A 53,731-nucleotide genomic window follows, 5' to 3' on the forward strand; every position below is an offset into this window, starting at 1 on the left:
GAGAAACAAAGGGATCTGAACCATTTGGACTATGCAGAAACCCAACAGTCCAAAACAGAAAGAGCTCCCACCATTGCCTTGTAAAGCTTCACTATTCTGAGGGCACTTTTCAGTGTCACTGTATGTGTTGTAGTGGTAATTTTCTTTTCTTTTCACGATCTCTGTCTAATCATGCTTGGTCATTGTTTGGCGTTTATTGAGCATTCTTCTCACACTTCCTTGCAGCAGCTGTGCCTTTAAAATAAAACAACTAGTAGATCACATTTCAAGATGCTTTGCTTGTCCATTGCTGTTCTTTCTTCCTGGCTTTGCTGAAAATCCTCGCGTAGTAAAGGAATAGGGTAGAGAAAGGGCCAAGCACATGCCCAGCCTTTGAGAAAGCTCAGATCCATAAATTCATAGCTGGCCCCTCTGGCCTTGCCTAGACTAGAATAAAAGGTGTGATGTTAGCATAAGTGCTTGTTTGACAAGCCTAGTGTAAACAAGGCAGGGTGAGACAGTACAGTGGTTAAAAACACTGGAAGCTGTCTACCCACGTACTCTCACTGCAGTTAGCCCCAGGGAAGCTGCTCCAGTTCAGGGCCCTGTCTAACCCCAGACATAGCACCCCTTCAGCAATTAGTTGCCAGCAGCTGGTTTAGCTGAAGCCTGATTTAAAGGTAATTCCTGGTCAGCACCAGTTCAGTGCTATTTCCTAGCATAGACAAGGCCTTACACCAGTAATGGGAGAAATTCAGAAAAATCCCTCATGTAGCTGCAGCTGAGTCAGGATACCTGGGTTCTGTTCTCAGCCGTACTACTGACACACCATGTGACCTCAGCAAGCCACATCCCTTCCTTGTGCCTCAGTTTCCCTATTTGTAATATGGGGAGGATAATATGCTCCTCCTTGGTTAAGTGATTTGAAATGTTTGTGTCAGCTAAGAGTTAATAGTTTGGCCTAAACCAAGACTGCACCTTCTGCATGAATCACACTGGGATCAGTTCCCACAGTGAAAAGAATCTGGTGTCTTTCTCCTTGGGAAGGGAGGAGGGGGTTGGGTGGGGTAGAGTGTGATGTTTTGAAAGGTCTTTGAAGAAGGACAGGGCAGGGTACCTGTGAAGTGTTCTTATTGCCAAACCTCAACCAACCACTTTTCTTCTTCATTAAGAGAAAACTGCCATGGAGAAGATGTGAAAGACACAGGGAACCTCCGAACTCAGCTCTGTGGGAAATGCACAGCTCAGTGGAACCTGCAAATGGGCTGTGATTAGAGGTTTGGCAGGTTGTTTGGGGAGGGGACACTAGTGGATTGGGAATGGTGGCCATTAGCTAAAGGGCGAGTCAGTCACTTTATGTTCTCCACCCATCAGATTCTTTCCACAGCTGGAGACCCTCCCTGATCCTGGGATGACTAATTTCTCTGCTGTTTTGGAAACCCTCTCAAATGGCAGCATGCACACACCGAGGCTTGAACCCTTCCCAGCTCTCCCTCTTGTTATCCACTTGTTCCACCCTCCCTGGTCTCTGTGCACTTCCTAAATAACCCACTTCTCTATTTCTGAAAACCTCAACTGGCCCTTCAAACACAAGATCCCTACATATGCTCTCCATGGCATTCACCTTCTGGCTACCTCACTGACTGCTTTAACCAACTAATCTGGCTTCTGCCCATGGTAGCTGAGCACCAGAATATGCTCCCCACATGTTTCACCTCCCTGTTATTGGACACCCACCATGCTCCCCACTTCTGCCTCCAGACCAGCTGGCAAGGGGTGCATGTCAGAGAGGGGCACCTGGCTGCTAGTGCAGAGAATGGGGAGGGGTGGGGTTAAGAAAGATCTGGCACGCAGTTCAGTCAGGAACTGGAAATCAGAGTGAGGGAGCAGGGAAGCCATGCCAGGCACTTCTGGAGTGATAAGATAAGGGGGTATCTTGGCAGCGCAGGAAGAGAAAGGGGGGGCGGGATCTGAGACCAGCCTACAGTTCCTCCATTCAGTGTGTTGCAGACAAGTGTATCCTGAGGGTTAACAACCCCTGGAGGATCAAATCCCCCCAACACCTTCACATATTTAAGAGTGAGAGAAGAATGTGGTGTGCTAGGCTCCCTCCCCTGTTTCAGTCTCCAACTCTGGTATCTGGGAGTCCCCTAGACCAAATGTGCTAGGAATTATGTCTCCTGCTCTCATAGCAGGGCTCTGATCTGATATCAAAGGAGCAAATCTCAGTGCCCCAGGGTCAAATCATCAGAGCATTTTTCCCAGCCTCTCTCTCCTTCCGGGTGTCACGTTCAACTGGCAACAACAACAGCACAGAAGCCCATGTGATTCTGGGGTGCTGTATACACAGAGGAATCACAATCCCAGAGCTGTGTAATTCACAGATGCTACTAAAGTAGGAGGGCGTTGCAAATACCAGGCAGCACAAAGAAATAATAGAAAAAGGGAGGCAGAAAGACAAGGGATGGGGCTGAAAATAACACCAGATTCAGCTGGGAAAAACAACAGCTAATACATCTGGGGAAGCATAATCCCAAACACAGCTGCTCAATGGGAGGGAGACCTCTAGAAAGCAGTGATGGTGAAAGAGACCGAGCATAGGCAGCAAAATAGATGTGTGTGTGCAAATGATAATTATGAATCTAATTAAAGAAATAGTAATAATACTTTACACTTGTACAGCTGTCATCAATAGATCTCAAAGCACTTTACAAAAATAAACATAATTATCCCAATTTTACAGATTGAAGGAAGTTGAGGCATACAGAGGCTAAATGACTTGCCCAGGGTTATACAGTAAGTACTGCACGTACAGTTAGGAAAAAATGTTAGGTTACATAGGCAGAAGGAGGCCATCTCAGAGCAAAGGGGTGAGATTATGCACAGCTGTGGTGAGGTCACACAGAGTACTGTATCAGAGGGGTAGCCGTGTTAGTCTGGATCTGTAAAAGCAACAAAGAATCCTGTGGCACCTTATAGACTAACAGACGTTTTGCAGCATGAGCTTTCGTGGGTGAATACCCACTTCTTCGGATGCAAGTCTTCTTGTACAGATGGAGAACTGAGGCACAGAGAGGCTAAGTGAGTTGCCAGTAGTTGCAGGGGTGGGGAGGGATATCTCTAGTGGTTTGAGCAATGGCCTGCTAAACCCAGGGTTGTAAGCTCAATTCTTGAGGGGGCCATTTAGGGATCTGGGGCAAAAATCTGCCTGGAGATTGGTCCTGCTTTGAGTAGGGGGTTGGACTAGATGACATCCGAAGAAGTGGGTATTCACCCACGAAAGCTCATGCTGCAAAACGTCTGTTAGTCTATAAGGTGCCACAGGATTCTTTGTTGCTTTTACAGAGTACTGTGTTCAATTTTCTGGGCATTGCTTGAATAAAGGCGCTCAGAAAAGATTAACAAACATGATTAGAGGGCAGTTCAATAAAAACAGAATAATAGGATCCCATGTTTATGGTCTTTCAGTGGTGTTTGTATCTAGTGCTACATTTACAATTAAAGGGGGGTTTTTCTTACCACCAGCCCTGCACACTCAGCCTGGGCTCTGAGGGTTTGCCCACACTACAAAATCACATGAGAATCCAGGAAGAGATAATCAAGTCAGCTGACACTGTGCTAACCACCAGTTTGTAATCAGTTCAGATCATGGTAAATTGGTTTCAGCATCACTGTAGCTAATTCAGGTTCTTCATAACCTTGTTCAAATGCAGTATAGTTTTGTAACATAGACAAGCCTGAGGCTGTGTCTATACTAGGAGTGCTTCACCAGTATAGGAAGACCAGTACACTATAGCCACAAAGTGCTCCTAGTCTGGAGATACTGGTATTGCAAAACCACCCCCACCTGTGAAACAAGCTATACCAGTAAGAGCACACATTTGCTGGTACACTAGTGGCTTTTGCTAGCACAGCTGTCTTGATCAGGGATCACACCCCGACCAACAGAGCTGTACTGGCAAAGCGTAGACCTGGCCTGAAAGTCAAACTAGCCGCTAGCCTTCTCCCATGTCATCACCAGTAACAAGGATTCTGCAGGGCAATCAATGGCCTCTGTGATACTTGTGAAACTCCATGTGGGCAATGGGTGTGAACGGGTGTCACAGACTGGAACCTCGTAAACAATTCTGTTAATGTCTCACAGCTTCCTCTCCCTGAGCTGTGTTGGCTCTGCAGGGCAAACAGGCATCAGAAAGCTGTCCAAAAATACACTTGTCACTAGAGCCAGTAGTTCTCAGGCTGAATACACACAGGGAGCAGAGCTGCTGAATTTAGGGCCAGGTGTATATAGTCACTTTTCGGTGTAGCACTGCACTTTGAGGGGATGGATTCAAGATCTGTGAGAGAGAAAAAAAATTAAGAGCTAAATATCTGTAGCTGGGCCAAACTAAGGCAGAGAAGGCTGTGGGATATGATACTCACCTACAACATACTCAATGGGAGGGAGAAACCTAGGAAGCCAGGATGCTGAAAGGTGAGAGTAGTGAGCAAATTAGATGTGTTTTGAGTGGGATATGCCAGTGCAGGTTTGGGTGGCATGCACAGAGGCCAGTGCAGAGGAGGGGCTAAGCCCCGCTCTATATAGCTCTGGTGTTAGTGCCTCTGGAGTGTGGTGTTCAGCACCCCCTTAGCAGACAAACCAGAGAGAGTTCAGAGAAGAGCAACAAAACTGATCCCGAGCCCAAAAGGGAATTATTTATGAGGAGAGACTAATTGTGCTGCCTTTGGCTAAGAGCCTGCTAACATGGACCATGCTAGGAGTTTGCAAAGCTCTCAAAGTGGAGGAACAACAAGTCAAAGATTTCAAGAAGTATACATGCATTTGAACAAAAATGAAGAAATACCATTTTGTTTGTTGAAGAATAAGCATATCTGTGTGTGGATCTGCACTAGTGGTATATCAGCTGGGATCTCCAGAGCAAACACAGCCCTGGAATTCTCCTCACCTGTAAACACAAGTCAGCGCCTGGGGGTCTTTATGGAGAACACTCCCCTGGCAGTCACATCACCATTCACCACCCACTGCATCTTTTCAAAATAGGGAACAGCCTGGAGTTTTGCACAGGGGCCACACCCATGTAATGCACCTCTCTGACCTCCAGGTGCCACCCCAGCACACTGCTTCATACACAGACTAAAACAATCTTTAACATCAACTCATTTCCCCATTTAACATAGTACAGTAAATACAACGGCGAGGCCACCATACCCACTGTCTCCAGTGAGCCCAGGGCACTCTAAGCATGAGGGGATTAAAGTGAGAGGATCCTCTTTGTTGTAGTCACCCAGCTGCACAGGGCTTGGCATAGGCTACACGGGGACACACTCTTGCCCTCCACGACCTCCCCTAGGCAGGGGCGGCTCTAGGAATTTTGCCACCCCAAGCACCGCTGATCCCATGGATTCGGCGGACCTCCCTCAGGCATGCCTGCGGGAGGTCCTCTGAAGCCACGAGACCAGTGGACCTTCCACAGGCAAGCTGCCGAGGGCAGCCTGCCTGCCGGCCTCGCAGCGCTGGCAGAGCACCCCCCGCAGCATGCCGCCCCAAGCACGCGCTTGGCGTGCTAGGGCCTGGAGCCGCCCCTGCCCCTAGGACAGAGGAATCCATGGACACAATTTGGGGGAAAAGGGGAGGGGAGAAATAGGATTCACGCCATTCCCCGGTAACCCACACAGTGTCAATGTCATGCCACTGTGCATTCTGAAACCCCTGAGCTGTTTGCACACAGCCTCCCCCTGGCATTTTCCACCCAGCCACTTCCTAGGCCTGAAGAGAAACTGAGGCTGGGGAAAGGGAGTGGGAATAAAGGAGATCAGAAAAGGATAGAAGTGGGTAATCAAGAAGGCAGGGACTGGGCAAGAGAAGTGGGTTGGAGCTCAGGGACGGGGAGAGGAAATAGTGGTTGGTGGTGGGGTGATATGGAGAAGGGAAAGGGGAACCCCAAGAGCATGGGGTGAATGTAGGAGTTGGGAGCTCCAGAGAGGTTGGGAGAGGTGTTCGGCAGGGTAGGGGGAGAGGCTGGGGGAGGGAATTTGTGGAGCAGGTAGGAGTGAGAGAAGGGGAAGAAATGGGAGGAGGTCCAGGGGTGGAATGAGCAGGGACCACTCCACACTAGAGTGGCAGATGGGGAGCTGGGATGTGAATTCCCTCTTGCCCCCCATCCTGTTCCCAATGCTTTAAGGAAGCTGGGGGCCTGGTAAGGAGCCACTGCACTAGCACCAGGACTCCTTGTACTGTGTGTATGTAAAGCTGCCCCAGGGAGGTGGCAGAGGGAGGTGTGAAGGAGTTACTGGCGGAGGGTAAAAATGTGGAAGCCTGCAGCGGGGGGCTGCAGAAAGAACTGGGACTGGGGGGATAGGACGGGAGTGAGGCTGCAGAGGCCATGTCTGCCAGGCTCTTCAAAATGGCCTGGGCCTTCTTGGTCCATCCGTCCCACCCTCTAAAACAGGGCTGGCTCCAGGCACCAGCATTCCAAGCTGGTACTTGGGGCGGCACTCTGCAAGGGGCGGCAGTCCCTGTTTTGCCCCCAAGCAGCGCCGAATTGCCGCTGCTGGTGAGGGGGTGGGGCAGTCCGTGTGCCCTTAGGGCGGCAGGCGCGTTTCCGGTGGCAGCAATTTGGCAGCAGCAGCTTCTGTGTTTAGCTGTCCGCGGCGGCTTCAGCTAAATATAGAAGCTGCTGCGGAATTGCTGCTGCTGCGGAAACGCGCACCCCCCCTCCCCACCGCAATTCCGTGCGCTGCTTGGGGCGGGGAAAACTGTAGAGCCGGCCCTGCTCTAAAAGCAGCTAGTGAAGATGGCATCGGCCTGGTGGAACTCGGCGGCCACCTCTTCGAAGGTGCGGCCCCTGGTCTCCGGCACTCAGAAGTAGGTGTAGAGAACGGGCCTGTGAAGAGCAGGAAGATATAGGGGCCCACCAGGTGCTGGGAAGGGAAGGGAGGGAAGCAGGTTAGCAAGGTACCCTACATCCCCAGGCCCCTGGCACATGAAAGGAAGGGAAGGGAGGAAGAGGGTGCTGTAGTCTACTAATTCTCCATTGCTTTATTTTCTATTCCTTCTCCCCTCCCCGCGTTGCTTTTTTCTCTGTGTCAGTACCTCTATTAGCACCGGGAGGGCAAGGGTTACAAGTGCTTCAAAAGTAGGCACAGTACATCAGGGGCCCTATCATCTTTGCAGGAGCACTGCTGGCTCCTATGGAGTGTAGGGACAGGCATTCCAAAAACCAGGGTCGATCTGGCTCTCCAAGCCTGGGGAGTACGCAGGGAAAGGACTGCACACCCAGCCCCAACCCCAGCATACGTCTCCAGGGGGAGGAAGCTGTATGTAACCCATTCAGTGTGGCTCTCTGTCTCTCTCTAGTGGTGACTGGGCCTCAGGCTGAAGTGAATGAGCTGCCTATACTGTACTGCCTCAGCTCGTTTAGATCAAGCAGTAGAAGCTCACTTACTATGATCCAGAGACCCAGGTTCAGTCCCTGCTGCTGACACCCTGCCCTGGGGCATTGCATTACACACATTATGGCAGGTCACAAGTGCTTTAGAAATAATGAGCAATGGGGCCCTCAGGCCAGTGACCCCCCTGGCCTAGAAGCCTATCAAGGTATGGCTGCTGGGTATGTCTGTGCTCAGGACTTGCTTCACTCACCAAGCAGGGTCCACAGGCTGCTGGGATCCACACCCCAGTTGCAAGGAGAAGGTGGCTGGCAGGACAGGGGCATGGCCCTGTGCTATACCAGCCCATTCAGAAGTATCTGGGAGGGACTCACTTCCTTCTCCTATATTGGCCAGGCCCATCAGCATCCCATGCCAGCTGACCACACCTCCCAGGGCACAGTGCTCCTGTGGATGTGTCCCAGACTGCGATCAGTGCCTGGCCTGCAACAAGCCTGCCAGCAGGGGGACTGTGGCTCTGTCTGGTTCCTCAGATCCCTCCCTGCCTCCTTACCCAGGCCTGGAGCTCAGCTGTGAGCCACAGTCATGGGGCATGATTGGGTACAACTTGCCCTACTTTGTTCCAGTGCACATTTGGGGCAGATCTTTCTCCCTGTGCACTTTACGCTCCCAAGGGAATGATGAGCCCCCCCACTCCATACCAGTTTCACAGTGGTAATGGGTTGTACACCATAACATACCTCTGGCCACCTTAGAACTTGGTGGTCGTCACTGTTCCACTCCAGGACGGATCTCAGACCCTCCTGTTCCAAGAGCTCCATGTCTGAGTACATGGACTAACAGAGACTCTCTATTAGCCACGAGCAATATAGGGCCTGCTTTGTCAATCACTCTGCGCCTTGTGCCGTCAGTTATATCAGTGCAAAGTGGGTGTAAAACGCTACCGTTCTGCTCCCAGTTCACACCCACATTGCACTGGGGTAAAGGACAACACAAGGGGCAGGGCAGTGGTGAGTCAGACCCAAAGCTTCTCCTTCTGTACATTTTGATAGTTTTATTGGCATGAGCATGCATCTAAGCGCTGCCAAAGACCGTTAATACATCAGGTATCCTGTGTATGTGGCATTCTTTTCTGTGCTAATGTGATTTTACAGCATCCAGCTCTGATTCAGTGGCAGCTGGCCATACTGTGATCCTTTTCCTGCCCTCACATTCATTTTTTTACAGTGCTTTCCTGCCTCTCTTCTGAGTGGAAAGTCTGTCCCTGCTTCTCAGAGCTCAAGGAAGCAGCTTTCTGGCACTTGACATTTAAAGATGCAGGAAATGTCTCAATTTCTCCCATCACAGTGACCGCAGTCAGTCTTCCTCAGGATTCCCCTGGGTCTTGCATCTCCCCACTCTCTAGCTCTAATTTGTAATAATTGCTTTTGGCTTTGTCTTAATGAAGAAAAAGGATGCATTCTGAACTCCAATTAGCTAACATGAGGAAAAATCCTAGTGAAGACAAGGCAGATTGTAGTTTTCACGTGAGTCAGCAGGTTGAGTTAAAGACTACAGGGGACCCTAAGGTTTACCTTGACTTGCTAATTAGTGTTACTCTACAGACTGTCTTGTCTTCACTGGCAGAACTGGTTGGGAGATGGAATTTCTGTCCCAGGGGAAATTATAATATTTTGAAATTGGTTTTTGTTCCAAATCGGAAGAAAAAAATTGAAATTTTGAAATTTGTCGCAGAATGGAAATTCTCAAAAAATTCAATTCAGAAACATCAAAAAGTTTAATTTTGATAATGTTAAACCATTTTGTTTCAATAACATCTAAGCATTATAATATTAAAATTAGTAATACGATATAATATAAAAGTTGAAATGAAATGATAAATACCTTGTTGAAAGGAAATGTTTCGACATTATTAAAAAAGAACATTTCAGCATTATCTAAATCAAACAAAAATTTTAAAATTAATTGTTTCGACAGTTTGCCCTCCAAAATATTGCTGAAATTGAGAATTTCTGAGAATTGTTGTTTGCAATGTTGTAATTGTGTTGGTCTCCTGGAGAAGAGCTCTGCGTAACTCAAAAGCTTCTCTTTCACCAGAAGAAGTTGTTAGTTCAATAAAAAATATGACCTCATCCACCTTGTCTCTGTATTTTCCGACAAAACATTTTGATTTAGATGAAACTGAATTTTCCAATGGAAATCTGTTCCATTAAAAATGTTTCATACAGCTCTGTTCAGGAGGATTTTACCTTGGGTTAGCTTACTCAAATTAAGAATTCACCTTTTATCTTAATGACGTGGGCAGTGTAGTCACGCTTTATTGCCGAGGGAGAGGTCCCCTGGCCATAAAAAATAACCACCCCAGATGAGGAGTGCTAGCTTTACTGCCAGGAGTGCGGCTTTTCAGCGCTAAAACTGGTGCTTTTCAGCGCTAAAACTTTTGTCGCTCTGAGGGTTTTTTCACACCCCTGAACAACTAAAGTTTTAGCGCTGAAAGTGGCAGTGTAGACACAGCTTTAGAGAAGACAGACCCCCTGCATGTGGTAAGAGTCTGCCTGTGTTTTGCACATCTTGCTCTAGTTAGGTAATCTGCTTCTGCGCAGGGATTTATACTTTGAGTTTCTTGTGTTTTGTATGCTGAGCTGTTCTTCCCAGTCAGCAGCATTTACAGTCTTCAAGGTTTGGTGTAGTGTTCTGAGTGTTTTTCATTTGTGAGCAATATCATGCATGCCCTGGTTCTGGAGGTTAAGGCTGATGAGGCTTGGGTATGGAGGTGTGTGAAGGCAGTGTGTGCTTATTAGATATCTGTTGTGGGTCCTTTAAGAAGCTTCTATTTGACAGACAACCAGGGGGCCTTCTCTTTGACTGCAGGAAACGAGTAACTCCCTCAGAAGCCAATGGGAGTTATCATATCCTGTGCAAAGAGATTCAAGCCCATGAGAGGGCTGCATATACCAAGTTTGAGGACACTGCTTGAGTGCTTTGTGGTGCAAACGTAGTTTGCTGTCTCTGGAGTTCTCACTGGAAACCAGCAAAGGTCACCCCGGCGATCCTTATATCCATATCCCTTACCAGGAGCGGCTGATAGAACATGGCTACGATGAATTTATGAAACCAGTTCCAACTACTGGTGAGCCCCATGGTGACAGGACGTGCTGATTGGCTGAAGAGCTCTGCTGTGATGTACCAAGATATGGGACCAGGACCAATCTCATAGAATGCCACCATGGTGAAAAGGGCCAAGATGAGAAAGTACTTTGTCCATGGCACTTCACCCTGTGTGCACAAATGCAGAGAGATGGGAAGGACTGAAATACACCAGTGTCCTGCCCCACCGTGCAAATTACCATTCATTGTATTGCTTTGTCCCTTGGATCTGAAGAGCTGAGGGTGTTATATAGACATTCATGGAGTTAGTCTTACAGCCTTCCCCAGGACAGACTCATTCTCCCCAGTTATAGATGGGGAAACTGAAGCAAAGTTCACTCAGAAAATCTGTGGCAGAGCTGGTTCCCAATCCCTGCTTTATTCAACAGACAACACTCCACCCTTTTTCCTGCTCTAAGTAGCATATCCTGCCCTCAGCCTACTCCTGCCCTGTCTTAGGCTCTTAGCTCTACACACAGTGCCTCCACGTCCTTTACTCTGACCATTAGATGTCACAGCTTCCCTCTCCCTAGCTGAGCACTGGATGAACTGTCTTGTTCTCTTCTCTAACCCCTGAACATGCTCCCGACCTGCCCCTTCTCCTACCAGACAAATACCTCCCATTTCCTTCGGCTCTAACTGCCTTTCCCCAGCACTTCCTTTTTGTGCCCTGCCCTAATCAGTAGCCATGTTCATTCCTTAACCCAGGCTGTAACAATTAGATGAGCACCACCCATTTCCCTCGCTCTAGCCACTAGACATACTGTCTGTATCCTTCTGCATCCTGCTGTAACCACTAGGTCAGAGCCCTATGGACCCATCCTCTAACCTTGAGAGGACACTGTTTGCTTGCCCCCAAGTACACAGAGGCTACCAGTTTCCTGATCTAGCCACTAAAACATGACGTCTCAGCCCTTCTGCACCGAATCCCTGTGGTCTCTTGCCATGACTGGTGTCCCACAATCCTTAGCAGTCAAACATGTCTCATAATCATTTGTGGCCATCGAGGATTGTTGGATTGGGACCCTCGCAAGAAGCCCTGGCTGATTTTGGTGGGGGTGCTGAAGGGTGAGACATGAGGTGAGGCTAGCAGGCAGGGCTGACCCCAGTACCTCCTGCCTCCTCCCCACATGTTCTCTGCTAAGCTCCAGGGAAGGGGCCCTTTCATGACAGTGATGAGGCACCTAAGCACCAGGCCACCTTTCAATGGCACCTTTCTGGTCAGAGCAAAGGCTAGGCAGAAAGTTGCAGAGTGGGGCAGCAGCAGCAGCAGGAGGAGGAGGAAGCAACTTTCTCCTTCCGGCTTATACACCCCGTTTCCCAGTGCCCACCCCCTAATCACGGGGACAGAGCAGGAGTAGGGTGAGGGCAGGATGCCTCTTACCCCACAGCCAGCCTCTCACAGCCCACCTTAAAGTCATGATCCCAAGACTGAGAGATGGGGCTGAAAAGCACAGTCTCCCCGGTGCCCTCTCTAACTAATAGTCACATTGCCTGGCTGCCTCGCTGTCATCACAACCACACGTCTCTTCTGTTACAGTCTCTCTCTGCTACAGTTCGCACTTGAGGCCAAGGCCTCTCAGTTACCTCTTGTCACCACATACTTCCTTCTTGTCTCTCTTCTCTACCACATAGAACTTCCTCTTGTCTCCTGCTCTAACCACTAGACACGCACGTCTGTCCTGTGCACTAATAACTAGACAACCTTGCCTGTCAGCTGTTGCCCTGACCACTAGCCAGCACCCCTTCCCTGTCACCTGTGCTAACCACTACACTCAGTACCTGGCTGTCTCCTGTGCCAGTCACTGCACTACACTACCTCTCACACACTTACCGTGTTCACTGTACAGCAGTCCCTGACTGCCCCCTTCTGTCCATCAGACACCGCCTGCCAATTCCCTTCTGTACCCACTACACACACTGCCACCCACCCAGTTCCGTGCTCCAGTCAATAGGTTACATTGCTTTCCACTCCCCTGCACCAGTCATTTTACTGCACTACCTTCCTGTACTTGCTCTACACTTTAGACTGCTGTTGAGACCCGGTAGCTTTTAGACTGCTCTGCCCCTCAGAGTGGGATGCTCTCCACTTCATCCACATTCAAGAACATCAATGAGAGGGAGATAGACGCATCGGTGGTTCCCGAGCACTGTTCACCCTGAAGTATCCCAGGGATCCACAGTTTGCAGCTCTAGGAACCAGTCACCCACCCACTGAAATGCAGCCACCAGGCAGGAATGCTGGGAGACAGAGCTTGTCAAGAATACAAGGGACACCACCTCTGCAGCACTTTGGGCCCCTAATACCCTGGTAGGTTTGGGGAGATGGACTATGCCATAGGTTATGAAGGGCAGGAGGACAGCATCCCCTACTGCTGTGTGTGTGTGGTGTGTGTGTGTGGGGGGGTGGAATTGTGAGAGTGTGCATAGCTAGTATATGAAGGACAGCACTTCTAGCAGCATCATACATCCCTGCTGCCATGTTAAGGTGCTAGGGGATGCAGAATTGCCTGGTTATTAAGGAAGAATGTTCCAGCAGCACAACAAACCACTACACTCCATGCTGGGACACTGGCAGCTGGAGACTATGAAGAATGGCACCTCCAGCAAATTAGGTCCTCCTAATTCCATGCTGTAGTCCTGGGAATGGAGCAAGTCCAAGTAGGATAGGAAAGACACCACCTCCAGTAGTGTGGTTAACTCCTAACACCATGCTTTTATTTTAAGAAAATGAAGAGCAGCATCCCCAGTAGCACAGCGCCCTCGACACTATGCTGTGGTGATGGAAGGTGGACCATGGCTCCATTTGTTTAAACCCAGAAGAATGCAAGGGTACCGACTTACCAGTGTAGCAATGGAAAGAGTGAGCAGCATACTGCATAAAGCCATAACAAACTGACCAAACATGAGCAGGCTCCTCCGGCCCAGTCTCTCTACAAGGAAGACCTGGAAAGGAAAGAGAAGATTCTTCATACAGTCCTGAGGTTCTTTCTGCTCTTTTATTTTAGCCCTTGCACAATTGTACTAAGCATCTAACCCAGGGGTTCCAAACTTTTTACTGGCATGGCCGCATTTTAATTAATTATTTGTTCCCAGGACCCCAGACATTTTGCTCTTCAAAATGGCATCCTCCATGCATCGTGACCTCGCATGCACCATGCATGTGAAGTAGAGTTGCTAGTCCTCAAGGATTGTCCTGGAGTCTCCAGGAATGAAAGATTAATCTTTAATTAAAGATTATGTCATGTGATGAGACCTTCAGAAATACGTCCAACCAAAATGGGCAACCCTAATGTAAATTCATGCGGTGTGGAGCAAAATGGTGTCTTCCAGACACTAGAGATCATCACAACCCCATCTGCTGTTGGCATGACCCCATTTAGGGTTGCCACGCTCAGTTTGGGAACCACTGATCTAACCCATGTTCTTGATGAAACATTGAACAGCACCATGAACCTTGCAGGCACCAATGATATGTTAAAGATGAACCAGGGAAATGAGTCATTCAGAACCAGAGTAAATTTCAGTGGAGAACCATGAAAGATTCCATTTGCTCATCAGACCTTGACCTTGCCTTATAGATCAGCTATAGAAAGAGGTAAAAGTGAGACAGGATATAATGGAGGACTATAAATAATGTATGGTAGAGAGAAGGTTATATGAGTGTTCCAATATACCCTTTCTCCTTAATGCAAGAAGAAGAGGGCACTAAAAGACAGCAGATTTCAAATGGATACAAGCAAATACTTTTGGATATACATTATAATTAACCTGTGGCGCTTGCCTTGCCAGGATATTATTGAAGAAAATACTTTAGAAAAATGCATAAAATATGTTGATGTAAATGAGTGAAAATTACTAGTGGTGTCAGCCCACATGCTTCAGGCCATGGCCTGCTCACCAGCAGTGGTCCAGGAAGACATTTCTCACCCCCTCCCCAACTCCAATACTCTGATGTAGTGATGCAAAATTGTTACAGGGTTTTATTCGTTCTAATGAAGTATACAACATTAGACTCGTTCGGATACTGGATACCACCCAATTGAATAGCCCATTGGTCTAGTCACTGTGGCAGGCGGGACGGTTGGAACAGATGGATGAGTAATATGTTTTGATATGGAAAGAGGGTGGATAACAGATCAGACAGGCTAACTGGTATGTTTCAGAGTGGTAGGATGTAGAATACAGGACTAGAAGGAGGTGAGATACTAGACCAGATGAACCAGAGGATCTGATATGGTAGGGCAGAATGTAGAATACTAGACGGGATAGGTGCAGTGTGGATCTGGTATAGCAGGAGGCAGTATTTCAGACTAGCTAGACTATTGGTCTGTTCCCATCTGGCAGGAGGTGGGATGTCAAAAGGAACAGACCATTGTTTTGTTTCTATACGGTGAGCAAGTCCTATGTTCTGATTGCCCCCTGTGCACTGGCTGGCACAGGACAGACTGACTGCCTATCAGCCAAACAGCCAGAAATGAGAATTAAAGCCCTGTCTGAAGCTCACTTACAGAGAATATTGTGAAGAGGATGTTAATGGCCCCAATTCCCATGGTGGTGTGTGTGGGATGGGCAACACCAGCTAGCCGGAATATTTTTGTGGAATAGTTGATTATCTGGGAGAAAAAGACACAAAGCAACATGATGAGAAAATGCTCCTCCCCTTTTAAATCAGCTGTAGGGTCTCCCCCTCAAAGCTCACCCCGAATGCCAGCTGTACCACACCTAGAGATTCCCCTTTATTTGCATTCAGTGCCCCCCTCCCCCCCACACACGCACACACTGTACAGAATCCTTAATCATTGTTCTCTCTCTTTGCCCCTGGAAGTTCTGGTCGCTCTGTGGCCACCTACAGCATTGAACCCTGACAGCTGGGTGCTGGTATTAAGAATGAGAGCAATCAGGATGGGCTGCTTGTAGCTGGGGACAATGAATAGTCTCAGCATGGTAACATCCTCTGTTCCCTTAAGGTTGGCTGCTTCTTCCTTCATCTCCTCAATCTCTTCCAAGACGTCTTGGGTACCTCTGAGCCTCTGGAGTTCTGTAAGGCACCAGAGAACAGGAAGAATAACTAGACAGTGTCCCTGGAATCTTCCCTGGCTCTGAGTGTGACAGTTCCACAACTGATCTGCAGTGCCAAATGAGTTAATGAGCTCTCTGAACCTTTCATGGATCACCTTTGAAACTCCCCCTGGTTCCAAATGACCCATAAAAATACAACCATGGCCATTCAGGAACACAGCATTGTTCTGTCTAGTCCCTCTAGGGTGACCAGATGTCCCAATTTTATAGGGACAGTCCTGATTTTGGGGTCTTTTTCTTATGTAGGCTTCTATTACCCTACACCCCCTGTCCCAATTTTTCACACTTGCTGTCTGGTCACCCTAAGTCCCACAAACTGTCTTTGATTGTGGCCCATGCCAGATGCTTCAGAAGAAGACAAAGCCCTCCCTCATTGTGCAATATTGTCCTCTGAAAAGGCATTTATTCCTGACTCTCCACAAGCTGGAAATCAGTTATGCCCTGATGTATGGGAATAGGTAACAGCTTGAAGAATATGCTGTAAGGAACAACTGCATTACATCCCATCTCTCTGATGCCTGTGGATCTAGGTTTCACAGTCCTGCAGTTTTGGGGGTTTAGTGGGCATTTTGTGCCTGACCTCTGGCAGCCAGTTCATCTTCATGGCAATTGATGATAAAGTAACGGGGGCTCTCGGGGCAAAAAGGGAGGGTGAGGTACTGGAGGATGGCAGGTATGGCAGACAAGGACAGCATGAGTGGCCACCATCGGCTAGTGCCCATGACGTTCTCCAGGCTCATGATCTGAAACCAAGAGACAGAAAGAAACTTTTCAGAGAACATTATCTCATGCCCAGTAGGGGGAGGCAGTAGCCTTCTCTGTCCCACCAACATTGCCCTGTGTCATAAACCCTGAGGATGAGGGACCCAAACCCAGCACCTTTCTGGACCAAGAGATGAGAGTCATGCTGCTTGGTGTGCCAGGCCTCTGTACCAACAGTGCTCTGTTTCAGATGCATAGGTTTGCAAAGGCATTCAGTGTGTCCTATAGAGGGATATATCCTTCCTCATGCTCCCTCCCTGCTCCCTCACCTCATGTTCTGATGGGCTCAAGCCTATGAGCCATAAACCCTCACATTGCTGGAGCTAACAGAAATTCCATTATTCCTCTTGGGGCCTGGTCTCTGTTGCAGAAGGATCTGAGTTTTGCTGTGAAATTCTAGGTGGAAATTATAGTTGTAATCCTTGTCCAGGGCCAGCTATTTACCTGCCCAACGAAGATGCCCACTGTCTGAGACAGCTGGTTCATGGTGGAGAAGGCCCCACGGACCTGGTTGGGGATATCTCCTGGATATAAAGGGGAATCAGGGTCATGTTGAGTCCACAGAAGAGTCCAATGAGGAAGCGCCCCACAATCAGTGCCTCCAGGGAGCCTGCAATCTTGGAGACGCCCATGAATGCCACGGCCATGAGGGAGAAGGAGTTAGCAATCAGGATGGAATTGCGCCTGAGACAGCAAAGAGATAGCAGGGCGGGTTATGGAGGAAAGGAATACATTAAAGTCTGGCACATAGACACTGGCTCTGACCCTGAACATGCCCAGTATTCTCCCTGGCCCAGGCCCTGAAAATACACAGCTTCTCTTTGACATGGCCCCTGTAAATACTTGGTACTATTCTGGTACTTGCTCTGGGAACAGGGGCGGCTCTAGAGCCCAGCGGGGCAAGCACCCGCCTGGGGCGGCCCTTTCCCAGGGGGGCGGCAGGCTGGGCCGGCGGACCTGCCGCAGTCATGCCTGCGGGAGGTCCACCGGAGCCCCGGGACGACCGGACCTGCCGCAGGCATGACTGCGGATGGTTCGCTGGTCCCGCGGCTCGGCTGGACCTCCCGCAGGCATGACTGCGGCAGCTCAACCAGAGCCGCCGGACCAGCGAACCGTCCGCAGCTGCGGGAGTGCGGGAGGTCCAGCTGAGCCGCGCGACCAGCGGACCCTCCGCAGTCATGCCCGCGGCAGGTCCGCTGCTCCCGCGGCTCGGGGGCGCCTCCTGGGCATGATTGCTTGGGGCGGCCAAATTTGTAGAGCCGCCCCTGTCTGGGAATACCCTGTGCCTCTCTAGTATTGACTCTGCACTTTCTCTGCCATTGTGTGGTGATTAAACACAGTCCTACTGCATGTATCTTCCATAATGATCAGCCACTATGCCCACAGTGAGCTCTGAAACAGTGGCCCTCAAAGTCAAGGTGCTGACAGTGAAGGACCAAAGCATGGTGAGTGCATGGAGAGACATGGGCTCCTGGAACCGCTCCTTCCAGGTCTGGTTGAAGAACTCCTCAATCACCTGTGTAGGAGAGAAACAATTCATGCCAACTTCTTCTCAGCAGTCTTTCCTGCACCTACATTATGCCCAATGTGCATTCCGCTTTGCTGGTGAAACCACTCACTTCCTCATTGATCAGTTCAATGATAGCATCTCAGGCAGGCTGGGACTCGAGCTGCCATCTGCCATTGTCATCACTGCATGCAGCTCTGCTCAGCCTTCGTTCCATTCCCGTCACTCCTCATTTCCTCCAACCTCCAGTCTCCTTCCCTTCATCTCAGGACAATCCCATATTTCTTACCAATCTTTTCCCTCTCTCTTCATCCTCCTTTTTCCTGTTCCCTCCACCTTTATCCCTCCTTCCTTTCAGCTCCTTCCCCCTACAACTCCATCCTTCTCTCTCAGTCACCTTCCTTTCTCCTCAGACTTTATCAATGTCTTCATCTTTCCATCAGCCTTAATTCTCCTCTCCTCATCCTTCATCCCATCCCTCCTTCATTCAATCTTCATCACTCCTCCTCACCCTTCCGCAGCTCCCTCTCAGTGATCATCTCATCATACCTTCTTACTCCTCACCATCTCCTTCCATCTTCCTTCAATTCCCTTCAGCCTTCACCCCCCTCACCCTCCATCTTCCTCCACATCAGCCCCCACCCTTTACTCCCCCTCAGCTTTCAGTGACTGAAAAGTGTTGACACCAAGGAGGCAGAGAAATTGTTCAGGGATGGGTGATGCAAAGGAAGCAAATGGGATGAAACTGAGCCAAGTGTGAAGATTTCAGACTGGATCATCAGGAAACATTTCCCGACCGTGAGGGGTTTGTGAGACTAGAGTCTCCCCAAGGGAAGAGATGGAAGCCCCACTGCTTGGGATAGTTAAAACAAGGACTGGACAAAGCTCTGGAGAACAACTGTAGGGAACTACCCTGTCCTGGTGGATGGGGGTGGGCTGTACTGTTCTAGATAACAATGTTAAGATAAATTAACACTGTGCTTTTTAAAGCTGATGGCCTAAGTTCACCGTCAGTGAAGAAAATATCTTGTAATGAAGAGGAAGGATTGTCCAAGAGTTAGGACACTAACCTGGGATTTTTAAAGACCTATATTCATGTCCCTGGCTTTCCCCTGTGACCTTGGTCAAGTCCCTTAGTCTCCCTTTGCCTCAGATCACCATTTGTAAAATGGAGATAATAGCACTGCCCTGCCTCACAGGGGAGTTGGTGAGGATAAAGACATTAAATATTGTGAGGCACTCAGATAAATATGGCAATGGGAAGTACTACAGAGAGAATGTCCTGTTAAGTGAGAAGTTCTGTGGAGAACCTCTGCTCAGAGCAGATCTACGTCCTTTCCTGCAACGGTGAACATTAAATAAATGTTTCATTATAATGCAAGAAATTATGTGAACTCTTGCCTGCTTTTCAGAGTGTGCTAGCGCCCACCTTTCACAAGGTGGGCCTGAGATGAGGCCTAATGTATGGTTTTCCTATCACTTAGTTGTAGGAGTCAGTCCCTCTCTGCTCCTCAGCACTGCGCATCCCATTTTCCAAGCTCCATGCCACATTTCCTTCTCCTGGGCATTTACCATCTGTAGGGCATTGATGTTTCCTGTGTGGTAACCAATTTGCAACGATCCCAGCACCGAGGCCATCACTGACTGTACCAGGGGCCGAGTGACTGTTTGCTAAACAAGAAAATAATTGCACAACATGGTCAGTAAACAGGAGCTCAGCATTTCAGTCATGTGTCTACCAGACACTCAGGAGAAAGCATGGGGTTTTAAATATACCACTGAACATATCTCAATGTACTGTTGTGTAGATAGTGAACACATAGGGTCAGCCATGACCAGCTGATGTCTTTTAAAGGTGTTAAGTCCTGTCTACACTAGATACTAACACGTTTATAACCAGGACTTAATTCAAATGTGTTTTTAAAATACAATTTATTTTTTCAGTCTAGACAATGCCAGACATCCCCCATCTCCAAGCTCTGCTACCTTAAAGCATCACCCTTTGCAGGGTGCTTCCACCCTTCTTATAATACCTGTCTCTGGGGGCAGGGACAGATTAAAGCATAGGCATTACAGGCCTGTGCCTAGCATCCCAGCTCTTCAAGTCAGAATTTCAGCTGTTTTGTTTCTAGCCCTGCTGGTTGTGAATGAAAACCTTGAAAGTGTGAGCTGAATGTTATCAATGCAGTGGTAACATTCAGGAGAGCCTGAAACAATATTCAGAGAGGTTTGAGCTGCTCCATGCATCTCAATTGGGTGTTAAGTCTGAAATCAGCTACAGGTGGGGACCCTACTCACTCACTCTACCCCAGTAGAGGATGCTGTAGTGGGAAGCCCTTACTGCTGCCTCCCCATCACAGCTCTGCTGGGGTATTGTCAACAGAGATCCCCACACAGTGCCTTCTGCTTGTGTGGGTGGGTTTGAGCCCTCTCCCCTCCTGGGATGGACTGCAGAAGCCCACCTGAACACAGGGAGTGGTGGTGTTCCGGAACATGGCTCTCATTTGGGTAGCTCCTGCCACTACTACCCCAAGCAGCGTGGGGCCTTGAGGGCCCCACTGAAGGGTATGCCTACTATGGCCTAGAATTGCCTTAATCTAGCCCTGCCTGAGACTCTGCCCCCTCACACCTCTACTCCCCCGAAGAATGCTGTTAATTTCCTGTGATATCCCCAGTCTCCAGAAGGTGGAAAGAAGGGCATTTAGCCCCAGTACAATCCAGTCTCACATTCAGTCTCACATAAAAGGAACTACTTTTCTTGTCTGATGTAAGGATACCTTTACCACAAAGCAAATCTGGATTGTATTTACCTTGTTCCAACCCATACAATGGTGCCGGCACCCTCAGTCCTGGCCAATGTGTGGGGCAGTGGGGTTGTGTGTGACCCTGTCAATCCCTGGCAGGGGATTTCTCTCTGGATATTTTCCCCTTAAAAGGATTCTCAAGTGGTCAGCTCACTCAGCCACACCCTAGGGCCTTCTGGGAGAGAAAGCAGGTCCCAGTTTTCTGGGCAACATGGGATTTGTTTGTGTGTAGTATCATCACTGCCCATCAGCCAGCAGGTGGGATGGGATTGGCTTCAAAGCTGGCCCTGTGCTCTCATGACTCTACCGCCACCTGCCCTATGACATCACAAAAGGCCCTGATAACCTCAAGGTTCCACAACACAGGAGGCTGGGGAGGATGTTCATCCTTCCTTCCTCTCTCCCTGGTAACACCCTGTAATGCTTCTCTGATTTTGTTCATCCCAAAGCACTGTGTGCTCTACCAGTACTGACATGCAACCAGCTCTGGTGGAAGGCAGCAAGCAGCCAGAGCTCACTATGCTGCACAACAAGGAATGAAGGATAGTCTGGCTGTAAAAAGCCATCCCCACTGCTAACCCTGGCTCTTACAATATATTATGAGAGACACTTAATATTCAAGGGTATTAGCTCAGTTTTTAAGGTTGCATCTGAGACACTTTCACACAGCATGGAACGCTAATGATCTGTCTCTGAAGAGGGCCAAGGCAACTCTGCTGGGATTTCAACTGGGCTTTCTGCCCGGTGAGTGCTCCTTAGCTGATTCTCGGACCCCGAAACCATGCCCTTGCTAAGTACATGCTCGCAACCGCAAAAACAAACATCAGCTGGAAAACCACAGCACTCAAAACCAGAAGGTTTTGGAAGGCCCATTCTGGAAAGAAATTGGTATTACCCTGGGCCTGTTGAGACAGAACAGGATTTACCTGGTTCTCAGCTGCTCCAGATGGTTCTTGTTGTGCAGTCTGTCTGTTTATTTTGGTTTTAATTAATCCAATTCTTCCCCTATGGTATCTTGAATTTCCTTGTCTCTCTCCCCAGCCCTCTTTCCCTCTGAGTGACTTTCTCCCTCTAAGCGTCTTGATCTGTCCTTCTCTTGTTTTCTTCCTGACAGAAACACACACACACAGAGTCCGGCTGAAGTTCTCAGGCAGGTACATGATCCCAGGATGGGGTTATGAGGCAAGGAGTGCACAGAGATTGGGGGAAGAGGAGTGGCAAGGTGTCGAGTGCTGCATGTGTGAGGGGGTTGCATTATCTTACATCTGCTCTTCACATTCAGCAGAGGGGCTGGTGGGGGGAACGTGGCATTCTGCACCAACTCGCGTATGTCAGAAATGTCATTGCTGCCCCAGGAATAAGGATAAATAGTGACTTCTCCATCCAATGGGGTTTCCTCCTTACCACCCTAAAGCCCATCCCTTGCTCCCTCTGTACACTACAAGTGAGTGAGACTCAGGGCATGTCTACACCACAGCCCTAAGTCGGCCTACGTCAGGCCAACTTACAGCCACCGCAGTAATCACTGCAGTGATGCATGTCCACACTACCCTCCTTCTTTCAGTGGTGCGTGTCCTCGCCAGGAGCGCTTCCACTGACTGAAGAGAGGCAGTGTGGGGGGCTGACAGGCAGTGCTCTTAGCTCCACGCAGCTTCCCACCAGAAGCCCAGCTGTCCCCTGGGCTTCTTGTCTCTCCACTCCCAGCTGGGAGCAGGGGCCAGCCACCCCAGCTACTCAGCTCCCTAAACATGGAGCCTCTGGGCAGCACCCGGCTTGGAGTGTGGGAAGCCGGGGGGAAGCTGGGTTCTAGCTGCCCGGCTTTCATGGAGCCATGAAACTGACAAAGCCGCCAATGTAAAGGACGTAGTGACTACACAGACGCTGGGTCACCCTAACTACACTGACATAAGTGCTATGCCTCTCATGGAGGTGGAGTTATTATGTCGGTGTAGTAGGGCACTTACATCGGTGGGACAAAGCTGTAGTGTTTACACTGACATCATTAAGTCAACATAAGCTGCCTTACATCAACCTAACCAGTCTAGACTAGGCCTCAGAGGGGAAGACTCTCTAGAAGATACCTACAGAGGGACTGGACAGACCAGCGCAGGGAAACCCCCTTTTTAACATCTTCCTACAGAGAAGTGTAGAGAGGTGAATTTCTAGAGGACATACACACAGGGGCTGAAAGAAGCATTACCATTGGCCAGTCAGCACCACAGTGATGTAGGAAGCCCAGCACTGGAATAGCAGGGGATCCACAGGCAGGACTGAGGGGCATTGGCAGAGCTGGGTGGAGAGCCCAGCACTGAAATAGCAGGGGGCTGCAGGGCAGGTCTGAGGGGCATTGGCAGAGCTGTGTGAGGAGCCCAGCACTGAAATAGCAGGGGGCTGCAGGGCAGGTCTGAGGGGCATTGGCAGAGCTGTGTGTGGTCCAAAGACTGGTGCTGTTACTGGTTTGGAATGAAGGGAGGTAACAAACCCAGAAACAGATCTGTAATATTTACATCCACCGTTTTTATTTTAGAAACATGTAACACAATCACAAATTAATAATAAGCGTATAAAACCCTTCAGAAATACTCATAATGTAGACATAGAGAAAGAGAGAGAGAACGAGACAGACTAAGATAGAGTGAGAGTCCAAGGCATCATACGAACACCCTGATGTGCTGTATGGAATGCTCTAATGCCCAGCTGGAGGGGAATTTCCTTTCCTTAGATACAGACATACAACCAGAAAGCTGTATCTTCCACAAACGATTAAGCGATCAGAGTTATGAGGAGAATCAAAGGAATGAAATCTGTATAACGTAGCCAAATGATGAAAGAGGGGAGTATAACCGTCTATAAACTCTGAAAGATGTAAACAGCAAGGAGGGAGAGGAAGTCCGAGGAGGGTGGGGGTGGGTGGAAGAACTAGGAGTAAGTTGATGAAATTGAGCAAGGAGGGAAATGTTCTTGTTAAATCACAGGAAATATTTCCCAGTAGCAAAATTTACTGAACTTTGTAATCATTGTCCACAAGGGAAGGGGTGGAGGCTCCATCACTTGAGTCATTTAAAACTCAGACGAGAGCAAACTCTGGAGAATACATGGTAAGGAACCTTGGGTGTGGTTCTTGGGAGCAATAGACAAGATGTGCCCTCAGATGATTTGGGGAGTATTGTTGTAGTTTTGCTTTCTTTAGTCAGCTATGGGATGACGAGGTCAGGCATACTAACTTCCCTGCTGAGTGTTGTATGAAGTCCAGCCATGTGATTCTAGCTTTGGTGTAAATGGATCCAAGCTATTAATTCAGATCCAGAGTTTGTTTCAATCCAAAAATGCAGAGGTGCCCAGTGCAGGAGTTTGAGTTTGGACTTCCTGCACAGATGTTGATGGAGTGTCAATGGGCCTAACCACACTGGACTCTCCTTCTTTCTCCCTACTGAGTATTCCATTCAGTGAAACAGCTCTCAACCCTCAGATTCAAATGTACTATATGCGCTAAGTCTTGCTCTGCTAAGCTAAAGCAACTTTTCAGTCCTCTGGCAACTAAGAGACGAGAGGAGGGACCATTATTAAGTGAATGTGTCTGACATACCCTATCCAGTAGAGGGCAGTAGTGCACACACACACACACACACACACACACACAATACATTACAGTATTCCCTGGAGCCTCCAGAATGGATAGCCCAGCACCTGTAGCAAAAATTTACCCTATAGCCATGGACTAAACATCTTTCTGTCTGCCTATCAGGTTTCAGGAGCTTTGGTCTCTATTCCTGCATTTCTACCTTTACAGAGTCCTACGTATCTTGGATGACTAGTCCTGTATCCAGGAGGTTCATGCTACGTGCCTTTGTCTAAAGTTTAACTATAGGAACAATTGATAAGAATATACAGTTTTGGAAAAAAATTTATACTCACGTTTCTTTAAACTACAATCTGTCTCTTTCAGACTTCCTTTACCATTAGAAAAGAGGAACAGAGAAGCCAATTTTCAAGAAAAGAGGGTTGAATGAGTCAGCGTCTGGCTTGAAATCATTACCCAGCCTCCACAAAAACTAATAGTTACTGAAAATAGTGTCAAGTAACAATGCCCTTTTGCTGTAATATTTCAATCTTCAAGTAATCCTTGTGACTGTTATTTAACATAGCCACCAAAAAGTCCTGAAGAACATAAGAACTTCACAAATACCGTCACATGCTTATTCTCTCTAGTACTCTTTTTTTTTTTTTTTTAATTTGTGTCTGGAGGACAGAAATGTCCTTTAATGGAGCTGTGCATAATCAGTTCCATTTCATGCGCCAACCAGAGCACCCTTTTTTCTCTTTAGTACCACATTTCTGCTTTACAGTTTTATTGCACCTCAAACCTACAGTATCATCTCTTAGAATAACTATATATCATAAACATCTTCTTCATTATCTGTACATATTTTTACATTCTTAAAAAAATAAATATTTACAATTAAACTGACACACAAATAAATAAACCAATGTAAAACTGCGCTTTCAAACTAGCTGTACAAAAAGAAAAGGGGAAAAAAAAACCCTCTCTGGTAACTTGGTCCCCTTCTCCTGACAGTAAATATGACATGATGGCTTTTTGCATTTTGGTAATTACATTAAATTCCAGCGTAATACTGCACACACATGGTGGAACTGAATTAAAAGTGGGAAGAGGCGGCACTGCGGAGTTGTTTGGTTGCTTTAGCTCACTTACAAAAATAATAAGTTTAAAAAACATAAGAGGTTGCTATGCACAAAAATATGTTAATCCCTAGGAGCAATTAAAGGTGAGAGCAGCAAAAATATTGCCCATATGGTCTCCTCCTCAAGTGCATAGCAGGTGGAGATGAGGTTATTTTTGCTGTAGCTCCTGATGACCTCAAGTGTTGAAAGCAGATGAGACCTCCCCACTTCAGACCATCTTAACACTGGCAGGGCTTGGCAGAAATGTGAAAGGGAGTGGTGCGAGGGGAAGAATAAAATAGCAGCAATTTTTAAATTGTCCTAGATTTTCTCCTGACGTGTATCTCTGCCCAGTCCTTGAAAGATTCTGCACTTATTTCTTTAACAATGAAAAAGGGTCAAGAAGGGGGGCATTAAATATTTGAGGTAACATCATTAGCAGACCCTACGCCCTTCAGTTCCACCATGGGGCTTTTCTCCACTGCTGCTTGTCCTTCAAAGCCCTTGGAGATGTCTTCAAAAGTCCTGCCCCTGGTCTCTGGGACTTTGAAGAAGGTGAAGACAAAGAAGATGACCAGGAAAACAATGAAGATGATGAAGACATAGGGACCACACAATTTCTACAGAGGGGAAAGAAGGGAAAGGTTATAATTTGAAAAGTGCATAGGCCTAAAATCAAGGTACAGTCATTATCTCCTAAGCTCAGAATCACAACACCCTCCCCAAAATATGGACGTACTTACGTTTAATGTAGCATTTTTAAAGGAACACCCCAGGCCATTTAAGGGTTTCTTAAAGCTTGAGTCTGAACTTTGAATGCTACATGACTGACAAAAATTGTGGCTCTCAAAGGGGGCTATGTTGACTGGCTATGTTGACTAAGTATCCAGCTATTTGTGGATTATAAACATTAAGTGAAAGCAAAGTAGTGGGGATGTTGTTTAAACTGCAATACTCTCTTATTAGTAGCTAATGATCAGATCAACACAATGCTTTCCAGATTGTGTCCTTACCTCTGCATAGGGGAAGAGCATTCCCACCAAGAAATTGGAGGTCCAGTTGGAGCAACCAGCCACTGCCACAGCTGCAGGACGGGGACCTTGACTGAAGAGTTCAGCCACAATGAACCAGGGAATAGGACCGGGGCCAATTTCAAAAAAGGCCACAAAGCCAAAGATGGCAACGATGCTGATATAGCTAATCCAGCTCAAGACATCCTGCAAGGGAGGGAAACATGAATAGCTGTAATTTGACAAGCAAATATGGGATAACAGAACACGTGCTCCAACATCTCTATGTCCTTAATCGTGGTATATAGTTCCTGCTGTATGGGAATGTATATTCCCCCGATCCCAGCTGTACCCCCACTATAGATTCTCCTTTCTTTATACTCAAGAGTTCCCTGTCTCCATACTCACCCCAATCCCTCTGAAGATGCCCTTTCCTTTACCTTTGGGTCCCCTCAGTTTCCCTCTGCATCCCTAATGACATCTCAACTCTACAAGAATGGGCAGTTGGATTGCTGTCAACTCACCTTAAGTGTCAAAGCTATGGTCATGAGAACAGCACAGAGAGCCATGCCTCCCAAGCCGACCAAATGAAGGGTCCTGCGCCCTGCACGCTCCACCAGGAACAGCTGCAAAAGTGACAGGAGAGAAAAACATTAGATTAGAAAGTAACAGCCAAAGGAGCTGGCTCCACATCATGACAAGCTCTGCACCCCCATCCCCAAGGGGTTTATCTGCTGTATACCTCCACCTCTCCAGTGCTCATGTGGTCAGTGGCAGCCTAAATGGATGGGGACATAGGATACTATGTCTCTACCTACCCTTTCACCCAGTGTTTTTCTATCTACTTCCCCATTCTTTCCTCCCCCAATTCTTCCTCTGACTTTTTTACCCTGGTCCACATCTCTTCTACACCCTTCTATCTCACCCTCTCTCCCTCTTTCCTTCTTCTAGTATGCTCACGTTCCCTCCTTCTCCCTTGCTCTCCTCTCCTGCTCTTTCACACTTCCCTTTGTGCCTCCCCTCTCCTTTCCGCAAATCTCAGCCACAATTTGGCTGAAGAGAAAAAAAATGGCTCCAGGATAACTAACTTCAACTATTTTCCCCCAAAATCTAACCACCATGCAGATCAACACTAGCCATCATCTCACCAACTGCTCTCCGCAACGCTACTTACCGATACAACAGTGAAGACTGTGTTAACCACACCAGCACCAATGGTGGCATAGACAGGCTGCTTGACACCAGCTTTTTCGAAAATCCCCGTGGAGTAATAAAACACCTGGGAGCAGAAGAAGCAATTGGATATGGTTACAAGTTCCTGCACCTGAAGGGATGCCCCTTATTTTCATGCCTATCTCTCCATGTGTCCAATAAGAGCTCGGACAAAAAGGTGTATATTTCAATCCATGATCATGCAAGGACCATATATTGTCATACACAGGTATAACAATTTTCCCTGGGAAAAACAAACACTGTAGGGAAGTGTCCCTTTGAAATAATCTTTGTTCCCTGTTGTTCATATAGTTATCCTTGAAATGGAGGTGGTCATGCTAATTCCTAGGTGCACATCTCCTTTGATGTACTGAGCAGCCCCTTTCTAGAGCTGGGCTACAAAACACAATCAGATCCTGGTGAGTTCCTGCGGTCACTGAAGATCTTATGGATCTCCCTTGACTCCAAGTGACCTGCTTCCAGGGGTGAGCTATAACATGCCTTCAGTGCCTGATGAGGTCATAAGGTAGCTGAATATTTCAGGGGGCTCTTTTTGGCAGGGAGTATCACAAAAATTGACCTCAACTGAAGACAGGAAGTGGAGCCCAGGAGCTCCACTTGCTGTTGTATCTGGATGACTCTCACTGAAGTCAATAGGAGACACTCATACAAAGCAGCAAGAGAATTGAGCCCAAGAAGTGAAACAGGAAGCTGACTTACAGCATTGATGCCCGAGAGCTGCTGGGAGAGCTGGAGTACGATGGCAATGATGATGGCCTGGCGGTAATTAGGTGAGCGGAAGAGCTCCGGCACTGTTGCTTTCTTCTCCTGGGACATCTTGGTGCTCTCCTCTTTCATCTCTTGGATGTCTTGGGCCACATCCTGTGTACCACGGAGCTTCTGGAGAACTACAGGGGGGAACCACACATAGAATACATGAGATGTCATCAATTTACATGCCCCAGCCAACGAGAGGCTTGAGTTCCACTCCCAGCCCTAGTCTCCAACTCTCCGTGGAGGGAGCTAATGCTGTGAAGACTGGACCCCCTAGACGTTAGTATTCTGCCTGGCTATGTGGGACTGACTGAGGCTCTATTCCTGGTCCTGGCCTCCTACTCAACCTGGAGCTAAATGTGTTAAGAGCACAGTAGATGTCAGGCCTAGTGATCTGTGCCTCTGAGCTGGAGACCTATAGTTGATTCCTGCTCCTGTTCACCTTGGGGCTACTTAGGAGCACAGCAGAGGCTGAGTCCAGTATACCATGAGGAAGACCTCTTTTCCTAGTCTCAATCACTTTATTTTCCAAAGATTGGGAGGGGCTGATAGGGCTGCAGAGGCCAAACCTGTTGTCCTAGGCCCTTATCATTCTGCACTAGGTCATGTTAATTCTGGGCTTCTTACTCTTATCAGGAATGTGCTGGGAACACCCTGAAGGGCAAGCCTGATGCCTCATAGGGACTAAGTAAGAAGGTAGGACAAGAAGTAATGGGCTTAATCTGCAGCAAGGGAGATATAGGTTAAATATTAGGAAAATCTTTCTAACTATAAGGGTAGTTAAGCCCTGGAATATGCTTCCAGGGGAGGTTGTGGAATCCTCATCACTGGAGGTTTTTAAAAACAAGTTGGGCTAACACCTGTCAGGGATGGTCTAGGTATATTTGGCCCTGCCGCAGCACAGATGGGTGGACTTGATAATGTCTCTAGGTCCCTTCCACTCTTACATTTCTATGATTCTGTGATTTTGTATTGCCATGCAGGAGATCCTGGATCAGTTACAGTCTCTCACACAGCCTGGACCTGTTGCAGGCTGGAGGTACTGTGGAGGGCAGGTCTGGTGACCTCTGGGGATCAGCTGTCTACACTATCATGCAGGAGATCCAGGTTCTCATATCACTCCTAGTCTTCTATTCCCTAAGTTCAGTGCACGCTGGAAGAACTGTGGTGACTGGGCTGGCCAGTAGCTGTCCTGTGATGTCATTTAGAAGTGTCCATGCACCTGCTTGCGCTTTCTCTTCCTCCATCTTGTTGATCAGCAGGAAACGGGGACTCTCAGGGCAGAAGGGCAGAGCAGCACACTGTAGGATGGCTGGGATGACAGTGAACCCCAAAAGCAGTGGCCAGAGGCTCTCACTCCCCATGATTTCCTTCAAGCCGAAAATCTAATCCAGCGAACAGGAAGAGAAAGAAATATTACGAGATATTCCCCTGTGTTGAAAATTAAGTCTTTAACCTTTCTCCCCCTCAAGAATTACAGTAGTATGGTCAGCTAGCTATTCAACCCACCCATTCCTCCCCATGGTGACTACAGAATGGTCCATGAGGCCTCATCCCGCTCTAACGATACCCGTGGAGCAGCCTGTTAGCCCATAAAACCTTCAGTGCCCTCCCCACCAGCCATTGAGAAAGTCAGTATCAGGCTTACCTGTGCCACCAAGATGCCCACAACGATGCCCAACTGGTTGAGGGTGCCAAAGGCGCCACGCAGGGCGGTGGGTGAGATCTCGCTAATGTACATGGGCACAAAGCCAGTGCTGAGGCCACAAAAGAGGCCAATGATAAAGCGGCCAAGGATCAGCATCTCTACTGCTTTTGCCATCTTGGAGAAGCCCATCAGGATGCCACCCACGACGGCCAGGATGTTCACCAGTAGCATGGAGTTCCGCCTGCCCAGGAGAGAGACATTAGCATAAGCCAGGGGATGGGCTGTGATAGGGAGGAACTTGCAGAAGTAATATGCCCAGCCAGATCCCCCTTCCCTGGGGCACGCTTCCCCACTCAGCCTTCCCTTTATGCCTCACTCCCTTTGTCTGCTTCTTTTCCTCTCTCTCTCCCACTGTCTTGCCCTTGCAGGAATCTTTCCCTTCTCCCCAGCCTACCCTCCTCCTCTGTTCCATTGGTCCAATTTTTTGGAGAGAAATAATTTCTCCTAATCCTTCCAATATCCCATAATTGAGAGACAAACTCCATGGTGGTTTAGACCCCCTTCCCAATGTACCTTCCAAATCGGTTGACGAAAAGTCCAACAGAGAAGGAGCCGATCATCCCTCCCACGGAGAAGATGGCGACGGAGAGGGACCACAGCGAGGTCAGAAGCTCAGAGGAGGTTGGGGTTCCTCTCCGCAACTCCAATGTTTGATTGAAGAATGCCTGAATAATCTGCATGGGAGAAAACATCCCCCAGAAATGGGAGGAGAGAGGGGTTACAATCAAATATAATGTACTGTGGGAGAGGGGGAGCTCTGTATGAGATCAGGAGGGTCTTTTGTCACAAAGTCAGGGGGGTGGGGAGAGACCTCAGACATTTGGAAGTAGAGAAGCTAAAGTGGGTCAGGAGAACTGAAGAGGAACCCAAAGTTTCAGAGGGAGAGAAGCTCAGAGAAGAGCAATAGGACATGATTAAGAGGATGGAGAGACTGATTTACTTAGTCTGATGAGATTGGGCAAGAGATGATTAAGGAGATAAGGCTAACTCTCTATAAGTAGCGGAAGGATGTAGACAGCAAGGAGAGTGCTTCAGAGGGACAGTAGGTCTGAGTGAGGAGAAATAGCAGCAATGGGACTAAAATGAGCAAAGGGAAAAGTTCTCTCACAAATCAGAACATTTCTGGTATCAGGAAACATTCCCCAGCGGTGAGGGGTATATGAGACTGTGAAATAGTTTCCCCAAGGGACTGAATAAAATCCTGAAGCACTGCAGGGAACTATCCTGCGTTGCTTTCTAAGATGGATGAGATGGGAGGCAAGAGAACTTTTCCGGTTGCTAATTTTCAGATAGATACCCTGTCTGATTACAAAGTGTTGCAGGGCCCGAGTTTCACATCCTGTACTCCCAGCAGGTGGCAGCAAGGCGCTAGTTTGACCACACACCCACTTCTCCCCTCCCTTTTCTGGTTATGACTTCAGTATTCCGGGAGACAGGGTGGATGTGGTAGACATGACTCACTTTTTTGCATGGGATTTAGCTCATCTGGTTTACAAGAAAAAAAACCTACATTTTTCATTTTCTTTTTCTTGGTGGTGTAATTTGCAGATTACTTGGTCGGAATTTCCCCAGACAGTGTCATCCCCCACTAAGCCCCCACTTTGAGCTTAATATGAAACTTGATTAGATAGATAGATAGATGTGGTGTATGGAGATAGATAGATAGATAGATAGATAGATAGATAGATAGATAGATCCCAGAATCAACAGGGGAAACTATAATCCCATGCAGCCCTCTCTTAGCTCTTGGCTGTCCCCTCCAACCCCTGAAAGGGCTGTTCTGTGACTCAGAACAGCCCCCACTCTTGCCAGTGTGCTTCATCCCGATCTATAAGGGAGGCTGAGAAGGTTTCTGTGGTTTGGAGGATGGCAGACTGGCAGCAGGGACACATCATTTTGGTGGGGATATTCCCCAAAGTAAATTCTTTTAAAGGGGTGGAATCTGGATAGAAAACTAGATTGGCAGGAGGGTTATAGATTCTCCCCAAACTCTCCAGGGCCCTCCCCTTTCCTGGTTCTAATGTCTCCTCTATGCCAATGTTCCAGTTTGGCTTTCCTCTCCTTTCCCCTTTACTGCACAATGGAGGCACAAACTCCACTCCTGCCTCCCTCTGCACCCCCAAAATGAAGGGAGCAACTTCACTCCCATATTCCTGTGTACTTTGGAAGACAGGGATACCCCACTTTCATGCCTTCCCTCTATTTACATCCAAATCATGCAGGGACAAGGCTTCCAACTGCCCCAAACAAGATGGCGTCCCTTCATAATTCTCCCTCTGGATGTCTAGGTGGGACAGAGACCCCATCCACACTCCCACTTCCACAGTACCTCATAAATGGTTGGACCACATCACTCCCTACCTGCCTGAAATGGCAAACTGACCCCTCTCTCTTTATCCCCCCTGTACCTGAAGTGGGACAATGACCCTCTTTTCTCCATCTCTCCTCACCACAATGTAAAGGTGACCCTCTTCCTCCTCTTCCCCTGCAATAAAAGGATGGTCCCCTCTCCTCCTTTGCACTTCAAATAGGAGAGACATCATTCATGCACTAGCTCCTCAATCACCTTCCCTCTCCCCCTGCCCCTAAGCTGATCCTCAGCACCATCAGAATGAGCTCTATGGAAGAGATGAGACCACCCAGATACCTTGAAACCCAGAGGGCTCTCTCTCACCTTCTCAGGTGCATTGATGACACCCGTGTTGTACCCAAACTGGAGCGATCCAATGGCCGCAATGGAAACGGCACTGAGAAGGGGACAAGTAATTTTCTGAAGAGAGAGAGAGGGAAAAAGCATTCATTTAAATAATTTTTTTCACATTTTCCACACAAATTGTTTTTCTGTTTAACACAAACAATCCCAGCTAAGAGCTCCTCAGAAGCCAGTTCTAGTGCCCCCTATGCGTCACTCAGGAAAATAGGGTTCCATCCCCAGTCTCAATCTTTCATTCCCCTGGGCCAACATGAGCCGGGAATACTGGATATAATGCTAATCATGGGAGCACATGTATACTCAGCCCTGTCATGTGACAGGGCACCCATGTGTGTCACACCCTGATTGCATGGGGTCAGAAATAAAATAAAATTGGCTAGGAACCTGCCAAGGTAACGGCAAACTATTCACTAAAGGATCATATGGCACAAACATTTCAAGAACCAGTCCTACTGTAGGAACAGAAAACATCTCAACAGATCCAAGCAGGACACTGGTGCTGCATGTTTTGAGGATACCCAGAATGCCACTGAGAATGGTCCTATGCTCACCCAGTCATTGACAATGGAAAACAGGTGCAGCAAACATGAAGTGGTGGAGCCACATCAGCAGCTCAACAAGCCATTGCAGGAGGAACTGTTCTGAGAACAAGAAGTTCAGAGACCCACTGAGGTTCACAGTTATTGACAGATATTGAATTAGGGGCAGGATGGTTATCTCGCCTGTCAGAGGTTCCAGTTATACACCCTGGTCTCCATCTTCTATTTGCATTTCTTAATTGGCTGTACTAGCTAGTGGCTGTTATTTTTGATATGCTTCATTTAGAAGTAGATTCTGACCCCTGGCATGTTTTGTAAACATTTCCCATGTCATGTGACTGGGGCCACTAAATAAACATAAGTCTCAGTACTCCTAGCATTAATACCTTTATTACAGCGGAGGCCAGATCTAGTGCCTTGAGGGATTAGCTCTCTGCACTGCCATACAGGAGACCTGGATTTCTTTCCCCATCCTGAGATTTTACTTCCTGAACCAAGGCAGATGGTGTTAGAACTCTGTATGGCAGGGTAGAAGGCAGTACTGCTAACTCTTGTGATTTTTTTTGCAAGGCTCTCGATATTTCATGTATTTCTTAAGGCCCCAGCTCCTGGAGTCAAGTGATTATATCAGAATCTCAGTTTTCATTAAAGTAAAAAGTATGTTTCTAGCCCCGGCTGATGACCAAAGCTGGAAAATATGACCCATTTGAACTCTAAGGGCTCAGAAACCAAAAGCCAAATAAAAAGTGTGCAACATTTATCATAGTTTTAAAATCTCACAATTTTGGGATGCGGTCTCATAATTTTTGAATGCTTTGAATTGGCAACACTTCAGAAGTTCCATCCTTAATACCCTATTATCCTGGTTTCTCATTCACTAGGGGCTGGGAGCTCTTCCAAAGGTGTTAACAATGTGCATTCCCAGCCCTAGTTTTCACTCTCTAAGGCCAGTGAGGACTGGGAATACTGTGGAGACCAGTTTCCCAATTTCTGATACCCTCGCCTGGGGCCAGCAGAGACTGGGAGTGCTACAAGGTCAGACCTGGTTCCCTCTGTGCTGTCATGTAGAAGACTCAGATTTAGCTCTGCTCTCTCATTCCCTTGGGGTCAATGAGTTCTGAAAAGGCCTAGATTAGTGCCACCTAGAAGTTTGTTGCATGCAGAGGCTTTCAAGTGGCACAGGCTAGCGCCCAAATATCTCACAGATATTGATGGATTTATCCTCACAACTTCTCTATGAGGTAGGAATTATTATTATTCCCTCCACGTTGAAGATGAGGAACTGAGGTACAGAGAGACTAAGTGCCCCAGGTCCCAATGCGTCTGGAAACAAAACCCAGATCTCCCATTTTTCAGTTCAGTGCCTTAACCAAAAGAGCATCCTGTATTGCCATGGCTTACTCAATGTCCAGGCCTGGTCTCCAGCTCCACAGGACCCACTAGGGCACGATAGAACATAGGCATACTTTGCTTACATAGTATACACACACTATATGGTATACATATGTTCTATACCACGTTCCATTCTTCCTGCCTTTTCTAATCTATTTCTTTGTATTACACAGCCAGTCTCACACTCAAGTATACATGACATGGTCTCACCCCATCCAACCATCCAACCTTGCAGTGAGTAGGACTATGATCTAATGTATATTCTCTCCAACCAGCAGCATATCCACGGAGCTCAGAAATACCAAGGTGGGATCTACACAAACCACATTGACAGGGTTGAAACTTAGACGCTGGCAGGGAATTCAAAACACCACCCATACCCCCCCCTCACAATGGGTGACAATGGTATCTGACCGAATGTATATTATCAGGAGAGACCAGTTTTCTCTCTTTTCACTGGATGGAAACCCAGAACAGTAGCACTCATTGATCTCATCTGGGCAGCTTCTTTACTCTCCTCTAAATGACCTTGACTAGGATGCTTGTTTGGAGCTCCCTCCCTCACGCCCTCACACTTTACTCTTCTCCCAGAAAAAAGGGAAAGAAAGGCTTGGTTTTATAAACTGATGGCTACTTGAATATCCCTACGAGAGCAGTAACCCCCAGATATCCTTCAATGAGCACCAGCATCAGTCAGTTATTTGCTGCCACTCTCCCTCCCTCACTGTCTCTTCCCCAGCCACCATTGCCCGCCTTTTATCCTTGATGCTCTCAAACACACGCAATTAATTAGTTCACAGATTAATGCACACAACACACATGGATGCCCATCAAAAATGCTGCCCACAATGGCTCTCTAGCTGAGTGTCGTGAGGGGGAGTGAACCTGCCATTTCTCTTGGTTGAAATCTGAAGTCTACTCATTTTTCCTTTAAAAGTGGCCTTCAAAAACCTTTAAGAGGAATTGTCCTTTTCTTATCACGAACTCATTGTCATTTTGGTCAACCTAAAGACAAATGGCTCTCATTCATCCAGCACAATAGATCTCATGCCAAATAAAACATGACAAGGAAAGCAATATTTTGAAAAACCACCACCACAAAAATGTACCCAAACAAATGCCATGACTTGCAACAACCCTACATAAACATCTTCCCCTCCCACTACTGTGCATCCCCTGTGGCTGCCACTTTCTCAGAGTCATCCTTAAATAATTATAGCAAAGGCTCACCCTCATGCACATTCAGTGTTTGATTACAGAGCTTTCATCTGCTCAAAAGGCACACAAATAAAATAGTAAAAGAGATGGTAAAAATAATCAAACACCGTGATGTTATCTATAAAGACACCACCTGCCAAGGGATGCCCAATGATTCAAAACATTTTCAGCAAGCCAGGCCAAGGGTTTCACAAGTCAGATAAATTAGGTAGCGCTAACCCAGAATGTATAAATGCTGGATGAACCCACGCAGCCATGTTCAAACCAAGACACACACTGAACAACAAAACCATTTCTAAGCAGACTAAAAATATAAAGGCAAGGAGAAAAAGATCTGCTGTAGTTACCTTTTTGCTCTCCATGGTCCTTGGCAAATGCCTCAGAATGTCAAGACACTGCACACCCACTGCCCCCTTCTTAATGAAGTCGTTGAAGATTTCTCAGATGTCGTGTATTTACTTCCCACGCAACAGAATATCTGGAACTGTTTCTGTAATATTTTGCTCTGTGCAATTTGTGGTATCTCTCTGCTGAGGAGCTGTCTTAGAGCAATCTATTTATGGCTTCTGCTGGGAGGTGCGGCTATTACGGAGGGACTGAGCAAGACAAGACCCCGCCCAGGTCCCGTAATAAGAAAAAAAAAAACCAAAAACAGTCTTGTGACCCTGCACAGTTTTGTGACTTCAATGTTTCATCACTGGAAATTTAGATAATGCATTTTCCTTCTCCCCTTAAAAGGCATTTCTGTGTGTGAGTCTGAGCAGAGCCCTTTTTATGTTTCACAAATACTACAAAGCCTGAAAACATCACTCAGGAGGGCAGCTAATGGGGTTTCCCATCCATTCCAATTCTGATGGCTTGTATTGTTTAATTCCAGACAGCATTTTGGAAAGGACATGATTATGGAGATGGGTATGTACCAGGCTATTGTTGCTATGCAAATATATAGCAATAAAATAATAATGATTTGTGTAAAAGGCTCTCTATATAATTAATGTGTACTGTGTTCAGAGCTGGCAGATAGATAGATAGATAGATAGATAGATAGATAGATAGATAGATAGAATGAATATAAGCAGGGGCAGCTCTAGAAATTATACCGCCCCAAGCAGGGCGGCGCGCTGCGCCGCCCTTCCCCGGTCCCGCGGCCGGGGCAAGAAGTGTCTGCGGCGGGTGCGCTGGTCCCGGCTCCGGTGGAGCATCCGCAGGCATGCCTGCGCAAGCTCCGTTCGAGCCCCGGGACCAGCGCAGCCGCCGCAGACATGCCTGCGGGAGCTCAAGCGGAGCCGCGGGAAGAGGGGACCTGCCGCAGTCATGCCTGCGGCAGGTCCGCTCGTCCCGGGGCTCCGGTGACTGCGGGAGGTCCGCCGGAGCGAAATGCCGCCCTGCCGGGACAATGCCGCCCCACGCGCCTGCTTGGCGCGCTGGGGTCTGGACAGGGGCGGCTCTACGTTTTTGGCCGCCCCAAGCAGTCATGCGCGGGAGGCGCCCCGGAGCAGCGGACCTCCTGCGGGCATGACTGCAGAGGGACCGCTGGTCCCGCGTGGCTCGGCTGGACCTCCCGCGGCTGTGGACGGTTCGCGGGTCCGGCGGCTCCGCTTGAGCTGCCACAGTCATGCCTGCAGGAGGTCCAGTCGTCCCGGGGCTCCGGTGGACCTCCCGCATGCATGACTGCGGCAGCTCCGCCGGCCCAGCCTGCCGCCCCCCCCGGCCGCAGGGGATGCCCCCTAGATTTTGCCGCCCTAGGCACCAGCTTGTTTTGCTGGTGCCTAGGCACCAGCTTGTTTTGCTGGTGCCTAGAGCCACCCCTGGGTCTGGAGCCGGCCCTGAATATAAGAGAGAGGTGCTCAGTAACTGTGGCCCTATGGACCTTCCCCCATCAAGACATGTGGAAGGGAAACACAGACCCCAAAAGCTGCATGGGATTTGGAGAGTGGTTTTTTTTGATGCAACACCCCACTCTCCATCTGAAGCCAGAGACCCTGTGGGCAGAGGCTGAGGCCTGATTCTGCTGTATAAACTGAGGATCTGCAATAGGAATGGCATTGCCCTGGTGCTCCTGGCTCTGCTGCTGCTCCATAGCAGGGAATGAGTGCCATGGGGAGCATCTCATGGCAGCTGGGCTTCCTGGCTCCCATCGCATAGAGAGTCAGGTGCCTGAGTGGCCTGGGTGGGTCTCACCAGCTTCTGATCCACTGGCTTCTAGCAGGAGGTGACAGTTTTCAAACTTTGGGGTGTGCCCTAAAACCTCTGTGCTTAATGTATGGTTGCCAAGCGTCCAGTTTTCGACCAGAACACCCGGTCGAAAAGGGACCCTGACAGCTCCAGTCAGCACTGCTGACTGGGCCATTAAAAGTCCGGTCAGTGGCTCAGTGGGGCTCAGGCAGGCTTCCTGGCTGCCCTGGCTCCACGCGTCTCCCAGAAGTGGATGGCATAGCCCTGCAGCCCCTAGGTGCAAGGACAGTCAGAGAAGCTCCGTGCACTGCCCCCCGCCTCCAGCATCAGCTCCACAGCTCCCATTGGCCGGGAACCATGGCCAATGGGAGGTGCAGGGGCGGCACCTGTGGGCACGGATAGCGCACATTGTACAGAGCCACCTGGCCATGAGTCCACCTAGGGGCCAGACATGGCAGCCACTTGAGAGCATGGGAGCTTATGCAGAGCCAGGGCAGGCAGGAAGCCTGCCTTAGCCCCACTGCACCGATGACCGAGAGCTGCCTCAGGTAAGAGCCACCTGGCCAGAGCCTGCACCTCAACCCCCCTGCCCCAGGTCGGAACCCCCCCACACACCCTAACTCCCTCCCAGACCCCGCATCCACACTCCAACCCCCTGCCCCAGCCCTGAGCCCCCTCCCATACCCCAAACCCCTCAACCCCAGGCCCACCCCAGAGCCCACATCCCCAGCCCTCACCTCCTCCCACACCCCAACTCCCTGCCCCAGCCCAGAGCCCCCTCCTACACCCTGAATCCCTCATTTCTGGCCCCACCCTGGAGCCCTCACCTCCTCCTCCACTCCAACCTCCTGCCCCAGCCCAGTGAAAGTGAGTGATGGTGGGGGAGAGCAAGCAACTGAGGGAGGGGAGTTTGTGTGGGTGGGGGCGGGGCCTCAGAGAAGTGGTGGGCAAGGGAGGGGCCTCGGGGAAGTGGCAGGGCAAAGATGTTCAGGTTTTTGCAATTAGAAAGTTGGTAACCCTAGCTTAATGGAAGACAGAAATCTGGGGGAGGTGTTGTGTGCCCCCAAACATTGCTTCTAGGGGATGCAAATATGCTTACTTACCCTGGGCACTAAAATGACTAGTTACAATTCCGGCCCTTCCAACCATGCAGAGAGGCTTTCCCTCTATGCTTCTGGCAGCCCCTCCATAAACCAAACTATAACAAAATGGCTGCCATGCTCTCATTGGAGAGTGATGGAGATGTAGGCTTTCAATCTCAGCCAGAATAAAATATGTTCAACATCTTTATTAATGATCTGGACATTGGAATAGATTGCACCCTCAGAAAGTTCGCAGATAACACTAAGCTGGGGGGAAAGGTAGATACACTGGAAGGTAGGGATAAGGTCCAGAGTGACCTAGATAAATTCGAGGATGGAGCCAAAAGAAATCTGATGAGGTTCAACAAGGACAAGTGCAGAGTCCTGCACTTAGGAAGGAAGAATCCCATGAACCGCTACAGGCTGGGGACTGACTGGCTAAGCCAAGGATAGGCAACTTATGGCACGTGTGCTGAAGGCAGCATGCAAGCTGATTTTCAGTGGCACTCTCATTGCCCGGATCCTGGCCACCAGTTCGGGGGGCTCTGCATTTTAATTTAATTTTAAATGAAGCTTCTTAAGCATTTTAAAAAATCTCATTTACTTTACATACAATAGTTTAGTTATATATTATAGACTTATAGAAAGAGATCTTCTAAAAACATTAAAATGTATTACTGACAAGTGAAACCTTAAATTAGAATGAATAAATGAAGACTCGGTACACCACTTCTGAAAGGTTGCTGACCCCTGGGCTAAGCAGCAGTTCTGCAGAAAAGGACCTGGGGATTACAGTGAATGAGAAGCTGGATATGAGTCAGCAGTGTGCCCTTGTTGCCAAGAAGGCTAACGGCATATTGGGCTGCATTAGTAGGAGCATTGCCAGCAGATTGAGGGAAGTGATTATTCCCCACTATTTGGCACTGGTGAGGCCACATCTGGAGTATTGTGTCCAGTTGGGGCCCCCCTCTTCAGAAAGAATATGGACAAATTGGAGAGAGTCCAGCAGGGGGAAACAAAAATGATCAGGGGGCTGGGGCAGATGACTTATGAGGAGAGGCTGAAGGAACTTGGCTTTTTTAGTCTGCAGAAGAGAAGAGCAAGGGGGGATTTGATAGCAGCCTTCAACTACCTGAAGGGGGGTTCCAAAGAAGATGGAGCTGGGCTGTTCTCAGTGGTGGCAGATGACAAAACAAGAAGCAATGGTCTCAAGTTGCAGTGGGTGAGGTCTAGGTTGGATATTAGGAAACACTATTCACTAGGAGGGTGGTGAAGCACTGGAATGGGTTACCTAGGGCGGTGGTGGAATCTCCATCCTTAGAGGTTTTTAAGACCCAGCTTGACAAAGCCCTGGCTGGGATGATTTAGTTGGTGTTGGTCTTACTTTGAGCAGAGGGTTGGACTAGATGACCTCCTGAAGTCTCTTCTAAACCTAACCTTCTATGATTCTATGTAACAAAAACACCCAAAACCAATAAAGTTCACTATCTAGTTCAGAACCTTCAAATGTTTCGATTTGAGAATGTAGAAAACATTCAGAGTTGGGGAGGCAGAACAGTAGCCCATGACTTATTTCCTCATTGCCAGAAAGGTTGTTTAATGGCTTTCCATTGCTTTTTCCTATCTGATTTTAAATGATTCAATTTTAATTCCATTTAAGTAACACTCTTGCCATGGTCACTAGCACAGGTGTCAATGCAGTTAATGCATCAAAGGCTCTGTGGATGAAATACAGGTCCACAATGCAAAGTTTGGATCAGAATTTGAACTTTCCCATAGTTCTAGTGTGTTCAAATCTGGGGTTTGCTTGCGGCCCATCTCTAGTGTGTATACGTTGGATTTAGAATTTGGTTGTCATAAATATACACAGGGCAGCTGTACTGAATTGCATTACCGGTAAGGGGTTAATCAGTTCAATTAACCTAGTTGGCACCTGACCAGAAGGACCAATGGGGAAAGAAGATACTTTCAAATCTGGGGAGGCAGAGAGTTTTGTTTGTGCTCTTTGTTTGTGCCCTCTCTGGATGGAGAGAGGGATCAGGCAGGAAAAACATCTCCTGAAAACATACCTGAAATGACCATCTAAGATTACAAAAATTGTAAGTAAGGCAAGGAAATGCGTTAGATTATCTTTTGTTTTAGCTTTTGAATTTTCCCTGTGCTAAGAGGTAATTTCATTCCTGTTTTGTAACTGGGAAGCAGAGTCAGAGGGGAATCCTCTGTGTTTTAAATCTCTTTATTTACCCTGTAAAGTTATGACTTTGCAGGTGTGAATCTTTACTTTTTAAAAAAATAAAATTCTTCTTTTAGGAACCTAATTAATTTTCAGTGTCCTAAAAACTAAGGGGTTTGGTCTGTGCTCACATTGTAACCAATTGGTTAGTATATTATTCTCAAGCCTCCCCAGGAAAGGGGGTGAAGGGACTTGGGGGAATATTTGGGGGAAACAGGGATTCCAAGTGGCCCTTTTTCCTGAATTTTTGTCTAAATCACTTGGTAGAGGCAGCAATACCGTCAAAGGACAAGGAAAGGATTTGTGCCTTGGGGAAGTTTTAATCTAAGCTGGTAAAAATAAGTTTAGGGGGTCTTTCATGCAGGTCCCCACATCTGTACCCCAGAGTTCAGAATGGAGGGGGGACCCTGACATGGTGCGGCACGGTGGGATCATTTTGAACTAGTAGCACAGACCTCAGGATTTTTAAAGGGCACAGTTTTTCCTTTTGGCTGATTGAAAACCAGGGAGGTGGGTTTTTTTGTTTGTTTGTTTGGTTGTTTTTTTTTCCCCTTAGGACACTTTTTAGCTGAGAGCAGCTGGAGGTTTTTTTCTTTTGCTCGAGGGCAGAGTAGTTAAGTTACAGCAGGGGAATTCACAAACTGTTTTTCCCCCCTAGCTCTTGGGCTAGGCTGCAGTAAGGACAGGAAGGTTAGCAAATATGACCACCAGTGAGGCAGCTACCAAGCTAGAACTGGCCAGACTAGAAGCAGAAGAGAAGGCAAAGAACTGGGAGTTTCAGTTGAAACTCAAAGAAGCAGAGGCAACGTCACACAGAAGGGCTATGGAGGCAGAAACAGCCAGGGAGGAGGCTGCCCACAAGAGAGCTATGGAGGCAGAGGCAACCAGGGAGGAGGCTGCGCATAAAAGAGCCTTGGAGTTAAAAGACAAAGAAATACAGGCCCAGATTGAGGCCCAAATTGCAGCCCAGACGCATGAATTGGCTATTATGGAGTTGCAAAGATGGAACTCTTCAGCAGCTGGCTCTGCTTCCCCAAAAATCCAGAACCGGGAATGACTATGTCCACAGTATGATAAATCCAGTGATATTGCTGAATATTTCATTACCTTTGAGAGACTGTGCACCCTCCATGCAATTCCTGAAGACCAAAAGATTACCATATTGGTAGCAAAATTGACTGGAAGAGCTCTGCACATATTCAACAAGATGTCTATTGAGGATGCTTCTGACTATGGTAAATTTGTTTTAGAAAAAAATTCAAATTACACCTGAAACTTACAGAGTAAAATTTAGAGCCCTTAAGAGAGGGGCTGGACTAAATAATGTGGCTTATGTAAACCAGACGAAGGATCTGTTAGATAAATAGGTCAAAGGAAGGGATGTAACTAGCTCTGAAGGAATGTGTGATTTGGTTGTACAGAAGCAATTCCTGACTATGACCAATGATGATGTAAAACAGTGTTTATGGAATAAGAAAATGGACTCAGCAGACAGGGGTGGCTCTAGGTATTTTGCCGCTCCAAGCACAGCAGGGAGGCTGCCTTTGGCGGCTTGCCTGCGGGAGGTCCCCGGTCCCGCAGATTCAGCGGCCCGCCTGCAGGAGGTCCGCCGAAGCTGCGGGACCAGCGGACCCTCCGCAGGCATGCCGCCGAAGGCAACCTGCCTGCTGCCCTCGCGGCGACCAGCAGAGCACCCCCCGAGGCTTGCCGCCCCAGGCACGCTGGTGCCTGGAGCCGCCCCTGTCAGCAGAAAGTCTTGCTTCTTATGCTGATCAGTATGAGCAGTCCCAGACCATCAGAGAGGTGGGGCAAATTGGAACAAAATGGGTGGAGGTAGCAGAGAGGAACAACCCTGGTTGCCGTTTGGGCAGATACCAGAAGGGACCACACCATACAACTGGGGGCAGCCCAAGGCCCCACCTACACCCCAAGGAAAATCCCAGACACCTTATTGTCCCACCACACCATTCTCCAACAACTTACCTTGCCCCAGGGACCAGTCGTCTGGGCGATGTTTTAAATGTAATGAGCTGGGGCATGTAAAGACCAACTGCCCCAAGAACCCCAACAGATTAGAGCTCATTGCACCGGGGTCACACCAAAGGTCCTCAGGCCCAGATGCCTCCCAGATACCATCAGAGCAAAGGGAAACTGTGAGTGTGGGTGGGAAGAAGGTTATAGCGTGAAGGGACACTGGAGCACAGGTGTCAGCAACCCAGAGGCCCAAGTGACGATTCAACCCTTCAAGTCAAACTCTTTTGACTTTCCTACAGCCAAGTTGCCTGTCCAATACAATGGCTGGTCAGGAATGTGGATTTGTGCAGTCTATGATGGTTATCCCATTCCCATGCTGCTGGGAGAAGACTTAGCCAACCATGTGAAGCTAGCCAAGAGGGTGGGAATGGTCACCCGCAGCCAGGCTAAGCAACACCTATCCCTGTTGCTGAGCTTTCTACAAGGGCCCCGTCTGTGTTACCAGAGACCCAGACTGAGGTAGTGGACCGGACCCCATGCAACAGCCGTAGTGGATCCCATCTCAGAGACCCAGACAGAACCAGTCCCAGAACCGGAACTGGCAAAGCAACGAACACCAAAACCATTGCCAGCATTGAATCCAGCACTTGGAACCCCCTCTGCAACTCCAACCTCAGAGGGCACCACCGAGCCTATACTGGCAGCAGCAGCTAAACATGCGCAAGAGGCTCAGCCATAGCCTGAAATACAACCTAGTGCACCCGTGGAAAGCAGTTCACAGACAATGGAAACAACCCCATCGCCTACATCGCTTCCAGAGGGACCAAGCCCAAGTCCAAAATCCAGTGAGGAATTGATGCCTCCAGCATCAAGGGAACAGTTCCAGGCAGAGCAGGAGCAGATAAAAGCCTCCAGGGAGCTTGGATGGTGGCACGGAGCAACCCACCGCCTGTCAACTCTTTAAATCGATCCCGGTTTGTTGTAGAAAAAGGACTTTTATACAAGGAAACTCTTTCTGGTGGGCACCAGAAGGACTGACATCCTCAAAGACAACTGTTAGTTCAACTAAGTACTGGGTAAATCTCTTAAGCTTGTCCCACGATCATCCTAGTAGCCATGCTGGGGTGCACGGAACCAAAGACCGTTTGGGGAGGTCATTCCACTGGGAGGGAATGGGCAAGGATGTTTCTATCTATGTCCGGTCTTGTAAGGTGTGCCAAAGAGTGGGAAAACTCCAAGACCAGGTCAAAGCCCCTCTCCAGCCACTCCCCATAATTGAGGTTCCACTTCAGCAAGTAGCTGTGGATATGTGGTGAAAATGTGACATTGGGTAAGCAGTGATGCCAGGCCACTTGGGCCAGCCCCACCTGGCGTCACTGCTCGCCCTGTTTTTCCACCCCTGTGGCTCTGTGCCCTGGGAAGGCTGCCCTGCTCGCCTCGCCCTGGTTACTGCCCTGCTGATCAGCACCTTCAACTCACAGGACTTCACTTATCGCTTTAAATAAAAAGAGGGAAAGAAAGAGGCAGGGACAAATAGAAAAGGATATGGAAAGAAGCAGAGAGAGGCTATAGCAGAAATAGAGCAAAAAACACACACCTATACCAGAGAGAGGGATCCCTTGTATAAATAACACGACAGTATTCTCCAGTAATCACAACCAAACATTACAGCATTGCTACTGGGAGATGGAGTGGTGTGGACCAATCCTGGAGCATGCTGCAGTTCTTTTTATGAGTGATAGATAGATAGATTAGATAGATGGATTGCTGGAGGCAAATAAATGGGGAGGGAGGGAGAGAGGGAGGGAGAGAGAGGGTTTGAAGCAGGAGAGAGAGAGAGAGAGAGAGAGAGAGAGAGAGAGAGATCAGTCTGTAACACATGGTTGCTGCTTCCAGGCCTCCCCTTCTCTTTTTGCTACTAGGCCTGGTTGCCCTGACAACATCAATCAGGAAAAATTAGGCTTGTGCCCTAGATGTTGAGAAGGAGCCTTTTCCAATTAGGGCAATCAAAGAAGAAGAGGCCTAAAGAATTGAAGGGGGAGAGGAAGGGCCTCAGATGACCTTCTGGGCAATGTCACGTCTCTCTCGTAGCAGGGAGTGGCATTCAGAAAGCAGCCAGCATCATCATTCTGAGAACGGCCTCACTTTGACTGCGGTTTCCTGGCCAGCCCTGTGCATTGGCTCTGCAGACCTCATGCCTGTTGACATGTTGCTGGGTGCTCCCTTACTTCATCACAGGAACATGCAGCGTCAGTGCAGTGGTAATGCTCTTTGGAGTTAGGGATCCTGCTGACTCCCTTCATCTGAAAACTGAGGAGCTCTCTCCCTCTGTTTCACTCTATCTGCATCCTTTTCACTCTCATTCTTCTTTCACTTCCATCTTCTTTCTCTGCATGTCTTTCTCTCCTCTATTATCACTCCTCCACTCCTCTCCAATTCCACCTCCAATCCTCCTTTGTTTGTCCTTTTCCTCCGCTGCCTCCTGCTCACTCTCTTATTTTTGTTTTTTCCTTATCTTTCTTCCACATTCTCTGTCCTTCCCTTCCTTTGTTCTTTCTTCCTTTTACCTATTATTCTCTCTTCCCCTTCTCTTCTGCTTCTCTGCTCTGTCACTCTCTCTGTCTCTAATCACCATGTTGTCTGGGTACCAGGATCTTTCCCCTCTCCTCATGTTGTGTCGTTCTATTGTCCTTCCTTCCCTTTTCCACTCTTTTCGTGTCCTCCCTCAACAATGGAAGTTACTATATTTTGCAGGGAAAGCAGAGACCCCTGCGCACACTCTCTTTCTCTCACAATGCTCTGTTTTGACCTGAACAAAATTAAGGCACAAAATCATAGCCTGAGGCAAATGTGCCACATAACCATCTCATTTGTCCCTGTCCAACTCACTGAAGAATTTGTTCTTCAGACAAAATAGAAACGTGAGAAAGGTTTTACTCAAATTCTAGGAAATGAGCTGAGGGAGGAAGAGATTTTCTGAGTAACATGGAGGTGAGGAAGGAGAGAGATTGCAGAGACAGCTTCATCATATGGGGTAGCACCTACTGAATTGGAAATGTGACAGTAATGCAGAAATGGATGTATAATATATGCAAGGGGCTTAGATAACAGAGTGATGAGAACAGATTGACAGATAGATCTATTGCCCACTACATGTAGTACTGCGGACATAGAAAAGTGCATTTAACATCCTTATTCCCTATATCTATAACCCTAACCCTAACCCCCTGTGTCTCTTAGGCGTAAAAATTTCTTGCCAGTGTAGTGATGTCACTTAGGATCATACCCAAACTGCAGGTCCAAACACGTCTGACTTGTAGAGGTATTTGGATCTGGATCATAATTTTGCCCCGACCCCCTAATCAAAATGGTGAGTCTGCTTTCCACATGCCTTTGGGGATTGTGGATTCCCACTTTGTATTTTAGGCTTATGTCTAATTATTACTCCTGTTTGCCCTGAAGAGCCCATTAAGGTATGTGATTTGCAAGCCAGAATTGATTCTGCCTCATGTATCACTGATGGACTTGCCAGTTAAGTTCCTATGGCAGAAATATTTTTACTGGTAGAGCGGGTTTGAAGCTGCAGATTTTCTATCTAAATCTAGGTTTAGATTGTGGATTTCCCAGCACTTGCATGGGAGTGGGTGGGAGGAGGGAGACAGGGTATGGCAGAACATGAAGATATGGAGATCTTGGGATTGTGATCAACCCAATATGGAGATAGGGGTTAGCTGTGAAATTTGGAGTTGTGTAGAGCATCTCCAAACTATAGAGTGTTTGGTTGTGGCCCCACTCTAATTATTCCCAGTGCTCATGGCACAGGTTTTCAAATCCAAGGTGAGCTTTGTGATGCTGGTGAGTTAGGAGAAAAGACTTGAGTCTTGTACAATATATCAGTGTGAGCTGGAAATTGTGTGCAAGGATAAATGTGGAGCCTCCCCCACAGAGAACCAATGTTTGGACTATAACCACTGTCAGGGTTCCCTCCCAACTCTGAACTCTGGGGTACAGATGTGGGGACCTGCATGAAAGACACCCTATGCTTATTTTTACCAGCTTAGGTTAAAACTTCCCCAAGGCACAAATCCTTTCCTTGTCCATGGATGGTATTGCTGCCACCACCAAGTGATTTAGACAAAAATTCAGGAAAAAGGGTCACTTGGAGTCCCTGTTTCCCCCAAAATATTCCTCCAACCCTCTTCACCCCCTTTTCTGGGGAGGCTTGAGAATAATATACTAACCAATTGGTTACAATGTGAGCACAGACCAAACCCCTTAGTTTTTAGGACACTGAAAATTAATTAGGTTCCTAAAAGAAGAATTTTATTAAAAAAAAAAAGTAAAAGAATTACACCTGCAAAATCAGGATGGAAGGTAACTTTACAGGGTAAATAAGAAGATTTAAAACACAGAGGATTCCCCTCTGACTCTGCTTCCCAGTTACAAAACAGGAATGAAATTACCTCTTAGCATAGGGAAAATTTACAAGCTAAAACAAAAGATAATCTAACGCATTTTCTTGCCTTACTTACAATTTTTGTAATCTTAGATGCCCATTTCAGGTATGTTTTCAGGAGATGTTTTTCCTGCCTGACCCCTGTCCATCCAGAGAGGGAACAAACAAAGAGAGCACAAACAAAACCTCTGCTCCCCCAGATTTGAAAGTATCTTCTTTCCCCACTGGTCCTTCTGGTCAGGTGCCAACTAGGTTAACTGAACTGATTAACCCCTTACAGGTAAGGCAATTCAGTATAGCTGCCCTGTGTATATTTATGACACCCCCCCCCAAATCACAGACGGCACTGGACAGCCTGTTCCACACCGGCTGTGATTTCTTTTTGGAACTCTAGGAGAAAACAGAGTTAATAAGATACCTGCCCCTCTAGACATACTACTGATTATATAAAAATTAACAAGATTTTTTTATATTTCAAGGACAATTTTAATCAGCTGATTCTGTGAAACTTTCATGGGAGAGAGCCTCAGCCACTTTGTTAGAAGCCCCTGAAATGTGTTGTACTTTAAAATTAAAATTTTGGAGAGCTAAACTCCACCGAAGAAGGGGTTTTTTTTTTGTTTTGTTTTGTTTTTGACGGTATGAAGCCACTTTAAGGCGGCATGGTCAGTTGGCAGGTGGAAATGCCATTCCCAAACGTATGGGCGTAGCTTTTCCAGAGCATACACAATGGCGTAACATTCCTTTCTGGTGATTGACCAGTGGCTTTCGCTCTCAGACAGTTTTTTCCTGAGAAACATGACAGGATGGAATTTTTGATCTGGTCCTTCCTGCATTAAGACTGCTCCCACACCATGCTCGGACACATCTGTGGTTACTAGGAAAAGTTTGTCAAAGTCTGGGGTCCTTAGCACAGGGTCAGATATGAGTGTTGCCTTAAGCTGTTTAAAGGCCTTCTGACACTCATCAGTCCACTGAACTGCATTTGGCTGTGTCTTTCTGGTCAGGTCTGTCAGTGGGGCAGCGATTTGGCTGTAGTGTGGTACAAATCGCCTGTAATATCCACCCAAGCCTCAGAAGGATTGGACCTGTTTCTTTGACCTTGGAACAGGCCACTTTTTGATAGCATTTACTTTGGCCTGTAGGGGGTTGATAGTTCCTTGACCCACCTGGTTTCCAAGGTACGTAACTCTGTTTAGGCCTATTTGACATTTTTTAGCCTTAACAATTAGTCCTGCCTCCCTTATGTGCTTGAAGACTTTCCAGAGATACCCTAGGTGTTCTGCCCATGAATCACATTATCAAGATAGGTGACTGCAGATTCTCCCAATCCAGCTAGAAGACTATCTACAAGTTTCTGAAAGGTGGTGGGTAAAGGGAGCACATTAAATTCATACAACACCTTATGGGTGATGAAGACTGACCTTTCCTCGGCGGATTCATCTAGCAGTACTTGCCAGTTCCTCTTGGTTAAGTCTAAGGTAGAGATGAACTGGGCATATCCCAGTTTCTTCAATAGCTCATCTGTGCATGGCATTGGATAGTTGTCTGGATGAGTTACAGCATTTAGCTTATGGTAGTCCATACAAAAGCGTATTTCCCCATCTGGTTTGGGAACTAGAACCACTGGAGATGCCCATGCACTTTCAGAGGGCCAGATTACACCCATCTGTACATGTCCTGGATCTCCCATTTTATAGCAGTTTTGGCTTGAGGAGCTACCCAGTAAGGTTGGGCTCTAATTGAGCGAGCATTACCTGTGTTAATGGAGTGGTGTGCCTGTTCGGTCCGTCCTGGGATGGCTGAGAATATTGGTGCAAAACTGGTGCACAGCTTCTTGATCTGCTGTCACTGCATACGTCCAAGGGTCATGGAGAGGTTCACCTCTTCCGTGCCACCGTTACATTTTTCTTTATAGTAGACACCTTCAGCCACTCCGCGTCATCTCCTCCCTGGGCTGTAAACTGAAGAACCTTTAACTCTCTGGAGTAGAAGGGCTTTACAGAATTAACATGGTACACTTTAGGCTTTAGGTTTGAGGTTGGGGATGCTATGAGATAGTTAACAGCTCCCAGGTGCTCTTGGACCATAAATGGCCCTTCCCACGACGCTTCCATCTTATGGGCCTGGAGCACCTTCAAGACCATGACCTGGTCCCCTACTCTGAAGGAACACTCTTTGGCACGTTTGTCATACCAGGCCTTTTGCACTTGTTGAGCATCCTATAGGTTTTCTTGAGCAAGGGCTAGAGAGTCTTTGAGGGTGTTTTGCAGGTTGGTTACAAAGTTCAAAATGTTAGTTCCTGGAGAAGATATAACCCCCTCCCATTGCTGTTTCACCAATTGTAATGGCCCTTTAACTTTTTGGCCATAAACGAGTTCAAAGGGTGAAAATCCCAAACCGGGATGTGGTACAGCCCTGTAGGCAAAGAGCAACTGCTGCAACACTAGGTCCCAATCATTGGAGTTGGTCATTCATGAATTGATGTATCATGGCCCCCAAAGTTCCATTAAACTTCTCCACTAGGCCATTTGTTTGATGGTGGTAAGGGGTGTGTGAGGGTTTGTGTCTCTGGTTACCAGGTAAGACGGCGTAGTGGCCAGAGTCCATAGAATCGCCCCGGGTTGCAGGGCAATACAGCCTAGTGGCCCTAACTGAGGCATATGACCTTGCCTCTGGCTCAGCGGGGGGAGTCCCATCGCAACACACTGAGTCTTGCCGGGGGCAAGGTACCAGTCTCTCACACACCCCTCAGGTCGCTTCCTACCGGCTTGAGCGTTGAGGTCTCCCACAAGTCCCTAGGTTGCCTGCGGGCCTCTGGGTCCGTCACCACATATCCACTTTACAGAAATATGGTGACCCTAAAAAACAACAGAAAAAACAAACGGTAATCGGCACAAATAGGCTTGCTTGTCCCAGGCTCTAAAATGCCTAGTTATGGGTCTGCTGATCAGGCTAAATTCCAGTTGGTGTCAGGCTGTGAAAGGCATATGAGTTGCACAGAGTGGCTGATGGAAAGGGAGAGCTGCAGATAACGCATCTGAGGAAGGGGAAATCGGCAGTGTAAAAGGTGGCATGAGAGGGTATCACAGAGATGAGCGTGATAGGTTATGACAGGCATAGGCAATAGGTAACTCATGGCAGGGATTGCACTCCATAATTCAGTCCTCAGGATAGGAGTAGCAGGGGAACTGCTGGAAAGGATTGAGGGGTTTTGGTGAAGCTGTGTGTGGAATCTAAGTCTGGAATAGCAGGGGGACTGCAGGGCACAAGGGAGGGGCGTTGGGAGAGCTGTTTGTGGTGGGGGTTTATGCTTACACATCAGTTGTTTCTTCTCTCCTTGGACATTGGATGATAACAACCTGGCAAATTATGTTCATTTAAAAAAGCAGTGGAGCCACAGAGAGAATGATCAATACTAGGGAATAACTTTTAATAAGGGACTGTTTCTCTGGGTTCCTGATCTGGACTGGGGCTTCACTGCAATACAAAGATACCAATTCCAGGGGTTCCAATAGGGGAGCTGTGGGGAGGAGAGCAGAGAAGAGGCCCGGAGTCCAGGTCCATAAGAACTGAATTCTCCTCTGGCTGCCCTGAAGGTCGGGCACTCCAGCAGAAGGCCGGGTGCCAGTGGGGAACGTGCAATATGTGACTTCTCTCTCCTCTACAAGTTAGTCAGAAATTCACTAGAAAAATATATTTTGGGGAAGGAAAACAAATGAGCCTGTGGTTTCCTGTGTGGCTAGAAATCACATGTCTGTCTTAAAAGGCACTAAAGGAGCTCTTTCTCGTAGGTGCAGGGGGCATGGGCACAGCAAGACACAGGATGGTGGCAAGCAACTCTAGTGAGCTGGAAATTACTCTCACACATACATAAATATATACAGACTCAGAAACACTTACAGCTATACATTCACAAAGGCATGCCTGTGCAGACATGCCTATTGACATGTTCTGCTCCCAGCTGCCTGGCCTGGATCCCATTGCCTTTTGCAGCAGCTGCAGGGAGAGGAGAGGAGGTGGGAGTTTTGGGGAGGAGAGGGAGGGGTGGAGGAGTGGGAGGAGTCCCATTAAGACTATGTGATTAAAGCAGCAAAAGTAATTGGAGGGGAAAAAAGCCCCAGCCCTGCTCCCCTTACTACTGAAGTCTAAAATTAGCTGCAGATGAGTGGATGACATCCAGAAATAGCACGATTTCAGCTGCCCTGCTCTTCCCGTCAAGAGGGCCTGGCTCTCTGCAGGCTAATAACAGCTAAGCCACTCTGAAATGTTAGAGTTTGTGCTGCCTTCCCTCTGACTCCTTCCAGTAACCTCCCCCTCCTCTGGCCCTCAACAGTGGAAGGCTCCAGAGACACTCCTAGTATTATTATAGGAAGAATCAACATTGGGGTGATCTGAAGGAGGCCCTGTGTGCAGCACCTGCCCACCCCCCATGCTACCATTAAGTGTCATCACTAAGTACTCCCCAGAGACAGGAGAGAAAGGACCCCAGGTTAATGCCACCTCTGAAGGACAGCTCCTTGAAGCACCCAACCTCCACCAGGATTGGTCCGTGGTGCCGGCACCCACCAGAGACGGGGCAGCAAGGAGCTCAGGATATTGTCTCCTTTCCAAAGGGCCCCTCTGGCACTTCTGCAGCTCCATCCCCTCCCAGCCTGTGGTGTCACCATCAGGTACTCAGTGAGAGAGAGGGCACTAAAGGGAGCTTGGGTAAATGTCTCCCCCAGTGCTCTTGCACTCTTCGTCCTCCTGGAAAAGGCTGGCCTCTGGCATCAGCAATGGGGTCCACCAACCCCTTCCGAGAGGGGACAGAAGGAAAGTCCTCCAAGGGATGGCCTCTCTAACAGCACAGCAACTCGTCCCCTCATCCTGCAGTGTTGGCACTGAGGATAAGCACCAAACTATTGGGTGCAGAGACTCAGTTCTGTTATATTCTGATGCAAGAGGTGAAACCACTACCACAAGAATTTGGGATCACCTCACGAACCCCTGGCCAGACATTGGCCTGTGGCAGGCTGACGGCCTTTTTCTGTGTGAGGGAGCAGTTTGGATGGGGCGGGCCTTAGAAGCACAAAATTTTTGTCTCCATCCTCGGAGTCCTGTGTGTCAGTGTGAGAGGGGGCAGGCCAGAAGCGTGTGTACGTGCAGAGCATCAGTCAAGAGGGATGCTAAGCCCTCTGAGTATTTCCTCTCAGACAACAGGAATTCCTCCACCCCTCAGGAATTTGTCTCCCTTGTCGCCCTCTCTTCTTTATGGAGAGAGCCACACACTTTACCGTGTTTGCTCATGTTCTCTCTCTCTCTCTTCTCATTCATATTGCTTTTTTTTTCTGCACATAGAAGCACCTCTCTATCTTGCTCTCAGCCTCGCTCTCGCTCTCGCCCCCCGCCCCCCCCCACCCCCGGCATGAATCCAGCTCTTCTGGAGTGGCTCTTCTTTCTTTCCTTTGCCTTTTTGGTCCTCTGTCCTTCACCGATCCTCTCCATTCTCATTAAATTGTGTGTGTGCCTGCCTACGGCCCTGTGGATGTGCCATTTCGCAAATGAGAGTGCACATATTATGCCCATGTAGCTGTGTGCTTATGGCTATGTGTACTTATGTTTGCACATGGATATGATGGTGTGATATCTATATCTATATCTATCTAATCTGTGTGTGTGTTTGCATGTCAGCATGCAAATATTGGTGTGTCTTTGTTTTTTCCAAGTGTGAATTCATGTGCATTTGTACATCCCTGTATTTGTGTGTATGCACATTCATGTTTATAAGCCTGTATTGGCATATGTGTGTGTGTACATGTCTATATGCCTCTATTTATCTGTTTGCAAGCCTGGTCATATGCCTGGGCTGGTCTTTATGTGTGCACATGTCTGTATGTCTGTATTTGTCTC

At 48.0% G+C, this 53,731-nt stretch overlaps 2 protein-coding genes and 2 long non-coding RNA genes across 4 annotated transcripts; 1 reads left to right on the plus strand and 3 right to left on the minus strand.

Moving 5' to 3' along the window:
* Positions 1-3,681: 3,681 nt before the first annotated feature.
* Positions 3,682-4,937, minus strand: LOC120384458. Its single transcript, XR_005588897.1, has 3 exons — positions 4,824-4,937; positions 4,402-4,446; positions 3,682-4,316 (listed from the first exon to the last, which is right to left on the minus strand). It is a non-coding gene; the product is annotated as an uncharacterized LOC120384458 (long non-coding RNA).
* A 5,449-nt stretch (positions 4,938-10,386) lies between these two features.
* LOC120372325 (solute carrier family 2, facilitated glucose transporter member 1-like) lies at positions 10,387-20,910 on the minus strand. The gene is given in 9 exon segments (XM_039489374.1): positions 10,387-10,644; positions 13,360-13,461; positions 15,027-15,131; positions 15,369-15,556; positions 16,178-16,340; positions 16,804-16,868; positions 16,871-17,043; positions 19,439-19,537; positions 20,677-20,910. Coding segments are annotated over 8 exon segments (1,068 nt in total). The 5' UTR covers positions 19,453-19,537; positions 20,677-20,910.
* A 124-nt stretch (positions 20,911-21,034) lies between these two features.
* On the plus strand, positions 21,035-24,717 carry LOC120380215. The gene is made up of 3 exons (XR_005587660.1): positions 21,035-21,414; positions 21,785-21,824; positions 24,617-24,717. It is a non-coding gene; the product is annotated as an uncharacterized LOC120380215 (long non-coding RNA).
* Positions 23,168-36,479, minus strand: LOC120380206 (solute carrier family 2, facilitated glucose transporter member 3-like). Its single transcript, XM_039497722.1, has 10 exons — positions 36,267-36,479; positions 32,732-32,827; positions 30,571-30,731; positions 29,998-30,238; positions 29,572-29,734; positions 28,296-28,483; positions 27,538-27,642; positions 26,888-26,989; positions 26,367-26,570; positions 23,168-25,973 (listed from the first exon to the last, which is right to left on the minus strand). The coding sequence occupies exons 1-10, from the start codon at positions 36,279-36,281 to the stop codon at positions 25,767-25,769; spliced, it is 1,482 nt and encodes a 493-aa protein (XP_039353656.1). The 5' UTR covers positions 36,282-36,479; the 3' UTR covers positions 23,168-25,766.
* Positions 36,480-53,731: the final 17,252 nt, after the last annotated feature.

Source organism: Mauremys reevesii, linkage group 1 (genome assembly GCF_016161935.1).
Source record: "Mauremys reevesii isolate NIE-2019 linkage group 1, ASM1616193v1, whole genome shotgun sequence".
In the NCBI taxonomy this organism is placed as follows: domain Eukaryota; kingdom Metazoa; phylum Chordata; order Testudines; family Geoemydidae; genus Mauremys; species Mauremys reevesii.

Coding starts and splice junctions, on each gene's coding strand:
- LOC120380206 (XM_039497722.1), bottom strand. Junction 30,239..30,570: donor TTCGTCAACCGATTTGGAAG/GTACATTGGGAA, acceptor TCTCCTGGGCAG/GCGGAACTCCATGCTACTGG. Junction 29,735..29,997: donor TGGGCATCTTGGTGGCACAG/GTAAGCCTGATA, acceptor TCGCTGGATTAG/ATTTTCGGCTTGAAGGAAAT.